Source organism: Phoca vitulina, unplaced genomic scaffold (assembly GCF_004348235.1).
Source record: "Phoca vitulina isolate PV1807 unplaced genomic scaffold, GSC_HSeal_1.0 scaffold4, whole genome shotgun sequence".
In the NCBI taxonomy this organism is placed as follows: Eukaryota; Metazoa; Chordata; class Mammalia; order Carnivora; family Phocidae; genus Phoca; species Phoca vitulina.
In genome coordinates this window covers 67346244-67413569 of record NW_022589707.1, presented here as the reverse complement: position 1 = coordinate 67413569, position 67326 = coordinate 67346244, and the positions used below count along the sequence as shown (strand labels likewise).

The window sequence follows — 67326 nt, the reverse complement described above, 5'->3', positions numbered from 1 at the left end:
ATTTTCAATGACAGCCTAGCTGGATATAGTATTCTTGGCTGCATATTTTTCTCATTTAGTGCTCTGAATATATCCTGCCAGTCCTTTCTGGCCTGCCAGGTCTCTGTGGATAGGTCTGTTGCCAATCTAATGTTTCTACCATTGTAGGTTACATATCTCTTCTCCCGAGCTGCTTTCAGGATTTCTCTTTGTCTCTGAGACTCGTAAGTTTTACTATTAGATATTGGGGTGTTGACCTATTTTTATTGATTTTGAGAGGGGTTCTCTGTGCTTCCTGGATTTTGATGCCTGTTTCCTTCCCCAAATTAGGGAAGTTCTCTGCTATAATTTGCTCCATTATACCTTCTGCCCCTCTCTCTCTTTCTTCTTCTTCTGGGATTCCAATTATTCTAATGTTGTTTCATCTAATGGTATCGCTTATCTCTCGAATTCTGCCCTCGTGATCCAGTAGTTGTTTATCTCTCTTTTTCTCAGCTTCTTTATTTTCCATCATTTGGTCTTCTATATCACTGATTCAGTCTTCTGCCTCATTTATCCTAGCAGTTAGCGCCCCATATTTGATTGCACCTCATTAATAGCCTTTTTGATTTCGACTTGGTTAGTTTTTAGTTCTTTTACTTCTCCAGAAAGGGTTTCTCTAATAACTTGCATGCTTTTTTCAAGCCCAGGTAGTATCTTTAAAGTGATGATTCTGAACTCTAGATCTGTCATTGTACTAATGTCCGTATTGAGTAGGTCCCTGGCAGTCGGTACTACCTCTTGTTCTTTTTGTTGAGGTGATTTTTTCCGTCTTGTCATTGTGTCCAGAGGAGAATAGATTAATGAGAGAACAAAATGCTAACAGGGTAACAATGTTCCCAGAAAATATACTCTAAACAAGTCAGAAAAGACCTGAAGCAGTGGGAAAAGAAAGGGAAAGAGAGAAAAAAGAAAAGAAAAAAAAAAGAAAAAGAAAAAGATAAAGATAAAAACAAACAAAAACAGAACAAAACAAAAAAAACCCAGAATATGATCAAATATGATCAGGCTGGTATATAGATGAGTTCCACACAATAGATTTTGTGTGTATTTTGGTCTGTTAGAAGAAAGTGCCTCCCAAAATTTTAAAGAAAGAAAAACTTATATATGTACAAAAATAAGGGTTGATATGATGAAGGGATGGATTATGACTGTAAAGATGGAAATTAAAAAAATTTTATAAAAGGAATTGATAAGAAGTTGTTTGAGAAAAGAAAGAAGAGGATTTAAAAAAAAAAAAGAAAAAAAAGGGAGAGAATGTGATCAGGCAGGGGAGTAGAAAAAAACCATACACTAGAGATTTAGGGTATATTTTGATGTGTTAGAAGAAACTATCTCAAAATTTTAAAGAGAGAATAACTTATATATATATGCCAAAAATACGGGTAACTACTATGAAGGGATAGAATATGACTCTAAAAATGATAAATAAAAATGTTTTTTAAAAGGATTGATAAGATGTTGGTTGAAAAAGGGAAAAAGAAAAATTCAAAAAAAAAAAAGGCAGTTAAAAAAAAAATTAACTTTGAAAGACTACAGAATCATGGTAAAGAAGCCATGGATTCTATGTGCAGTATTCCCCTAGCGCTGGAGTTCTGCCGTTGTCATTGATCGGTAAACTTGGTCTTGGCTGGCTGTTCTCACTGATCTTCTGGGGGAGGGGCCTGTTGCCGTGGTTCCCAAATGTCTTTGCTGGAGTTGGAATTGCCCCGCCCTTGCCCGGTCCAGGCTAAGTAATCTGCTCGGGTTTGCTCTCGGGAGCTTTTGTTCCCTGAAAGCTTTCCGTACAGCTTTGGAGGCTGAGAGAGGAAATGGCGGCCTCCCAATCTCCGCCTCAGAGGACCCGAGAACTCGGGGCCCCGCTCCTCAGTGCGTCCCCAGAGGAAAGCAGTCAATCGCTCCTGTCTCCCCGCTCTCCGGCCGCACTCCACGCTCACTGGGCCTGTGACCGCGCGTTTCTATCTCTGGCACACGACTCCGTCTGGAGTCTCCAAACCCAGCAGATCCCCACGGTGCGCTCCCGCGCCTCTCCACCCGGGGGAAGAAGGTGAGTCTCCCTGGATCTGCCGCTTGTTGGGTCCCTGCTGGAGGAGCAGTGGCCCGACTGTGCCCCGGATCATGGTTTATGGCAACCCCGAGCTGAGAGCCTGCGCCTGGGCTCCGTCTCTGCAGCCGGCTTCCCCGCTCCGATACCTGGGAGCTCTGCCACACTCAGGCACCCCCGGTCTTTCTGTGACCCCGAGGGTCCTGAGACCACACTGTCCCGCGAGGGTTCCACCCCTCCGCTTAGCCACCGGAGTGATGTCCCTCAGCGGAGCCGACTTCTAAAAGTTCCGATTTTGTGCTCAGGGGCTCTATCACTTGCCAGAAGCGGCTGACGGAGGCCCCTCCCCCGCCGTCTATCCTCCCGAATATCGCCTCAGATTCACTTCTCCGCATGTCCTACCTTCTAGAAAGTGGTCGCTTTTCTGTTTAGAGAGTTGTTGCTATTCTTTTCTTCGATCTCCTGTTGAGTTCGTAGGTGTTCAGATTGGTTTGATCCCTATCCAGCTGAATTCCTGAGACCCCACAAAATCCAGGTCTCCTACTCCTCCGCCATCTTGCTCCGCCCCCCCATTTAAACTTTGATTTATCTTGATTTTTTCCTGGTGTGAAGTACTGACCTGATTTTATTCTATTTTCCAAATTTATGTCTGGTTGTCCTAACAGAATTTATTATAGTTCATCTTTTTCCTCAGCAATTTGAGATGCCACCTTTATCAGATATTGGGTTTCTATACATACTTGAGCCTATCTATACACTCTCTTTTTTGTTCTATGTGTCTGTCTGAACCACACTGTTTTAATTATAGTGGCTGTAAAATATGTCTTAATATCTGGTCATAATTAGGAATACTTTTCATTGTTATTCTATTATTACTTCTTTGCTAATGTCCTTAGTCTTCTCTGACTTAGATCCTGTCCGGTGACTTCCTATGAGAATCAGTACCTAAAATAGTTGGTTATTGCTACCTCTCCTCCGCTCTTCCTCTCACCATTCAATTTCATTTTTTGTCTTAATTTTGATCTTTAATATTAAAAAGACAAAACATGGTAGTTTTATCTAATTTTAGTCTGTATATTCTTAAGTACAATTAAATGACTACTATTTGGCTTATCAGCTTCGGGAGATATCCTTAGCTCACATTTTCTTTCATTGGGTATCTTAAAAGGTATAGCTGGGAAGTGCATACCTAATTTCTGCTCTACTTTCCTTATATTCTTTTCTTTCCCTTCCCATTTTTGCTATTTGTATGGATTATTTACACGTTGTCAGAACATTTGGAATTTATATACTACTTTGTCACCCTTATCCGTATCTTTTAGTCTTTGTTCTACGGGTGAATATATTCAGTACTTAATCTGTCAGTCTTATGCTCAAGCTTCTGCAATCCTCTTGTGCTGGATTGTTTTCTAGTACCTTCTTCAGGAAGAGCTTTAGTGTGTTTACAGCTCTTTATCTGTGGCCTTTAGGTTTTTTTGTTCATTTTGTTTTTGTTTTTTATTTTGAGAGAGACGGAGAGAGAGTGAGAGTGGTGGGGAGGAGCAGAGAGAGAGAGAGAGAGAATCTTTTTTTTTTTAAAAGATTTTATTTATTTATTTATGAGAGACAGAGAGAGAGAGAGAGGCAGAGAGAGAAGCAGGCTCCCAAGAAGCAGGGAGCCCAATGTGGGATGATCCCAGGACCCCGGGATCATGACCTGAGCCGAAGGCAGAGACTTAACCATCTGAGTCACCTAGGCGCCAGAGAGAGAGAATCTTAAGAGGCTCCACTCCATGCCCAGGGTGGAGCCCGAGGCGTGCTGGATCATGACCCTGAGATCATGACCTGAGCTCAAATCAAGAGTCCCATGCTTAACTGCTTAACCAACTGAGCTACTCAGGCACCTCTGTGGTCTTTATATTTGAAGAGCAGTTTGACTAGATATAAATCCTTAGCTCACATTTTCTTTCACTGAGTATCTTAAAGATGTTGATCCAATTATTTTTTACCTTAAAATATTGCTGCTTGGAAAATGGGTGACAGGGGAACTGGGGTGCCTCAGTTGGTTAAGCGTCTGCCTCCGCTCAGGTCATGATCTCAGGGTCCCAGGATTGAGCCCCACATCGGGCTCTCCGCTCAGCGAGGAGCCTGCTTCTCCCTCTCCCTCTGCCCCTCTCCCTGCTTGTACTCTTTCTCTGTCAAATAAATAAAATCTTAAAAAAAAGGATAACAATCTGATTTTCATTGTTTCTGACTACCTAAAGAATTTTTTCCTTATCTTTGAGGTTTAATAATTTTACTAAGATATGTCCAATAAAATATATCATTTATAGATTAATACAGCATTTCTCTTTGATCTAGATCCAAGAACTTTTAAATTCGGGAAAACTTTTTTTTCTTTTTATTTTCAAGAAACTTTTCTTGGATTACAGTCGTAAATATTTTATTTGTTCCATTTCTTAGATGTTATCTTACAGTTCTCCAATTGCATTTATACTAGATCTTTGTTTGCTGGCTATTTTTAGTACTTTCTCCTAAATCTTAACAACAACAACAACAACTTTATCTTTGAGTTCCTTCACTTTTCCCTTTCTATGCATTTATGGCATCTATTCATATTTCTCATTTTTTGCTCTTTTTTCCCAATTCCTTTTTGACATCAGTCAATTGTCATTTTTATCTTTCCATAACTTTTGATGCACAACTCCTGGGTATAAGGAATCCACAATTCTTTAATTCTTTAGATCGGAGTAACTCTTCATGGAGCTACCACTCAACTAGCCAATAGAATTTTCAATCTAAGTAACTCTTTGTGGCTTATGCCCCCTCACTTTTTTATCAAAACAGAATCTGATCATTGCTTGTGGCTAGAAGATGGGGAGGGGTCTGCTCCTGTGCCCATGGTGGTTGGCATCTTCATTCTGGTTCCTCTGGCTACATGGTAGTGCTGTTAAGAATTGGTCTGATTTAGGCTCTTTGCTTGGAGGGTCCTTAGAGATGTTTCTTAGAGCACTTCATTGCATTGTCAGAAGATTCTTACAAAAACCTTTGTGTCTTACTAAGACTCAGTAAGGCATATCTCGTCACTTGGGATGCTTCATTCCGCAACCCTCATTCCTCCAGCTGCCTCAGTCTCTGGGCAGAGGAGGGGCTAAACTCATACCTTTCACTCAGATTTGGCCATTTTCAACTTCTTTTGCCTAAGCTTCTTCCCTTTGCTTCCCCCCCAGCACATTTAGCCCCTCTCTGAGACCATCAGTTTAATAATTTTCGGTGAAATAGAAATACATATTTTTCCTTTGTGTGTTTTGCAGGATATTTTATGTCTTTAAATCTTTAGGAACACATGTTATCTTCTGTTTTATGGGTAAGAGATTGGAGCTTGGGAGAGTCCATACCACCTCCAGTAGCACTTTCCCAGCATGTTCTGTTACGCGTGTCTTATTTGTGCTTGTCTTCTCTTAATATACGAGTTCGTGAAACTAATTGTGGAAGGGTTTATTTCAGTGAAAGACACAATACATGTTATGAGTTTTAAGATGCATTATAATAAAAATAATTGATTTTGTGGCTTTCCAGCCACTGATGCTTTGTCAGTTTGGTCCTCCAAGAAGCAGACAGCAAGGTAGAGCAAGAGATGCGTTGGAGGAAATGCCTGAAGGAATAGGCGGGAGGGAGCCTTCTTACTGCAATGCAGGTCTCATACCTGTGAAAGGCGAAGGTGACAGATCAGGTAGGAAGAGTTTCAGATCCTGGAGCAGATGTGAAAGACTCATGGTGGGGCAGGGCAATGGGAAATACTCAAACAAAACTTGCCCATTAGCGAAATCTTGCACGAAGCGGTCATTGCTTGGGTCCAGTCCCTGTCATGCTCAGTCACAGGCCAGGAGCAGCCCCGGTTCAATGTGGATCATGGATTGAGTGGATGAGGTGGTGCATCCCAGGATGTGGCAGCTGGAGGCTGTCAATCAGCTGGTTCTCTTGAAGGGCCATGGGATGGAATATCTCTATGGTTGCCACTGATGTCTACTTGATATATTTAGCCATAAAAACACTTTTACCGTAAATTTCTTTTATATTAAAGCAGTTTGACAAAATCTTCTTCATATGGGAAAAGAGTCCAACAGAGATTAATAATGTATAATGTTTGTTGCTGGATATTCCTCAAATGTCTACTAAGGCTCTAATATTATTTTAATTAGAGAATGTGAAAGGAGTTAAATATCATTTATCATTATTTAGCATTCTAATAATCATAAGCAATCTAAATCACTATTAGATTGTATAATGCTGTTCTTTTAGTCTTTATTTGTCACTTTTCTAAAGGCAAAGTAGTCATCACTTGACTGAAAAGTAAAAAATCAGTAACTGGCTATACCTGTTTCTGATCATTCTGTCCTTTTGAACATTTTGATTTTGATCTCCAGCCAATTTCTTTTCAACGGAGTCATCTGCTTCCAAAAGGACCAGAAAAACTCTGAGCCTGGGAATCAGGTCATCTCTCGTCTAATTCTGCTTTGTTACAATGTAGCCATGTGACCTTGCAGAAATTACTTCACCCCCTTGGGCTTCAGTTGCCACATCTGTGAAATGAGTTTATTAGATTAGATAATCTCTAGGCTTCATCTAGCCTATGAAATATTGCAGTTGAAGTTGGAGGTTATGGATAAAATGTTTCTATATTTGTTATCAAAAACTAAAATAAAGACATGGAAGCTATATTTAGGAAATGTGTGGACAGCACACGTGTTGGAAAGTGCAATTAATATTTAAAACAATCTTCCAGGCCAGAAGAATAGGTTATTTTCTACTAAATAAACTTTAATAAGGATAGGGTGGATTGTTTGTCTGCTTTTTAAAAATAACCCTTTTATTTTAGAACAGTTTTAGAGTTCCAAAATTATAGCGAAGATAGTATAGAGTGCTTATTTACTTTTACTTTACATATAAGTTTAAAAATATTTGTGGTGATCAGTATTGGGTGGTTGGTATTGGTGGTGGAGGGGGCTGAAATGGGGCTACTGGGGCAGATCATGGAGAGACTAGACTTAACATTTTCTGTGAAAAGAATTTAGGCATGTTATTGACTATCAAAAAAACCCTCACAATGGCAACCTAATACAAGCTTGCCTACATTAATAGAGACGTACATTAATGATCCAGAATAAGGAAGCGACAATCATATTGTGCCCCAGCCTGACTACACCTCATCTAGAGTTCTGTTTTTAGTTCAGGGAACATTGAAATGTTTGTAGGAGGCCAAAAGATGAGGGAACGGTGTGATGAAAGACTTGGAACTTATTATCTAAGAGGAAAGACTGGATGAGCTGGAGAGATTTAGCTTGAACAAGAGAAGACTTAGCAGAAACATGCAACCAATTCCTTTTTAAATTAATTTTAAAAAATTAGGTAAACTACTTATATAATCAAAAAATCAAAGTGATGTAAAAGATATCAGTGCTTCTACTTCTGTTTCTACTCTGTTCTCCCATCCTGTTTCGGTGTGATTTTTTTTTTTTTATTCATTTCTTTTCAATCCTCCCACAGTGTTTCTTTAGGCAATTACAAGCAAATACACATATACAAAAGGAATCAAATTATGCATGTTATTTTGCACCTTGATTTTTTTTTTTACTCAATATATTTTGGAGATCTTTCCATACACACACACACGCACACACACACACACACACACACATATATATAGAAGGTGCCTCATTTGTTTTAGACAGTTGTATAGAATTCCATTCTGTGAAAGCATCACAGATAACCCGTTCCAAACATCAGTGCTTGAAATCTTGCCCGTGTTCTATTTTTACAATGTTGTTATTCACGAAAAAAGAAGAAAAAATGAGTAGCAATACCTATTTTTCACCTCGAATTCTTGCAGGCATATCCATAGGATAAATTCTTGGGAGTGGGGCCCCTGGGTTCAAACTTAACTATGCATATATTTTTAATTAATTAATTAACTTATTTCTTTATTTTAAGATTTTATTTATTTGAGAGAGAGATAGTGAGAGAGAGCACGAGGTAGGGAGAGGCAGAGGGAGAAGCAGACTCCTAGCTGAGCAGGGAGCCTGACGCGGGGCTCGATCCCAGGACCCCAGGATCATGACCTGAGCTGAAGGCAGATGCTTAACTGACTGAGTCACCCAGGCGCCCCAACTATGCATTTTTAATCTTGAAAGATACTGCCTTATTGCTGTCCATAGGGGTGGTCCCACTTTGCACATTCAAGAGCAGTATATGCCAATACACGTCTTCACAGCCTCACCCACACAGAGTGTGCTCAAACTCTTAGACTCAATCTAGTTTCAGTTTTCATGCATCTGTTTATAAATGTCGGAGAGTATCTTTTCATATGTTGGAGAGCCATTCTCCCCCCTTGAACTCTCTGTTCACACCCTCTGCACAGTTTTGAACTGCACTGTGTAGGGGCTGTTCGTGTCGTACCCTCCTCTGCTGGGGTTCACCTCCTCAGACTGAAAGCTGCTTGTGTGAACACCTGTGACACTTTGCCTGCAGGCGTTTCTTCCGGCCACAGTGCCATATGCGGCAAGAGGATAGTAGAGGTCAGAAGAGCCAGAAGTTAATGCCCTAGAAGCTTCTTCTATCCAATAACGAACGGGGATTTGTTGCATAAAACCCCCATCTTCCTTTCCCCTTGATAGGGATAAATCTGAGATATATTTAACACTATCTTCCAGAGTTTCCAGTGGAGTTGCACCCACAGTGGAAACTGGCTTGAAAACCCACATATTATTCCTTCTCTACACTACTTTCCTACTCCATTCCTAGTGCTTAATGATTTTGTTTCCAAAGTAAACTGTGTGCAGTAGAATCCTTGCCTCAGCATTGGCTTCTGGAGGAACCCCAGCCACACTCTGTCGTTAGTCCTTTCTGAGTGCTACTCCAAGTGTGGTCTGCAGATGGCGCTGTCTTGCGACCTGCTTGTTACCAGTCTGGTAAATTCAGAAACTGAGCTTAAACTTTAGAAACTTTAGAAACTTTCAGGTCGTCTAGGTTGTGGAGTCAGTTAAGCATCTGACTCTTGGTTTCAGCTCAGGTTCTGATCCCAGGGTCTCTAGATCGAGCCCCACCTCGGGCTCCATGCTCAGCGTGGAGTCTGCTTAAGATTCTCTCTCCCTCTCCCTCTGCCCCTGCTCCCCATGCTCTATCTCTCTCTCTCAAAATAAATAAATAAATCTTTTTTTTTTTTTAAAGAAACTTTTGTAGCAATTTGATGTTGCCACAATATTTAAGCATGTGATCTGTGGTGAATTGGCAAAAAACAAAAACAAAAAATCTGGCCTTTACCTCAGGTGGTTGGACAGGCACTACTTTACATGATGCTACTAAGAACAATGGGTGAAAGTACAACTAGAAAAATTTTGTTTAGATATAAGGGAATTTTCTAATTGCCCAGGGAGCCTAAAACAGGAAGAGATATCCATGTTGGTGGCAGTCGACACTCTTAGGGGGAGAAGAGGGAGCCTGTTTGGCTGCCTGGCTGGCTGTTGAGATGGAAGAATCCTGTGCCTGATGGCAGAGCTCTTGCATTTCAACAGATTCTATTACTCTGTCTTAATGAAATTTGAGCAGGAACTCTGTCATTCTTTTTCTTCTCTTTTTAATTTTAAATGGTCTTTCCTCTTTCCCTAAGTTTTGTAATTTTTTTTTCCGCTTTCTCTAATTGTTTCTTTTTCTTCTCTTTCTTTACAAGAAAGGATTAGTAAAAATGGAATTAATATGCTGGTTATGTCCCTTAAAAACCTGTTGACTGTCTAAAAATTACAGGGGAAGGTTTAATTCTAGTCGATCCTGTTTTAATAGTTTTTGGAGTACTGTGAGTTCCATTCCAGCAGCTCTTTATAATCTGCAAACTGAGAAACTCTCAACTAGGTAATGGTATGGAATCTTTTTTTTTTTCCCAGTAAAGTTTCTCACCTCGTATTAAAATACTAGGTGTAAAGTGTTACGAGATTTCCTAGGTGAGTCGCTGGTTCTCAAGAACAAACACGTTCACTCAGTGCATAAAGCACTAGGGTGAAATCTGAGCAAAAGAAAACATTTGTCTTTGAGCTCCTGGAAAAGAGCTCTACTGTCCTTGGCTACGCCTCTGAGTCCTCAGGCCAGGGGTTTTGCCTGCCTCCAGCTGAACCCAGCTCTCTCTGATTGCATAGGACAGCTTGTCATCAGACTGGAGTGGGAAGACGAACATGGCATTTGCAACAGAGTTGAACTCAATGCCGAAACTGCGAGTTGCAGGTCACTACAATCTTATAGGGTGCACTAAAATCAACACTAGGCAAATGTGGAGCGTTAAGGATGGGCAATCAGGAATATTGAAAGTGCTAATGAGTTTTCTTTTTAAGAAGTATTTCAAAAAAGATGGTTCAGTCTATCCAGCCTAATATATGGATTCAAAGGAACATTTTGGAGGACAGCATGGGTGTCCTCCATTATACTGTGGTGTTGAAAGGGAGTGGTCCTGGAGGCACACTGTCTGCTGTTCAAATCCCAGCCCTGCCTTCACCAGGCAAGATACTCAGTGTTTTGTTTTGTTTCTTTTTAAAGATTTTATTTATTTATTTGATGGAGAGACACACAGTGAAAGAGGGAACACAAGCAGGGGGAGTGGGAGAGGGAGAAGCAGGCTTTCCGCCGAGCAGGAAACTCGATGCGGGGCTCAATCCCAGGACCCTGGGATCATGACCTGAGCCGAAGGCAGGCACTTAACGACTGAGCCACCCAGGCGCCCCTAGATACTCAGTGTTTTTAAGACTCAGTTTTTTCTTTTCTTTTTTTTTAATTAATTTTATTTTATTATGTTATGCTAGTCACCGTACATTATATCATTAGTTTTTGATGTAGTGTTTCATGATTCATTGTTTGCGTATAACACCCAGTGCTCCATGCAATACATGCCCTCTTTAATACCCACCACTGGGCTAACCCATTCCCCCCCACCCCCCTCCACTCTAAAACCCTCAGTTTGTTTGTCAGAGTCTATAGTCTCTCATGGTTCGTCTCCCCCTCCGGATTTCCCCCCCTTCATTTTTCCCTTCCTACTATCTTCTTCTTCTTTTTGTAACATATAATGTATTATTTGTTTCAGAGGTACAGGTCTGTGATTCATCAGTCTTACACAATTCACAGCACTCACCATAGCACATACCCTCCCCAATATCCATCACCCAGCCACCCCATCCCTCCCACCCCGCACCACTCCAGCAACCCTCAGTTTGTGTCCTGATCTTAAGAATTCCTCATATCAGTGAGATCATATGATAATTGTCTTTCTCTGATTGACTTATTTCGCTTAGCATAATATCCTCTAGTTCCATCCACATCATTGCAAATGGCAAGATTTCGTTTTTTTGATGGCTGCATAATATTCCATTTTATGTATATACTACATCGTCTTTATCCATTCATCTGTTGATGGACATCTTGGCTTTTTCCATAGTTTGGCTATTGTGGACCTTGCTGCTATAACCACTGATGTGCCCGTATCCCTTCGGATCACTACATTTGTATCTTTGGGATAAATACCCAGTAGTGCAATTGCTGGGTCGTAGGGTAGCTCTGTTTTCAACTTTTTGAGGAACCTCAATACCGTTTTCCAGAGTGGCTGCACCAGCTTGCATTCCCACCAACAGTGTAGGAGGGTTCCCCTTTCTATGCATCCTAGCCAACATCTGTCATTTCCTGACTTGTTAATTTTAGCCATTCTGACTGGTGTGAGGTGGTATCTCACTGAGGTTTTGATTTGGATTTCCCTGATGCCGAGTGATGTTGAGCACTTTTTAATGTGTGTGTTGGCAATTTGGAAGTCTTCTTTGGAAAAATGTCTGTTCATGTCTTCTGCCCATTTCTTGATTGGATTCTTTGTTCTTTGGGTGTTGAGTTTGATAAGTTCTTTGTAGATTTTGGATACTAGCCCTTTATCTGATGCGTCATTTGCAAATATCTTCTCCCATTCTGTCAGTTGTCTTTTGGTTTTGTTGACTGTTTCTTTTGCTGTGCAAAAGCTTTTTATCTTGATGAAGTCCCAATAGTTCATTTTTGCCCTTGCTTCCCTTGCCTTTGGCGATGTGTCTAGGAAGAAGTTGCTGTGGCTGAGGTCAAAGAGGTTGCTGCCTGTGTTCTCCTCAAGGATTTTGATGGATTCCTGTCTCATATTTAGGTCTTTCATCCATTTTGAAGACTCAGTTTTTTCTTCTGAGAAATGGGGATAATATCCGTACTTCAGAGAACTGGCAGGAGGATTAAATAAGATACAGTATGTGAAGTTTAGCACAGGCTTTGCCCATAGTATCATGCAACAAACATTATTCAAAGCTTTGCGGGATCCCCTTGAAGCAGGAAACATGTAGAACTGGATGCTTCTGTCTTGTTGGGCTAGGGCAGGGGTGCACGGTCCTGCTCATCCTCATTGCTGTTGTCTCTAATATCCATTCCTTTCCCTTTCACCCTTGATCCAGCTTCTCCTCGTTGTAGTCTTCTTCTCACTTCCTCTCATCTGGGAGTTCGGGGGGTTTCAGAGGGAACTGCACTGTGTGCAGCTATGGATGTGGTGTGTCCATGGGAGGAGGTGAGTTCAGGAGCCTCCCGGCTTGCCATTTTGGCCCGGAATGCTCAGGGCTTTGGCTTGAGTTTGAGGAAAGGCAGTGCCTAGGAGAGTAACTAACACACTCTTTTCCTAAATTCTCCTGAACAAATCTTTAGAAGAGTAGGGGATTTTTCTACGTTGTAATTTTAACTTATTATAGAGAATTGGAGTAGGATCCTGCAAGGGTATGTTTGGAGTGTGAGTGTGCAGTGGACAGGTGGTGTGGATACTGGTTCGGGGGATGGAGAATAACACCAGCACCTTGACGGCCATTCCACCTTAACTTTGGGAGGAGGTCAAGAATCTTCTGGGATCCTAAAGGTAAAATTCATTATACACTTTTATCATTATCATGGCTCTTTTGTGGTCCCTGAACAATTAATGCATGAAGAGCTTTTAGTGCAATTTCTAATTGAAGTAGCTTTTGAGTAAGGGCTTTGCTATTTGCTTCTAGCTTTCTCTAGCTTGCTAACCTCTATTTATTTATCAGTTTTTATCTTGCTTTTGAAAGAATGATCATGCCCATCAGGGCTGTGGCTGTCCAGTTGTGCAGGACATTTAATGTCTGGTCTGCAGGCTGAAATCCAACCTGAAGTCAGTCCGTTAGTGAAGTCATTAGCCCCGTCCTGGCAGCATCTACCTGGACGAAGGAAAGCATTTTTTTTTTTTTTCTACTTCTTACCAAAGTCCATTGTGGGATAATGTACCCCTACCTCTGTTTTGGCCAGCTGATGCTCTCCCCTCTCTGAGGGTAAAAGTGAGACACAGAGGATATTGGAGTGCACCCGCTGCTGAGCTCAAGCATATACTGCATGAAGCTGCAAATCTGTTTATATGCTTTTAAGCTCATGTACTGCCTCTCCTTTTCCTTATGCCTGAAGGGAGGTATTTTTACTTCCAGATACTGGAACTGCTGTGATTTAAAAGCTTTTAATCTTTTTTTTTTTTTTTTTTGGAATGCTGATGAGTCAAAACGAATTAAACAAAACTGGAACATATTTTTAAAATAACATTTAATGAGTACAAATTTACAGAAGCAGTCATCCCTTACCATGGGGAGAACATACAAAAATAAAAGGTCTGTGAGCTTAAAAATTTTCCTAGAATACAGTGCAGTTTAGTCTAACTTTTTTTATAGAGAACAGGTTGGACCTGTTAAAAGGAGTACAGTTCAGTATTTCCATCTGTTCCAAACTCATTCTTTCCAACTGTAGGTAAACTGGAGGAGTCAGCTGTTAGGAGGATCAAGTTGGTTTGATGGTTTGGGGAGGAAGGATGGTGAGAGGGACAAGGGGAGGAAATTGGCTTCTCTGGTCCACTGGTGGGGCTTGGAGCCCCTGTGGTTGATGCTGAGGGTCAGGTTTGCCAAGGTATTGTTATACCAAAACCACTGGAGGTGTTCTTCAACTTCCGGCTGTGTGGATGGCTTCTATTAACTACCCAGGCAGAACATTTTTACTAGGTTATTAAAGTAGATTTTTACTCTAGATAGGCTTTTTTTTTTTTTAACCTAGGTGTGGCATTTTCTATTTTTAGTGATGAACTGTGGCCCAGTAAAAACTCTTTACCAAAGAACATGGTTAACCCCAGAGACTTTCTTTACATCAGCCTGGGTAGTATTTAATTTTGAAGCAACCATTCTCTAGACAACAAGCAGGCTCCAACGCTGGCACATTTGGCCATTTTGCACAAAATGGAGTGGATGAGTAGTGACATTCTTCCTGTTTTTCCCACTGATGCTCTAGGGTCAGCACTATATACCACAGCTCTGCTCACAGTTTTCCAGGTTTTTTTGTACCCTTGCTTAGGTGGATCAAGGATAAATTAATGGAGCATGTGTTCTATGTACCTTCTCAGTGAACACAAACTGAGATAAAAACCAAAATTTATAAAAGGTATGATGAAACCAACACCCGCATCCAATGCCAATGATATTGACAAGGTCAATTTAGAAATAATTTGGCAATATATATCAAGTGCTATTAAGAGTTTCTTAATTTTGTAATCCCAATTCTTGCCAAGTATTCCAAGGAAATAATTTAAAATATGGAAAAAAGTATTAAGTGCTAAAATATTCTCTGAAATGTTATTTGTTTTAGTAAAAAAACAGATATAACCTATATGTTTAATTAGTGCAGTGGTTAAATAAAAGGCCATTTGATGTAATATATTGCAGCCACTAATAATATACATAAACCATGTAAGAGAACGAAGCCACTGATACATTAAGTGAAAAAGGAAGGATGTAAAATTGACTATACAGTATAGATGAAACTATTTTCAAAAAGTTTTGTAGAGAAATATTCTGGATGGTGGGTGATGTTTTAATATATTTTAATCATTTTGTATCACATAGAATATATGATAATAAAGGTTAAAAAAAAGAAAAATAGATGGCCTTTATAGAGCAGGCAGAAAAATGTCAATCTCAAGGCCTTTTGGTTATTTCAGTTTGTGGGAAGACGGTGCACGAGGCTCTTTCAGCTCCATGCATGAGCCAGGAAGGCTAATCCTGCTGAAGGTCATCTTGGAAATGGCAATATCAGCACAGGAAAAACAGAGAAAACCATCCTGCATTCCAGCAAAGATTTGAGAAAGAAGGATGTCTCATATTTCAGCTACTGTTCACACCTTTCTACCCTAAGATTTTACATAATTCTCTCTCATCTATGCCTTGGTCAAACTTATACTTTCATATTCATTTAATTTCACTGCTTAAAATTAAAATAAGCCCTGAAAAATTATAGAAGCTACTTTTTTATACTAGAAATCCATTTCATAAATGATTAGTATTGAACAATATTTGGAATATACTATTCACAAAGCATACCATAATACCTTAATCCTACAAACCTTGTATAGTGCAACTTTCCAAAATTTATTTAGCTTGCTATCTAAAATTCTGGCTTATTTCACCTTATTGTGCAAGGGCTTTTATCAACCCTTCCTTGCTTATTATATATTGAAAAAATCCAGTGGATATCTCTCAATTTGAACTCAATCTTCCCTACACGTATTCCTTGTAGAGGAAGAATCTTATGACAATGGTAATAGATTTGCATGTATTCAATCCATGGTTACTTCCCATCAATGGTGCTATTTTTGTTGTGTTATAAAATAGTTCTCCACAGTACACATCCATGTTGGCAAAAGCAAAATCAAAGAGCACATTTAACTATAGAATTCACTATGGCGATACTTAGGATCTCCTTCATTTAAAAAGAACAGTAAGAAAAATTTTCACTCCTTTTACTTCATTTGTCCCCCTTTTTCAGACATACCTCAGAAAGCCTTTATCAGTGGCCACCATCTTACTGTTTACTTTTTCATTGCACTCAGCCCTTGAACCAGAGAAGGAAGTTTCATGTATTTCCCCTGGATTTTGCAAGACATTAGGTCATGCATGTTGCCCATAACAAAAAAATGTTTTAGTGTGAAGCCACAAAACTCACTGTGACCTCAGCCCGCTGCCTCTGGGAAGAAGAGAGGCAGGAACCTACATAGGTTCATCACTAACCTGAGATTAAATGGTGTTCTATTCCTATCTGTCAATTTCTCAAAGTCAGGCAACAGTTCCTTCTCTGTTAACAAACTTCAGGCCAAGGTGGGAGAAAAACGCTTTCTTAACTGTGCCCATTATGTAGTCTTCCCTAAATATACAATACTATAGTTGAGAGTCCAGGTAAATTGAACTTTGCTTCAAATATTGTCCATTTGATGTCAGTTTTGAGTTCCTTTCCCAGCCCTGGCGGATTTGTGTAAGGGTCTTGTCTATACATGGCAGGATGAGGATGAACTTGATCACTAGCACGGTGCAGGGAATGATGAGCGCTATCACGTAGGCTGAAGGAAGATACCATCTGAGACTCGAAGGACTGAGGAATCTCTTTCCGCCATACACCATGGTGTGGGCTGTGCACAAGATCAAGGTCAAATAACCCAGTTTGGACTATATAAGCAAGAAAAAAATATGTATACATTAACACTACATTTATATTTTATTTTATTTTTTTTAAAGATTTTATTTATTTATTTACTTCAGAGAGAGAGAGAGAGAGAGAAACAGCATGAGAGCGGAGAGGGTCAGAGGGAGAAGCAGGCTCCCTGCTGAGCCAGGAGCCCGATGTGGGACTCGATCCCAGGACTCCGGGATCATGACCTGAGCCGAAGGCAGTCGCTTAACCAACTGAGCCACCCAGGCGCCCTACATTTATATTTTAAAGTGAAACACTCTAAGCCATGAAAGATATTTATTACCAACCACAAACCTTTGACATCTGAAATATTTAGAACACTCTGCTAAGTACTGGAGAAAGCATTAACCCTCCTTTGGGATGATAAATATTGCATTAAAAAAAAAAGATTGTGCTTACAAATGATATGTTGATTTCATCCTTCTAAAAATTTTTTATTCTTGAAGTATAGTTGGCATACAACGTTTTATTAGTTTCAGATGTACAACATCTTTTTTTTTTTTTTTTTTTTTTTTTTCAGATGTACAACATCTTGATTCGACAATTCTATACATTTTGTACTGCTCACCACGATAAGTGTAGGCACCAGCTGTCACCATACAACGTTATTCCAATATTATTGACTATATTCCCTGTGCTGTACCTCAGTTCCGAGGATGGGTGACATAGGTGAAGGGGATTAAGTGGTGGTTTCATTTTAACCTGGCTGGATGGGAAAGTTTGCTAAGAGTAAACTTTTTTGGGTTAGAATAAATAATATACCTTGGCTTCTTCCCCAGTGGTAAAACTTTTTCCTTGATCAAATTTTCTGGAGGCCAGAGATGAATAAGACACAGCATGTCCTCAAGAAGTACCACATTAGTTTATGTTACTGACTAGAAGCAGATGCTAGCTAATTTCTATTGCTATAAAGAACAATTAGCAAACTTTACTTTTGTTTGCTTGTTTTGGCCTAAATTCTAAAGCTCAATGTTTATTTCTGTCTTAATGCCTTTACTAAAGGTGTTAACATGAGAAAATGTTGACTGCATTTGTTCTCTGGGAGAAACTGCAAGACTTTTGAAATTTGAATAGTTTTATAAAATTCAAATCTGATTTCAGTTACTAATGGTCTTTTCTATTATTATACTGGTTCACAACAAGCATGCATCAGAATAATCTGGAAGACTTGTTAAAACACATTGTTGGGCCACACCTCCGGAGTTTCTGATTCGTTAAGTCTGGGGGGAGCCTGGGAACTTGTGTCTCTAGTAAGACCCCAGGTGATGCTGAGGTTCTAGGTACCACACTTTGAGTATTACTGGTCCATAAGAATAGTAACTAACTGCCTTTAGTGAGGTGTCTGGTGGTTGATATGTGGGAAACAGCAATTTTCCCTTTTATAGACCAGCACTGGGTCTGGTATGATAACAGTCTAACATAGCTTGCTTTGATGGTTTTAAACTTGAGTTTAATATATATATAATATATAAATATATATATATATATAAAATATATATATAATATATAATATATAATAAATAAATATATAAATATATATAAATATATAAATATATATTTAATATATGCCCTTTTGTATCAATATGTCCATATACTAAGGTTGATTGTCAGAGGTAGAAATTTTGTCTTTGGGTTTCTCTTCACGTTGTGCCTAGCACATCCCTACACACAAAGTTTAATAGTTGTTGGTATTTTTCACTCTCTACTCTTACCTGTGGCTCTAGGAGTAAGCAGTGATCTTGGCAAGTGATGCCCAGCTAGGAAACAAAACTATTATGGTATACCTTTTGGTACCAGAGTTTAGCATTTTCTCACTTGAACTTGGCTCAATTTCTATTTTTGTGACATTGCTAGGGAAGTGAAGGAGCAAGATGAAAATTTATGCATGGTATGAGAGAAAAATGAAAATATTTGTAAAGCCGGACTTATTTTGCAATATAAAGGAGATTAAATCTTGAAGTCCTTACCTGGACAAATCGGAACTCTCTCCAGTTGACCATGTTGCTAACTGATGGCAAGGAAGTGATTCCCAAGAGTACAAACAGGAAAAATCCAAGGATTCCCAAGGCTATGTACGAATCATTAAGCCAGGCAGTAGAGGTGCTAAATGGATCTTCTGTCTTGGCTTTTGCCTAAGAAAAATTATAAGCAATTTTTAAATATTACGTTTTTTACAAACTGCCCAAACTTTTAAGGGGACTGAAAAATACCTCTGCATGGTATATTTGCTCAAGATAAATTGTATGTATTTCTTTTTTTTTTTTTTTTAAAGATTTTATTTATTTATTTGACAGAGAGAGACAGTGAGAGCAGGAACACAAGCAGGGGGAGTGGGAGAGGGAGAAGCGGGCTTCCTGCCGAGCAGGGAGCCCGATGTGGGACTCGATCCCAGGACCCTGGGATCATGACCTGAGCCGAAGGCAGACGCTTAACGACTGAGCCACCCAGGCGCCCAAATTGTATGTATTTCTTAATAATCACTTGAAAATAACTGTCGAGAAAAATACACTTGGAAATGATATTTCTTGGTAGAAAAAGTAATTGGTTCTGCTGGGACTTTATTATAATAGTTGACTCCTGGAGTTGTGTAGAAAGTTTTAATTGACCCTATAAATTCTAAAACAAAGTAAACATTTACTTAAACCTTCTTTACCATATGGCTTCTTGTTCCCCAAGTAAAACTTGATGTTCTCAAATGATTGTATCAGGATTCTGTTTTTCTGCTTTGTATGCTTATTCACAAACACAAAGTTTGGGTTCTTTCATGTTTATTTTTGTTGTAATATAGCATCAAGTCTGTCACACCACAGATTGAGAAAAATCAGGCCCTTCAAATGGAACTCTTACCTAAGAACTTCCCTTGTATTTTTTAGGGAAATAATGTAGAGAAATCCACAGAAGTACCATCAATGAGTTATCGACTCATAAACTTTGAGAGTGCAGTAAGATTGATCAAAACCAATTATTTCCAAACTAGAACGGATGGATAGCACTTCCTCTGGGACTGCTTTAAGACTGTCTGAGCTAATTCTCTCTGAATTTTTGGCTATGCAGAAAATAGTATTTGACATTTGCTCAGAATTGTTTAGTTTTCTAGTTCTTGAGGGCAGCTCTGTGCAAGTCAAACATTAATGAAGTTATAAGCACCCTTCTTCTTTTTTTTTTTTTTAAGATTTTATTATTTATTTATTTGAGAGACAGAATGAGATAGAGAGAGCATGAGAGGGTCAGAGGGAGAAGCAGACTCCCTGCCGAGCAGGGAGCCCGATGTGGGACTCGATCCCGGGACTCCAGGATCATGACCTGAGCCGAAGGCAGTCGCTTAACCAACTGAGCCACCCAGGCGCCCTATAAGCACCCTTCTGTGAATTTGTTTACCTTCCTGTGACACAGGTTTGAACAGCCCCCTTACTTAGAAGATGGTTGGTTTTGACTTCCAAAAGGAAGTAGCATGCATAAAAATAGAAGCTTGAAAACACATTGGTTTACACTTATTGACTGCACCCCTCCCCGAGGAATTCAAGTAAGTGTTATTAGGTTTCCTGAGCCCCCAGATCTGTCAGTTTGCCAGTATCCCAGTGAGTCCTGGGAATACACATCTGGATGCAAGTGAGCCCAGGAATCTAACTTTCATTCTCAATAGTTGTATAAGGTCTCAACTGAATTCATTAAAACAAACAAACAAACAAGCAATAAAAAACCAAACCAAACCAAACAAACAACAACAACAACAAAAGAGAAAACAACCAAAACCTGACAGGAGCTCTAGTACTTAAAAAATAAAGATGCTTAGGAGAGTGATTTTCTATAATTGTAAAATGGAATATGATGCAGCAAGATTTCTCTTTGATTTAAGACATTGGAGAATATAAATAAATAGAGATTTACCTGGGTAATGGTTCTGTTTTTCAGTGTCCATCGTACATAATAACGAATAGGAATTACAAGTGTGTAGAGGACATGAAGGAAGGCAAATCCCAGTGCTACTAAGCCAAGCTGCTTTCTGCAAAGCATCCAGTGGTCAAGCCAGTCTGGGAATCGGCGGTATTTTGTACCTCGGTACAGTTGCAGAATTGCAGCAATAACACCAGGGAGGTAAACCAAGGCAAGCAATGTAAGTGCTGCTATTGGAAAGATACGATTTGGAATGGAAATAGCCAAGCGAAATGTGCTATCTTTCTTGCCATTAACATAAGGGTAGATTATGTCTCTTATAATACAGTAGAAAAAGAAGAAGACACACAGAATAGCAGACAAATAGAAGGGGAACTTCCACATTGGAAATAGTTGCAGGGGATAGTTTTCAATTTCTTTGGCTGCCATGAGAGATCCTTGATCCAGTGGAGTAAGTCCAAGAGTACGAACAATATCCATCACTCTTTGCTTGGCTTTGCTATCATTTCCGCAGACAAACACCTGGGTTGAGAATAATCAATTAATAAACAATTAAATAATACTTATTCTTTCTTTAATCATTACTTTGAAAATCTATGTAAGCACCATGCAGAACAGGGACATGCTTTTCAAACAAGGATGTAGAAGCAACGTGTTTTAAACTTGCACACATGTGCTGGATGGTTAAGTACCAGGGTTGAAGTTGAGAGTGGTTTTAAGCATATCAGACTGATAAAATAGGACTTGGTTCTCTACAGGGTGAATGGTTTGATTTTTCTTCTGTATTCGTGGGTGCTACATCAGTTATGGATTACTTTTAATTTCAATGAATAAATGGAACCAGTTTCATACAATGTAATGGGAATGGAAAGGATATCCATCAACAATCTAACTGTGTTATTTTTTAGTACTTACATGAGGCCTCTGGAGCCTGACAGCATTGGGTTCCATCAAACTAAAAGCTGAGGGTGCCAACAATGGGAAATAACTCACAACAATCGACTACTTTACTTGGTTAAACCCAAGAAAATTATCCACGGCACGTATTAGCAATCAGAAATGTTTAGTGGGTATTTTATTTTGGAATTCTATTTTGGCATCTTCGAGGTACGTGCACATTAAAACATTCACTTTTTTTTTTTTTTAAGATTTGATTTATTTATTTGAAAGAGAAGCAAGAGCGGGGAGGAGAGAGAGAAGCAGGCTCCCCGCTGAGCAGGGAGCCCGATGTGGGGCGGCTTGATCCCAGGACCCTGGGATCATGACCTGAGCCAAAGGCAGACACCTAACTGACTGAGCCACCCAAGTGCCCCAAAACATTCACTTCTTAAAGACTGAGTATAAATTAATCATTTAATCTTACCTGCCGATTTGCATCCAGTGCTCCGGACTGGAGAGCCCAGGCTGAGATGGTGTTAAATGCTTTGACTACGTGGGCTCCTGGCACCAACTGAGCAAGGTACTCTGCATTAGATTCTGGATACTGATTGATTTTGAGGTTGTTGCTGATGTCGACCAATATTTTTCCTTTGAGCACCTCAGTTAGTTCCTTGAGAAACTCATAATGCTCTCTGTGGACTGCTAGGATTATGATGTCTGATTTCTGGGCTGCTTCTGAATAGCTCAAGACCTCTGCACCGTTGGGCAGCAAACTGGACCTTAGCGGGTTTCTACTTCCAAAAACAATAGAGTAATCACACTGGAGCATTTTAAGTGCCAGTGATCTTCCAAAATCTCCAGTTCCAAAAATACATACAGTCTCTTGCTCTCCTGAAGAATTCATAGTAGAAGGAAATGCATCTGTAGAAGTTTTTTCCATGACTGAAAGATAATAACAGAAATAGCCAACAAAATATGAATGCTCAACATGGAAAAATTATTGTCGTATATATTCTCATATGTGTCTGATTGAACAAAATCACTGGTCAAAAACTTCTTCTGTTGGATAAAGAGATGCAGTGAAAAACCAGGACACTTATTGGTGGATGCTTTAAACCATGTGTTGCAATGATACTGTGTTTGTCCAACATTTAACAGTTCCAAGTGTTCTCAGAGCAAAATCTAGCAAAGAATGCACTAGTAATGAAACTGTAGAGCCATTTACTTATGTTTCATGATACAAAAAATCCTAAGTAAAACATTAGCAAACAGAATCCAGCAGCTTGTTAAGAGAAAATGCACATTGATCAAATGGGGATTATTCTAGGAATGTAAAGATGAGTTCTGTAAATTCAATATTAGAAAATCTGTTAATATAGCTTACCATATTAGAAGATCTAAGGAGAATAATATAGTCATATTTATGTATGCTAAATGGGCATATATTAAAATTTGACGTTTATTTTTGACTCGGTAAAAAAAAGGAACAGATAGGTATTTCCTTAACATACAAAGTATCTCTCTCAACCTAAAATCTAGTATCTAACTTAAAAGAAAATTACAAAAAAAAAAAAAATGACTAGAAACACTCCCAATAAAGTGATAAGCCAGACAGACCATAAGCCAGATGAACGTATCTGCTTTGACCAATTTAGTTATTATTGTTTGGAAATTCTAGCTAACACAACTAGACCACAGAAAAAAATTCGAGGTATAGAAATTCAAAAGGGGTTGTGAATGATGAAACTGTAGTCTTAGAAAACTCGAGAAAGTCAACTGAAGAAGTACCATACATATAAAATCAATCCAACATCTTGTTTAGGAAACCAATTAATATCAATATTCTTCACATATAAAAAAATTAGTTTGAAGATTTGATAGAAGGGGCCCTACTTAAAGCTGCAACAAAATAAGGAAAATATTTAGGAATAAATGTAACACAATAAGAAGACGGGTACAAGATCTATATGAAGAAAAATGTAAAATTCCCTTAAGACCCAGAGAAGATTTAAGTAAATGGAAAGGTACAGCATGTTCCTGGATGGGCAGGCTCAGCTTTATGCAGATGTCAGTTTTCTCTAATTTAATCTCTAAATTCTGAAAAACAAAGTAATGAATAGGGGGCTAGTTTTATTAAATATTTAAATATTATAAAGCTAAAATAATGAAATAATATAGCAGTGTCACAGGAATAGAAAATGTTCAGTGAAATAGAGTAAAAAATTCAGAAATTGACCTAAGCACATACGATAAAGATGTCATCTCAAGTCAGTGAGAAGAAGATGGATTATTCAGGAGCAAATATTGGGACAACTAAATAGCCAATTGGAAGAAAAAGTTGAATCTATACGTCATACTCCCCTCCAAGGTAAATTTTAAAATATATTAAAGATTTAAATTATGTATGTATGTATGTATCTATTTTAAGTAGCACTATAATAAAACTAGAAGGAACCATGGAGAATTCTTTTATGACTTTAGAGGGAAAAGGCCCTTTTCCTGTACCACAAATCCCTGAAACCATTAATGAATAAAGGGATAAATAAAAATACAAAGTATATCTCTCAACCTAAAATCTAGTATCTAACTTAAAAGTAAAAATTATCATATATATTACATAAAACTGTGATTACGTAAAGATAAATGATACCTGCAAAGCAAGAAACCACTATAAGCAAAGTCAGAAGATCATCAACAAACAGCAAAAAATATTTTTAACTCCTAAAAATTAAAAAAAAAATTGCCCAATTGAAAATTGGGCAAAGGATATAAGTTGACTTTCATCCTAAGGTGATATAACATAGTAAAAAAAAAATCTTAATCTTACCCAAAATAAAAGAAATGCAAGTTAAAACTAAACTGAAATACTGTTATAAAGCATGTGAGTTACTTTTTAAAAGCTTTTGAAATTTAAATTAAAAACAAACCAAATAAAAGTTCTCAAAGTTCCTACGGTCCAATAAAATAATTTAGGTTATTCTGAAGAATATTATTTTTCCTTTCAGTAATGAATTTTTCTCAAAAAATTATTTATTTTAAATAACATTTATTATTTACTGTAAATTTTCAGTTAACCTTTTCCTTTCTTTCTTTTCTTTTCTTGGTCTCTTTTGTTCAGTAACATATGCCCCGTGCTAACAAGAGCATGGACTATGATGGACTAGGCACTTCTTGACAAAATTTGTTGAGTGATGTTAGAAAGATGGAATGTAGGTGTTGGAGGGAGCTGTTTGCTCTGGGTGCCAGGCACAGTGTGGGGCACATAATGAAGAGGAAATTGAGTGATTAAAGTGTAACCACTGGGAAGAATAAGGGAGCAGGAGAGAAGTCGGGAAGATGTTGTAAAGACTACTTCTTTCACCCAAATGGGTTTAAAGTAACCCTCAGTGAATTTGCTGTGGAATTTTAAACCAGATGTAGTCACTCTTCAGTTCTTCCATGGTGGATTTCATGCCGATTGTAGAGCATAGGAAGCTTGCCCTTTTTAATGGGATGTTAGAAATTTGCCCTTTCCATTGTAGCCTACAGAAAATACCTATATTCTTACCTGAGCTTATCCAAAGGTGTGTACCTGTGTCACAAGCAGACCATTTAGAGCTTTGTAGGTCATCAGAAGTATGGAAGAAACGGACAGGAAATATAAGACTTCCCTGTACTTCCACAGAAACTCTTTGAATAATTGAATTAATCACCACAACTGAATCATTTTTAAAACTAGCTGGTGAGTGATATCCTGAACTGAGTCAGAGAAGGGCATGATACAGGGCCTCTCATATGGAAACATAGCTGGGCCTTAGGGAAATTTTTCGTAGCATCTGCAAATGCAAACTAGTTTAGCAATTTATATTATATTGGTTAGTTGCTAATCAGTAAACACCTACTTGTTAGAACTCAAACTCTCAAACTGGTGAATGATGCCTTGATTATTGTGAATGTGTTCAAAGAATGTTAGTTGGCTGACTATCCCCACACTTTTTATCCAGTGTTTTTCCCTCATATATTGTTTTTCTCTCTCTTACATTCAGATGAACATTTGCAAGCAAAATACAGATTTGATAAAGTTACCAGTGTTCTGTAATGAGATGGATGATATCTTTATTGACATATTTTCACTTGGATCATCTTAATCATTGCAAAGAGAGAGTGATTCCAGAGTCTGTTTTGACGATTTGGCCACTACCTTAATTTATTCTAACCTGTCATAAACTTTTTTTTTTTTTAAATGGAGATATTCACTGAACAGCACTATTTTTTTGTCCCAACTCTTACTAGCACTATCAGCTTGGGTAAGTTACACAAACTCTTGGTGTCTTAGTTTCATCATCTTTCAAATGAGAGATTGATAGTACCTACTTTTGAGACATTGTGAGGATTAAATGAATTAATGTATCTTTTTTTTTTCTTAGAGAGGGAGGGAGGGAAAGAGAGAGAGAGAGAGAGAGAAAGAGAGATGGTGCGGGACGGGGCAGGGGTGGGGAGGAGAGAATACCAAGCAAGCTCCACATCCAGGTGGAGCCCCATGAGGGGCTCGATCTCACAATCCTGAGATCATGACCTGAGCCAAAATCAAGAGTGAGATGCTTAACCAACTTAGCCACCCAGGTGCCCCATGAATTAATGTATCTTAAAACAGTTCTTGAGACATAGTAAGTACTCAGTAAATTGGCTCTCATTAATAGATTATTCAAATAATCTAGTGATTTTCTAATTTTCCAATCTATTGATTACCTAATTAATGTAACCTTTATATAAATTCTATAAATTAGGGATTAATTATGCTTCTATAACTGATTATTGGACATATATAAAATTTATCTGAAATAGCATTCAATAATTCTTAAGAAGTTTCTGCTTTTCCCACTTATTTCTTATAAATAAAACCATATATGAAATGGCTTTAGAACATATGAGTTTATCAAAACAGATGTATAAACAGCTCAAGTGTGAATTTCTCTCATTTGTAATTCTTACTCATTTTAACATTTCCCTCTTACAATGCAGCTTGGCAATCCAGTGTAACACACTTGGGCTGTTGTAGCAACCATTGAAATTATTTTCACTTTCTTAAACTTTCAGAGACATCACTGGACAAATTGTAGGTACAAAGACAGTAAGGAGATATTAAAATATCACTGATTGACTTAGAAAGAAATATAGTCATTCCATTGGGCAGTTATTTACTCCTTATCAAGTTATAGAAGTTCTAAGGTTGATAATGGTGTTTGCCACATCTTGAGCTCCTCTTCAAATCCTCCTGGTTCTATTTCCAGTTACCTGGTAGTAATGTTTCCAGTTACCGGGTAGTAATGGAGCTCTGCTGAACTTCCGCTGCCTAACAGAGGCTCACTTTGGGGACTCACATCTTCTATCTCTTGATTCTTGTCCTGAGGCTTCTCTGATACCTGAACCTGCTTAGCATTCAGGCATGTATGACCCATACGGCCACCATAGACCAATGGGGGACAGGACTCCATGCATCAGTGCTTACCCTTTCATCTTCTGGCACTCAGTTCTGACACGTTTTATGAGGCTCCTCAGAAAGCCCCAGTGGAATAGAGCACCATTCCTCTGTAGGGGTGCCAACTTAATGTTCTCTCCTGCGATCTTTCTCATGATCCTGGTTTATGTCCCATGCCCCTCACTCCTGCTCCTTGGAATCACTTCCTTGGTAAACTATCTGCATGCAAACCTTTGTCACCGGCTCTGCTTGCAAATCGACTCAGGATAATACAACATTTTGATTATTTTTTTTTCTAGAAAAAGAAAAATGATCAAACCTCAGGTTCCCATAACTGGAATGATGAAATAACATGTAAAAAATAAAAAGTTAGTAATTCTTTGGAAGAATTTCATTCTGAACTCTTGGAAAAAATTCTAATAATAGGAGTTCATAAAAATGAGATGTATGCATAATCTAAACCACAAGGGAGATCAAGTTGAGGGTTCGTTTTACAGTAAGTACTATATAAAAAAGGAAGTTACGCCTATTTCAGACTATTTGTAATTCAAAATAGCTCCCATGTGTAAACATGGATTTTGGAAGTAGTAAGATTTCTTATGCAATGACTTAAAAAAAGTTTCCTAATCCTATTTTACTCTTAGATGTAGGAGGAAGGAATAAAGAAAATAAGAAAGGTGGTACACAGGAAGCAGAGTTATAGGGAAAGGGGGGTTCAGAAGGTTAAAACATAACACGGTGATTTCTTTTTCCTGCTGCTCTTTACAGACCTCAGTTCTGTAACAGGAAACACAGCAAGAATACCCCTGGATCAGAAAATCTCCAGGACCGATTTTGCATCTCCCAGAGAGGCTCCTCCAGAGGACGGCCAAGATAGGTAAAGTGATCGCACCGGGTGTTCACATAGATTAAGAGATTGGTAACCAACAGCACAGATGCAAAGATGGTGAAGATGACTTTGAAGTGCCAGGGTAGCAGCTGCTAGAGAAGCGTGTGTGCGTGTGTGCACGTGTGTGTGTGTGGCATAAGAGGGGGCATCAGGTGTGGGTCATGTAGATCCCACACCCTCGGTGTGCAGATCCCACCCCAGGCCTGGGGAACCTGAGGCGGCAGTCTTCTGAGATATTCCAACGAAGCCTCCCGTGAGGATGTTAGCGGTGGTCTGGCTTTTGTGGTTTACTTCTGTCACCTCCCAGAGGTCAGAAATTAGAGAGGCCCCGGCCACTCCCAGCTTAAGAGATTTCTAGCATATTAAAAACATGGAAATGTCCAAACAAGATAAGAAAAATTGTGTATTTTAAATGTTTGTACTTAACAAGTCAGTGCTACTAACAAAAGACTCATTTTATTTGAAATAATTATAGATTCACAGGAAGTCGTAAAGATAGTACAAAAGGTTCCTGTGCATCCTTCATTTGCTCTAATGGTTACATTGTACACAGCTATAGAGCAATATCAAAACTGGGAAACTGACATTGGTGTAATGTGTGCAGATAGTTGTATGTCATTTTATCCCATAGGTAGGTTCGTGGATCCATTGGGGCAATCAGGATACAGAACTACTCTGGCACCACCCCTTGATTGTCATACTTACCCCCCTCTCTGCTCTCCTAACCCCTGCAAACTATTTCTAAATCTATAATTTTGTCATTTGGGGAATATTTTATAAATGAAATCACACAAAATGTGACCTTTAAACAAAAGTGGCTTTTTTTCACTTCACATAATGTCCTTGAGAGCCATCCAAGTTGGTACGCATATCAGTTGGTTCCTTTTTATTGTCGAATAGTGGTCCACTGTATGGATTTTTTCATTTGCTTATATGTTATCTATATGCCCTGTTTGGTGAAGAGTCATCTTGTCTTATGCCATTTTCTAGTTGGATTTTTGTTTTTTCACTGTTGAATTTTTATATATTCTAGATATGAGTTCTTTGTCAGATATGTGGTCTTCATATATTTCCTCCAGCTCTGTAGCTTGTATTTTCATCATCCTAATATGGTTATTGACAGAGAAGAAGTGTTTAATTTTGGTTAAATTTAATATATTGCTTTTTTCTTTTATGGATTGTGCTTTTCATTTCATATCTAGGAATTCTTCACCTAGCCTTTGGTCCTGAATATTTTCTCCTCAAAGCTTGATAGTTTTATATTTTACATTTAAATCCATTATCCATTTTGAGTTAATTTTTGTATAAAGTCTGAGGTCTAAGCCAAGTTCATTTTTTTTTTTTTTGCCTATGAATATCTAATTACTTCCCTATCAGTTGTTTAAAAGACCATCCTTCTTTCATTGAATTGCTTTTGTACCTTTGTCAAAAATCATTTGCCTGCACATGTGTGGCTCTATTTCTGGGCTCTCTATTCTGTTCCATTGATCAGTGTGTCTACCCTCTGCCAATTCTACCCAGTTTTGATGACTTAAAATTAGGTAGACTGATTCTTCCCACTTTATTATTTTTTTTAATTTTCAGAATTATTTTAAATATTCTAGGTCCTTTGCCTTTCAATACAAGTTTTAGGATAATCTTGTCCATAGCTATAAACAATTGTATATTTTAAATGCTTATACTTAACAAATCAATGATTTTTGGCATATTCCAAAAATACAAGCAACCTATTTGGTTTGTTTAGGAGATAATCACAGTCTGTATTACGATATTAATTCATGTTAAAGCATAATAGCAGTGTACAATTATCTGATAAAGATATACAAATCTAAAGTTGTATAATGGACTTACTTTCATCCTAAGCAGTATATTTCTGTATATGCATAGCCCTCATTTGGAGAATGCATCAAAATAAAATTTTAAAGTCTCTTGTGCATCAGCAACCAGAGGCAAATTGACCTTTCTCCCCTCTCTTTGCCCTGGAATAGATCCTATTCTTCATTGCTCTTTGTAAGAAGAACAGGAATCAAAAACCCAACGATGCCACTTCTAAAAGGTGGGCACTTTCTTGTCTTTCTTTTGGAAATAGGCCATTTGTTTTCCCTAAGGTTTTCACAGAGTGAAGAGGAAAATATGTAAATACTTATGAATGTAAGACCATTTGTAAAAATGGGAAGAGGAAAGAAAATCTCCCCCTCTCTCCCAGGTGCAGATAGACCTGAGAGGAAAAATTAACCTTCATGAACCCTCTTTTATCTTTTATTCTTTTTTTTTTTAAAGATTTTATTTATTTATTTGACAGAGAGAGACACAGCGAGAGAGGGAACACAAGCAGGGGGAGTGGGAGAGGGAAAAGCAGGCTTCCTGCGGAGCAGGGAGCCCGATGCGGGGCTCGATCCCAGGACCCTGAGATCATGACCTGAGCCCAAGGCAGACGCTTAACAACTGAGCCACCCAGGCGCCTCTCTTTTATCTTCTATTCTGAGAAATTTATAGAAAATACAAATTAAAGTAAATCATTTTATATAAAAGTTCAATCTTAGTTATACACGGTATTATATTATTTGTTTTTTAGCTTACCCAATTTTACATATTTATACAAACTAAAAATGCAAAAAAAAGTTTCTCTAAAAAGGTTTGGAGGTAATCATGGAAAGAACTATAAAGACAAAACTATCATCACAACACAATTTTGGGTGATTGAAATAGTGTGTTGGGAACCATAAAGAACTATAAGTACAAAGAAAGACCCATTTATAGAATTTGGTTTGGATTAGAATGCAGGGAGAGGAGCCATGAGGTGGTACAGACAGACAGACAGATGTCTCCCTGCCACTCTCCAGACTTTTGTTCGACCATCAAAGCAACTTCTTAGAATCACTACGGTTTATAAAATGCAAATACCACCACAAAGGTTTACACTAGAAACCAGTGGTTCTCAACCATGGTGCACATGAGAATCACATAGAGAACTTTTATAAAATATAGATGACCCAACTCTTGGAGAGTCTCAATCAACTGGTCTAGGATAGAGCCTGGGCATTTTTTTCCCCAAAAAAACTCCCTCAGATGATTCTACTGTTGAACCAAGATTGTGAGCCATGGCCTGTTAGCTTTCAGTTAATGTCCTGCTACAGTGGTTCTCTTCCCTGGTCACACATTAAAATCAGCTAGGTAGATATTAAATGCTAGGGCACCCTCTGAGATTCTGAATCAGTTGGTCTGAGGTAGAGCCCAGACATCTGTATTTTAAAAAACAAAGAAAACGAACATACAAACTAACAACAACAAAAACCCCAACCCAAACAAGCAATCAATTCTAAGGAGCACCCAGGACTGAGAACCACTACAAATGAAAAAAGATAAGGCTATCTTTTTTGGAGACGGATGGTGGGGAAGGAAAAGGCAGAGAGAAAGCAGGGTGTTGATGAGGTTGTGAGGAGTTGCAGGAACATTTCACCTGTTTTACAACAACTTTTTCCACGAAATAGTCATTGGCTGAGTCTGAGAGGCGAGAATTCCTATTTTTATGAAAACCAGAGGTAAGAATGAGTGTGCAGGCCCCACAAAGAAGAGAATCAAGGGAGCCAGACTCAGGGCTTGGTATCAGAGTCAGGTAGGCTTTGCTCTGTAACCATCTCAAGGAAACCTTGACAAGTTGTTCTTCATGAGCCACAAAGTCCGTTGGATCAAATCCCCCCACCGATCTCCTAGGGTACTCCTGAATACTAACTCTCACATAGGGCCACACACTCCTTCATTAACATTTGGATGGAATCATTATTAAAGATATTTCCCACTTAAGAATTCAGCTTTGAATTCTGAAACGATTGTTCGTCCAAGATGTTGAATTCTTCCGCAGGTAGTATCCCCACTGGACGCGTACATTTCTACTGGGGTTGTAGCACACACAATCCAGTGATCTGCCTTGGCCCTTTCTGGGGAGTTAGAATAAAAATAACACTTTTAAACACTATAAGATGTGACGCAGTTTTTCATTTTAATTTGAGGCCTATAAACAGGGATTTTTTTTTTTTTTTAGTCCTTCCTTCTGTTTTATTATTCCTTCTGAATTTCAACCTGAAAGCCCTACATGACTTGACAACATATTTGTAATGAGCTGAATGAAGCCCATCCATCAAATATTTCCTTTCATCACAAGGCATAGGGGCAGGAGGGAGTTCTGCAATGGTGCTAGTCTTTTTGTGATTAGAACATTTGTTTTAATATATCCCAGGGACAAATGGAAGCAAAAATATTTTTAAAAATTTAAAACCTTCCACTAACACATGAACCCATCCAATTTATTCATTGAGCTATTTCTGTATTTAGTGAGATCAAGGTTCTTCAGGGAAAGCAAGCATATTCACATTTAAGCCCATATCCTTTTCTGACAGGTATATATTATTGCAGCAAAATCAGAAGACCTTGGCTTAAAAAGATCTCTGATTGCAGCTTATGAAAAATGTAACATGTCTATAATCAATGGATTTTTCTACTAATTGTTTTCTTTGTTGACATTCAGTCTTCAGTGTCTATATGTTATTTGAAAATATAATAGTGTATTTCTTATTTTAGCCTCTGTATTAGAAGTACCTCTGTTAGTAATAGTCACAGACTAACATATCCAGCATCTAAATAACTAACCCACTGCAGGTTGGTTGCTGAAAAATTGATAAATTATTTCGGTTGTTTTGTAAGAAAATGTTATTTATCTTATAGCAACCAAGTTTACTGATGATTTGTTTTTATGCTAGACAATAGAATAATACAAAAGGATACAGTAGTCTTAACTTGTATGGTTTGATCAAGTCACAAGAGCATAACTAAATCTAACATTCACATTTATGTTCTATAGGGATATATACTTCCTCAGGAATTGCTAATAACTAGAACTAGCTTTGGCCTGTGCTATAACTACAGTGGTTCTGTTAGTAACGTTTCACTATCACCCAATGGATTACCAAGACAGCAAAGAGATGCAGATCTCTGTTATCTATCTTAATTGTATTTTAAGAGAAAAATTACTTATTTTTAATTTAAGTTCTTCGTGAAATTCTAGTTCATTCAAAAATCTTATTAATACAAGTTTTCGCATTTAGATCTCAGCTGCATCTGTTGAGATAAATGAGGATTGTATTATGATTCCCTGGCCAAGAATTTTATCATGTAGGTTCATTATCCACTGACGAGGCTAGTTAGTTCATTTGATTAAAGCCTGGGGCTCATGACAACAAGGTCAGGAGTTCAGTCTAGTCTGAGTTAATTTGCTTTGACCTCTATTTACCTTCTAAATACTGAACAACTTAGTAGGAATCTGTAGTTCACCAAAGATTTAGCATCAGGACAGAACCTGGACTGCCACCATCAGAAAAACAACTCTATCTCACTGATTAGGTGGCATTTGGCTTGTACACACTACACGAGCATTTGCTTATTGGATAATTTGGTGATTGCAACAACCCACTTAATATTTAGTGTCAGTTAGTGGGTTTTGCTTTTTTTAGGATTACTGTGGCCAGAGATATTTAGCAAGAGATTTGATCATTTCCATTTTTTTGTATTGAAGATTTTATTGATTTATTTGAGAAAGTAAGAGAGAGAGCACTCGAGAGAGACCACGAGCAGGGGGGAGGGGCAGAGGGAGAAGGAGATGCAGACTCCTCAGTGAGCAGGGAGCCCTACTTGGGGCTCGATCCCAGGACCTGGAGATGGTGACCTGAGCCTAAGGCAGACTTAACCGACTGAGCCACCCAGGTGCCCCTGATCATTTCAATTTTGAATGAACTTTGTTTCAGTAAATTTCCTATGAATAGTCATTTATCTTCATATTGAGGCCACTGAGAATTATATGAATATTGATAATTGCCAAATTAGTTTAGGGGTAGAGGAATTTTGCTGTGGATCTGATCCCACTTTGAAGTCCCTGCTGATGGAACTCCATTCTGCTTCATATTATCTATCTTCTTACCGTTTTTTAGAAATCTTCTGGGGCTGGGGCACCTGGGTGGCTCAGTTGGTTGAGTGTCCAACTCTTGGTTTCCGCTTGGGTCATGACCTCAGGGTCATGAGATCAAGCCTTCGCCTACCCCCTGCCCACCCCCCTTGGGCTCTGTGCTCAGCGTGGAGTTTGCTTGAGATTCTCTTCCTCTTCCTCTGCCCCTCCCCTGGCTCTTGAGTGCATGTGTTTTCTCTCTCTCAAATAAATAAATAAATCGAAAAAAAAAAAAAAAGAAAGAAATCTCCTGGGAGTGATTTACACATTCTTAGGAATATAGTCTCCTTCATCTTTGGGGTATCATTTTCTTCTATTTCTAAGCTGGCTGTGAGAGGCAAGGACTCCCCAGTGGCCATAATGCCTCTAATGTTTGCCAAGACTGATCAGCTTGAGCTTCAGGGCAGGATCTGGCCTTGCAGCCTCTCCTTGTCTTACCCCAGGGGACAAAGTGCTCTTAAAACTCCCTCCCCCTTCCTTCTGTTATACTCTGATACACAAGCATGAGAGCTGTGCTAGTTTAAAGTATTTTTTTTAATGAGACAGCTCCTTGTTTTAAATTCCTTGGCTTTCAATCTCAGCTCTTTTCAATGGTATGGCTAGAGACTGGCTTGCCAGGTGAGGGCTTGAACTCAGCCATGGGTGGGAGTTTCCACGCCACAGAAATCAGCAAATGCTACAAATCAGGACTTTTTTTTTCTTTCCTTAGAGAGCCACTTACCAGCACTCCACTGGCTCTTTCCCTCCCTCTCACCCTCTCTCTCCAAGAATGGCACGTGACCAGGGAAATGGGAAAATAATTTGGCTGATAGGATAATACATTTTTCCAGTCCTGTCTGCACCTTAGACCTAAATCTCTTTCCTTAGGGGCCTCCCTTCTCAGAAGGCTCCTAGGCTTTAATGAAAACAGGGTCTGTGTTGGCCCCCTCTTACCCCAGCAAAGGGCCTACACCCTCTCCACCCCACACGTGGAATGAACACAGTGCTGGCTGGGAATCTGATTCTTCTAGACTCCTGCTTCCCTCAGGGAGATAGAGACAGGGGCCTCTTTGTGTACTACCATCCCCAAACACATACCTTCCCATTTTCCAGATATGCCTCAAGAATGCACAACTGGAGATCACAGTCTGGGAAAAACAGAGGCAACTGGCACCTTTCATCATTAACTGAATTGAACCGTTTGCCAACCTGCGAACTGCTTTCTCCTCAACATCCTTTCCTTTCCTATGAAGAAATAACTGGGAGCATAATCATTTTTTTTTTTTTTTTGTATAAGAATGACTTGCTATAACTTAATTCTTTTGAACTGTTCATAGGTTTTGTAGCTTATGCCATGCTTTCAGGTATTAAAGAAGGGCTAACGTGTTTTACTTAAGTTAAACTAATTAAAACCGTTAAAAATTCAATATTCCAATTTTCATGACCTCAGTCAAATGCCTTAATCGTATTATATCACTCTTTAAAATGAATTAGACTCTAAAGTATTATAGTTACAGTTTTTTTTATGAAACTTACCCAGTATAGCAACATAATAAGGTTACTAAAATTAAGGTTAATGAGAAGAAACACCAAGGTTCCTGCAATTTCTTCCTTCTTTTTAAAAATACTTACAATAATTCACACTATTTATTTTATATGTACTGTACAGTACACAGCAAGTTCATGCTTCTCCTCAAATGGCAAGTAGTCGAAATCTGGACACTTTGACCTTAAGTAGTACAGTACACGGGGCATCCAGGCTCATAACCTGCTACAGCCATAAGGGTTCACATATTCCAAAAATCAAAATCAGTTTGATCAATGTCTTGGTAGGGTTTCATGTTTTCAGTAGACTTTTTGAACAGACTCTCTGTGCCAGGTGCTGTGCTGTGCTCCAGTCTTGGGGACGATGTAGACACAGAATCAAACTGCTATAATGTGATGTGTAAGGACCCATGCACAGGAAGGCGCACCGTGAACCCCATGTTAAAGAATGGGCAATAATTTACCTGGGAAACAGGACAAGAAAGTGTACTAAAGTCTGTGCAAAATGGCTTCAGCCACTGTTTAACTTGGGCTCAAAGCTGTTTCCACACTCTTCAAAAGGAGCAGGTCTAGATGAAACATGCATAATCAGTGTGGACCGTTAATTGTCCCCCTCGTATTCCCAGCATTGGTGCCATCATCACTGAAGGCCTGATTGGAGCCCCTTGCTATTTTTTTCCTTCTATATATGGAGCTGAGGCAAAAGAGAATACCTAGTTTGTGTTCTAATAACCTTCTGTGAGGCGTGATATATAGTGATATTGCTACCTCTTAGATTTCTTTTTTTTTCAAAATTATAGTTCCGAACTTTTCAAAATTACCCTTCACACACATTTTTTTTTCCTTTTAAGATGAAAAGTGGACTTTACTTCAGCCTGACATTAGGATTGCTCATATAGTCTACATTTAAAAGAAACATATTTCTCTCAAAATAAGTTTTTCAGAAATCTGTGACTGTCAAAGTACAATGTGGTAAGAACTCTCACATATGGTGTAATAAACTCTTCTGGGACATTGTGGAGAAGCATTTGGATCAGGATGTCAATGTCCTGCCTAGTTAGAGTGGAAATACTTGTAGAATAGTACATTTTTTTTTTTTTAGTGATATATTTCTGAAAGATAATCTTCAAACAGTACAAGCATTCTTTGTTCTCTTTTCCTTAATGATTTTGGAAGAACAAATTGTTTATGTATGTAGGCCAAGTATGTTTTCTTATCATGCATTGTTTTAAGCATTAATTATCCTTTAGTTACTTACTTGGCTTTATTCCTTCCAGGACTGATTTCTTGTCAACAAAAAAACAAGTGTTAATTCAGATCATTTTGGAAATGTCCTAAAAGTCATTCAAATTATCTTGAGTAGGTTTAACACATCATGCAGAACTGTTCAGAAAGTCTTCATCATTAACTAATGACTCATTTTCTTTGGATTTACAAAGAACAGAGCTTTGTAATAGTTGACTTCAGAGCTCTTATATTTGTAAAGTCTTATTTCTGTTATTTCTGGAGGAACTATAACTTCAAAAAAACCCTCCCACCCAGAAAACTACATATTCATAGCCTGTGTAGAATCTTACAGTAAGAATTATAGGTAGATGTGGGTGTAGGCACTTAGCAAATAACCTCCTTCTTGGAGGACAACCCAGAGGAAACGAGCTACAAGGTACCCTAGCAAGTCTTCAAGTTTGAAGGGTGATTATGTACATATATTTGACCATAGCTTATTAGCGTTCTTAAGATTTTAAAAGGAAATGATTTTTAAACAGCAGTTGACAAAAGATCCAACTGACTTAGAAGCAGATGGTGAGGATCATGAAACATTGGATTGTTTTTCTGTGGGAGACTGCAGAATCAGCTACTTGGGAGACTTTAAAAGGAGAATTTATGTCCTTTTAATAATGGCATTAACAATGGTAGAGTGACTAGGGGTGGTCCTTCAGGGGACAGGGAAGAGCAGAGTGCCCAGGGTTGCTTCCATTTTGAAATTCTATGACATATGAATCTATTTTTCTTAAAACTGTTCAGAACAAGGCGCAAGGCCCTGGGTTTTCAATTTATTAACAGGCTTATACAAATTTATTTGGTTACGTCTAACAACAGTTAGCAAGCTTAAGCAAGGCGGAAGTCTGGAAATTATTCTCAAGTTAGGGGTCACATCTTGTACACATCGGTTTCTGAACCTGAAGTTTCTATGTGAACTTCAGCAGGACCATAAATGTTGCCGATGGAGAAAGTGCTATGACCCAATTTCTCTGTACACATGTACCATTTACTTTACAACCTCGAAGCCTGATAAATAGGGGAAAGCTCCATCCCATTTTCTGGGTTGGCAATGTTTGCCATGCAGGTAGGATACATGCAGGTGGAATTTCATCCTGTGCTAAATCACAGCATTCTGAAGAACTCGGGGCCTTACAAAAGGCCATATCTCAAAAAAGTTACTGCTTCAAATAAATGTGCCATTTTATAAAAATTACACCTACTGTATCAGAAAAAATGTTCTTTCATGTGAGTGACATTTATATGACTGCCATTTATAGGGAATAGGACATTCTCACATAGCACGACTGAAGAATGGGTTTGAAAGCTGAGAATATTCTCTGAATGATAAATGTGGTAGAAGTCTAAGATACTTGGGTGGGAAGAGATGCTCCACAACTGGGTAGTATCCCTATAAAAATGAAACTTGCATTATTATGAAGAAAGCAATTACTTAGTTATGCTTATTGCATTAATGAGATTTTCAATAGATTTCAAACCAGCAAGCGTCTTTGGTCATGGATTTTCACCTTGTTAGAGTTAGAGTGTTGGACTTTGTGGATCATCTGGTCCAGTAGCCTTTTATTTTACATATGTGGAAACGGAGGCTGAGGTGGTGAGCTGCTAGTTAGAACTAGGAGTAGAATTCTCCAACTTCCCTCTCCTATTCTCCATCCAATTCACCTTCATTACACCGGTCATCTTTTTAAAAAGTTCCTACATTACCATCAGGAGGAAAAAAAAAAAACTTTCTAGCTGCCTCTGGACAAACAGGGAAACCAGGCTATGTTTATTCTTCACAATAAATTACATTTCAAACAATATTTCTCTGGAAAAGCAATCGCGAAATTACAGAAGGAAATTTAAATCAAGGTCAAGGACCGAAGTGGTTGCAGGTCTCAGGACAAATTTCAGCTCTTGGTGAAGATCTGAGACTGCGGAGATTGCCAAAACCACATTCTTCCAGGCTCCCTTCTCGGTGAGCGTCACAAGATTGCTCTCGTCCAGAAGTAAGGTACAGAGAGGAATACAAACCCTAAGTCTTCCACCTTCGGGTTTCTCTGCACCCTCGGGAAGGGATGAAAGATAAAACTCCAGGAAGCTAGATGCTTGCTGAATTGCTTAACTGATCGCGCGACACTCTTGGATGGCCTTTCCTGGAGAGGGGCGCGGGGGCGCGGCGGGGAGTTTGCCTGCACCTCCTTGCCGGTGCGAGCTGGCGGGGGAGTGAGGTCCTGGAAGCGGGGGCTCAAGCTGGGCTGAAGCGGATAAGGCAGCGGGGCAGCGTGGCGAAAGGTACGAGGCAATAGCCGGCGACGGGACCCACCTGCTGGGAAGCGCTTGGGAGGCGAGGCGGCCACCGTCAGCTGCAGCTCCGCTCAGGGCTGCGGGTGGTGCCTCTCGAGAGTATAAGAGGCCGGAGAGAGCGGAGGGGAGGGCCCGCTAGATTTCGCAAGATAAGCGGTGAAGAAAGCGTTTCCAGGAAGAGTTCAAACCGGGAATCCCGGGCAACTGGAAGAACCAGAACTTCCGGCGCTCTACCGCGGCGGTTGTGGCAGATGTTGCTGAATGGTATCAGCCTGCGGGAGTTTTCAAGGGTTTTCCCCAGAGTCCTTGGAATCTGTGCATTCCAGGCAGATGGAAGTTTAGAGAGGCTGAGGAGGATACGTCTCCTGAAGGAGCCAGACAGCTCTGAGTGGCTGCGAAAACACTACCTGGTCTAGGCTTCGAGGCATTTCTCCAGTTGCCATTTTGTCTCAGTTCAGCCTAAGAGTTTGACATCTTTCCCCCTCTGTCTGGAAGCCTTGGGTTCTCTTGGGGCCCATAGCTGGTGATCTTGAATTTGGAGGTTTTAATTTAGGTAGATTAAATCGTTCAAAAGAAACAAGCCAAAGGAAAGGGAGGGATGATGACGCAGATACCTTATTGTTGATATATATCTATATAATATTGAATAATAATATATATAATTATGCAATTGGATTGATATGTCTTTCTGTATAGGAGGAGCTCAAAAGCTATAGCTATAAGGGGTTTAAAGATTTAATTCATCATGATAACCTATGGGGCAAAGCACCCCTGCACTCTCAAACTCTGCAGTTTAGAACCTGGAGTCCTCCCAGTCTGGCTCTTGCCCAGCCATCTGGTCTTAAGTTCCATGGCATACTTGCTAAGACCCAGATGTTCAGCCACATGGAGGCCTGTTCCCAGCACTTTTGAGCCAACCCTTCCTTTGCCTGAATTGCAGCTCTCCCCAGAGTATCTTGTGGCGTTAGCTCAGACCTCACATCTTCCAAGAAGACTTCTCTGAGCCTGTCCTTGCAATTAAACTTTCCTTTCTCAGTACAGTGTAGTTGATACTTCCAATACAGCAGTTAGGACGGTTTGCCTCTTGAGAAAGTTATTGTGTCTGTATGTCCTCTCCTGGACTGCAAGCTCGGGGGCTGACACCCTATCCTTTTCAGCCTGGGATTCTCCACCACACCTAGCACAGTGCTTTGCTTATAATAGGTACTCAGTATTTATAGCACTCATTAATAAACCTACTGTCAATTATATTTTGTAAAAGGTTCATCTGATAGTATTCTTTGGACGAGGAAGAACTTAAAAAGGTATTCATTGATGTTATAGCATCAATTTTTCCAGCTTGAAGACTGACAAGGTGAGAGAAAGGGGTGCAACTAGGAAAGAAGGCCTCCTGGTGTGTCCCTTAGAGGCCTCATGGTTGAGCATCAGGGTTTGGGTGACTTGCTCCTGGGCTAGCATCTGGCTTTAAGCCTTGTGGGCACAGAAACTTGATTCTTAGCACACTGAACTTGACATTTACAACCAGAATGCTGATCTGTTAGTTGTCAATGGAATATAAAGGAAATAATTACTGTGAAAATACAGTTGCTGAGGGCACCGAACATTCTAGCCATCACATTCTTCCCCTGGAGACATGTCCTGAGGAAGCCATTTGATGCAGAAATCTGCTCTATAAGTGGGGGAGTGAGTTATCAGATCCCAAGGTTGCTGGCATCTAGCCATCCACCACTGACACCGTGGTGACGTATCTGCCACCAGGAGCATGGAGCTGGGTCTACGGACCAGGTCACTCTGGTTTCTCAGTGGTGTTTGGATCCATAATGAGTCGACATATGGACAATCATATTCCCAAATGCAGCCTCCAACTAATAACAGAATCATTGCTTTTTATACTTATTTTCAGGTGGGCAAAAAATTTGAAAACCCGATTTTTATGAGAAGCAGATATATTTCAGTTATGTAAGCTCTTTTCTTTGCCAAAGGCAACCAGAGTCCCAGAAAGGGAAGATGAAATTACTAGAATATGAAGGATAGAAGATATTGTCTTTATTAGTACTAAACTTAAGAGGTGCTTGATTTATTTATCTTGCGGTTTAAAGATTGTTTTTTCCTTTGGTCCTAGGAGAGACACAAAATTCATAACTCTCCTAGTCTTTCCTTAAACCCTTACTGTCAGGAAAATTAAACTTTCAAAGATGCCAGCAACCTGAAGACCCAAGGCTTTGCTGTTGGCAGAATTCATCCTTCTCCTGAAAGCTTATCATCAGAACTCCAGGTAAGCCTTCCCAGATGTTTCGCACACCCCAAGCATTCCTGTTTAGAAATGTCCATGTTTGCTCTGCCCTGAGTCTCTTCTCCCATGTCCTCCCTTGCCAGCCTGCTCTCTCCATTTCTCTATGTGGCAGAACTTGGGAAAATTGATGAAGTAGGCCTAGTGCCAGTATTAAATGATTGAATGAAAGTATGCCTTTAACCTTGTATCTCCTTTTCTTTGTCGTTTTTCTCCTCTTAAGGGGCCGTTTTCTGTACAGGTCTCGACCACTCCTCCCTCTTCCCCAAGGCCTTTCCTTACAGTGTATCACACATTATCAAGGGGGCTGGCTCGAGAGGTGACTGACTTAATAGTCTACAGTTAGCATGTATTTGGGAAACTCTTGTTGACCTAAACATTTGCCCTCTAGCTGTTTTTGAAAAACAAAACAAAACTGAAGCATTCCTGGAGATGTCTGGCTTATCCAAAGAAATAAATCTCTAATGGAGGGGGGGGATGGATTTCAGGCACTCTGGGAGATATTTTTGAATATGGGTATAATGAGTATTTTGTCTTTTGCTTGCCTAGCATCCAAGGTCAGGACTAGGGTGAGATGAATGGGGAGCCTAGGGCACAACATTTGAGGAGGGGTTCATTCTCAAAGTAGACCCCCATGAACCAGGAAGTGAGGCCCCTTGGTGATCCACTGACTTCCTCTTGTCCTAGCCTTGCAGAATCCATTTCTCTTTATGCTAATCACATCTTTATTTTCCTTTGAAACACACCCTTGCACAATCTCAGTCCCTGTGGTCCAGGTGGAAGTGACAGCACTGGGGGGGTTGGGCGGTGTCAGTTTCAGAAATAGACGCATGACCTAGACCTGGCCAATCAAAGCACACAGTCTTGTCCACAGTGATTGGTTCAGTGATGACATGTGACCTAGGCTGGGCCAATAGGTATCTTTCCTGGAACAACTCAGAAGGAAGCAGTTCTTTACAGAAGGTTGTGGAGCTGCTAGAAGGTAAACGCTAGGTCATTGTGAGGAGAGAGTGAGCCTGAGAAAGAAGCCAGTCAAGGCAAAGGAGGGTGAAGAAGTGAGAAGGAGGGACGCCTGGGTGGCTCAGTTGGTTAAGCGTCTGCCTTCAGCTCAGGTCATGATCCCAGTGCCCTGGGATCGAGTCCCGCATCAGGCTCCTTGCTCAGCAGGGAGCCTGCTTCTCCCTCTCCCTCTGCTGCTCCCCCTGCTTGTAACCTTGCTCACTCTCGCCCACTCCCTCTCTCTCTAACAAATAAATAAATAAAATCTTTAAAAACAAACAAACAAAAAAGAAGTGAGAAGGAACAGATTTCTGAAGTTGTTGGAACTCTACACCTGAAGAGCGTTCTCCACCCTGGTCTTTTTGAGTTCCACGTGTCGGTAATTGTGTGTTTGTTATCTGTACCGTCCTGCCTAAGGAAGTGGGACTGGGATGAGAAGGGCACCTGCTCAGTCTTGCTTCTCCAGTCAGACTGCCACCTAAGGTGGCTTCATCACACCGTGCAACCAGAATGAGAGTGACATTGGTTGTTTGGGGGGAAAAACAATTTTTTTTTTTTGTAGCAGATTTGGGACTTGAGTGAATAACCTCTGGCTGAGGTTTCTCAGCTACTTTTTGGTAGATGTGGAAATTTAATTTCTTGTTCCAGCCAACTTTTTTTTCTACTTCTTTCTTACTCTCCTGGGCTAATAGAGCTACCTTCTCTCCCCTCCAAACTGTGAAACTGCAAAGGGCTAAAACCGGGTTCATGACCTGAATTTATTTACTATGCCAATCTCTAGAATTCCTGCCAACAAAGAACAGGAAGCAAAACCCAACAACATTTAGCCACCCACCCATTACCCAAAAAAGCTCTGATGGGAAAATATGCCACACACTGACAATATTGGAGACTGGGCTAGGCGATGATGTCAGGAATGACAATAAAGAATTTAAAAATAAAACATGCCCTAAAGACCCTGATTCTATCACTAGAAATTCAAGAGAAGGTAAAAGTGGAAGAGTTGAGTGTGTGAGATGAGTGAATAATAATACTTTAAAAAGTCACTGACTAGGGGTGCCTGGGTGGCGTAGTCATTAAGCGTCTGCCTTCCGCTCAGGTCATGATCCCAGAGTCCTGTGATCAAGCCCCGCATCGGGATCCCTCCTCGGCGGGAAGCCTGCTTCTCCCTCTCCCACTCCCCTTGCTTGTGTTCCTGCTCTTGCCATTTCTGTCAAATAAATAAATAAAATCTTAAAAAAAAAAAGTCACCGACTAGAGGTAAAGGGCATTTACTTCTGGGATTTGGAAATGGGGAAGGAATCCCTGTCCACTTTATCTGAGTCTCTCTCTGAGTCACAAGATCTGTGGTGCTTTGGCAGATTTCCCCAAGAGAAATCTGGATGTGGCCCAGGCCACACCTGCTGATCTCAGAGGAGCTCACTTGGCCATGATACTATCAAAGAACAAGATCTTCAGAGGCGCCTGGGTGGCTCAGTTGGTTGAGCATCCAACTCTTGATTTCGGCTCAGGTCATGATCTCAGGGTCCTGGGCTCGAGCCCTGCCTTGGGCTCTGTGCTCAGCTCAGAGTTTGCTTGTCCCTCTCCCTCCCTCCAATAGTGCAAACACTCTCTCTCTCTAAAATAAATAAATAAATAAATATATTTTTTTAAAGAACAAGATCTTCAAAGCCTGAAGAGATGAAGAAATATTGAAGTGGAATTAATGTTTTGGTAAATGCAATTTTTGGTAAATGATACATGTTTTGATAAATTAATGGAGATATTGTTTTGGTAATTCAAAAACTGAAAATAAGCTTTATCTCAGCCTCCTGGTAAAGAAGCTGATTGTCAAGTTGCTGGGAGAGTCATGTTTCAACAGTGGATGGTGGCTCCTGTTAGTACTGGAAATATTGGTAAAGGTGAATCCAGTACAGCGAGCTAATCTGTGCCTGATGCCAGTAAGGAAGATTAGTTGAACTGTTGAATTGTCATATACTGAAGAAGAGACAAAAAAAAAAAAAAAAAAAAGAAAAGGGTGAATGTAGCTTAATCCATTGTTCTGTTCAAACAGAATTTGCAATGAAATGAGTGTAAAGCAGACCGCAGGAGAAAAAGGACAAGAATAATGAAAGTATGAGGCCATTTTATTCCCCCACATACTTTTGACTGTTTATAAAGATCAATTACTTGCTAAGAGTTATTTTTCTTCCTTGAATTGCCTTAAAAATAACTATAAAACTTTGTCATGCTGGTAAGGAAATGCCAAATATAGATGATTTGTTTTATATGTATAAATTATTTGCCAAACAATTGATTTCACTACTATAGATTGTTTTTGGTTATGTAAAACTTCATTTGAAAGGATTAATTAAAATATTTGAAAAATTGATGCACAGGTGCAAAGTTCAAGATTTGAAAGCAGTGCATGAGAAAGCATTTCCCCCAGACATTGAGTTCTCCTTCCCGGAGGCAACCCTGTTGATGATTTATTGGATTCCTTTCATAGACAGGCTATGCATATGAAAACATGTCTATTTAGTCTTAAAAAATCCAAGTGACAGTCTACTAGTTACATTCTACGCCTTGCTTTTTTTCACTTAACAGTGCAACTTAGAGATCATTCAGAAAGAGCAGTCAAGCAAGCCTATTTGAATTTATGTCCCTACATGCCCAGCCCAGCTCCCTTTCCTTCATCCCCCCTTTCTCTGCTTTGTTTCCATAGCTCTCACTACTTTCTACTGCATTGTAATTGAATGATTTACTATGTTTATTGTTTGTCTTTCCCCTGGATTGCCGGAGCCATGGGGACAAAAAATTTTTGTGCTGTTTGTGGTCTGCTGGGTATGTAACACCTAGAATGGTGACTGGCACGTAGCAGGCTCTCCATAAATATTGTTGAATGAATGAATGAATGAATGAGTGTTTCAAAGGAAAAATGATGCGCTGGTAGAAACCCATAGAGAAATATGTAGAAATTGAAGATCTTTGAAACCATTCATGTAAAAACTGTATGGATGTGATTAAACCGGCTCTTCACCAGCGGAAATGGAAAGCTCAAGTAACTGGCTCTGTTGATTGCCAAACATTTTTGTGCTAAAATCGTTCAGAAAAGGCCAATGCCTCTGGCTACTTATCTCTTGCTATTGCCAGGGTTCTGCTTTTTTCTCCCCCCCAGACTTCTTTTTCAGCTATAACCTTTTCATTTAATTACTTCCCTCCCAGCTCTGTATCTTCTATGTTTGCAGTAGCATTTTGTGAAAATGTAATGGAGTTCTGGGTCTTTTTTCTGAAAGCGTCTTTGTAGTGAGATATCTCACTAAGTCCCAGCAGTTAGCACTTGTAAACAGGCTGTGGGAGGATGTCCAGCATTCATTATAGAAAACGAAGGAGAGCCTACCCTCTTCGCATTTGGGGACCATACAGAAGGTGCTGAAAGGGTTTGGATTAGTCAAAACAGTCACCTGTGTTTTTATATAACGATTGCAGGAAAAAGGGCTGTTGGACAGATGCTTTCAAATGGCCTAAGTAAAAAAATATTTAGAATCATTAAAAAAAAAAAAAAGTGGTGGAGGAAAACAAAATAGCTTGTTCTCCTGGTCCCCTTTAGGTAGATCTCTGATTTGGTGGGGCTAGTGGCTATTTGGAATATTCTTAATTTGTGCTTTCTTGCATTTTGTAAAGCAGTGATTACCTAATGGATTTGATACATGAGGAAGATCACGCAGGAAAGCATACTTGGAGGCAGTGGACTGGTAAGTTATAATTTTTTATGTCACTCAAATATGAATTACTTAAAACCCTAGATCAGAACTATTTTAACTTTGAACTTAAATCCAGGGCCATTCCTATCTTAATGGCTATTCCTTAAGAAGAAAGCAAGAGACATATTTTAATTAAACACTAGAAATTTAAATAGAGAAGTTTGTCAAATCTCGTCAAAATCCACTTGCTAGAAATAAAGGCTTACTATTTTTTGGAGGGATTGACATCTTTCGATCCTGGTGCCCTTTTTCCCCTTCAAAGAATAAAGCCTTATTTGACCAGAGGGAAGGAAGGAAGCCAAGTAAAGGTCACACCTAAGAAACCCAAACAGATTCAGTCAAGTACATTGACTTTAACTGTAGCGCCATTAGGACCCTGTAGAGAGCAAAATGGAGCCTCTCATGTCAAGCAATGATGCAAGCAGTTTAGGTATTGTAGCTAGGAGATATCCCCAGGACCAGTGTCAGCTGACAGCCCAGAACTGATAATGAACAGAACCAGAGGAGGTCTGTGGGGGCCTGAGATCCATTAAATCCCTTTACAAAGGAGAGGATTTGGGTAGCAAACTGTCAGACTCTTCAGACATGACCCCTCTATGTCTGGCCACTTAAAAAAGGCAACTGCAGCCGAAGGCTCTGCCTGATGGATCTCCGAACAGAACCAGGATCCCTCGCTGCTGGAACATCAGAAGCGGTCAGTGCCAAGAGCTGACCCGGACCTGACTGAGGCCTCATCTTAGCTGCGTGCCCGCAGACTGACTTCGCATGTGGTTCATTAACTTCCTGCACCCTTCTGTTATCTTGTGTGTTTGTGGTTTGTCTTCTGTCCTGCTCCGTGTGCTGTGTGAGAAGCCAAGTTTAATCACATGGTGAGATGTCATTGAGTCTGGAATCCTGAACCTGCTTTATAATTGTCATTTAACTTTGCTTTACGATTGAATACAGCTGACATTGTGGAAAGACACAACTCGTGTGTGCCTTCATAGCGTGCTCATGACAGACGTCCTCACTCAGGGACATTTTAGTGAATTCTAAGAAGTCCAGGTTCGAGGCTACTATGCCTGAAAGGGAAAAAGGAAGAGACAGGAAAACTCTAAAAAACAGACTCAAGGGCTCCAAGTACGATTGTCTGGGATACTTTATTGTAGGAACAAAACAATCAGGAAATACTAAGGGAATTACCATATATGTCATAATATGTTAATCTTTATATTAATAGCCCTATTATGATAAGAAACATTATGGTTAATGTGCTTCAATCATACAAAGAATGGTATAAAAACCATTTTAATGGCATTTCTATCCAAAATGATTGTCATAAAGTCAGTTTTTTTTTTAAAAGATTTTATTTATTTGTTGGGTGGGGGGAGAGAGAGAGAGAGAGAATAAGCAGGGAGAGTGGCAGGCAGAGAGAGAGGCAGGCTCCCTGCTGAGCAAGGAGCCCAATGTGGGACTCGATCCTAGGACCCTGGGATCATGACCTGAGCCAAAGGCAGACGCTTAACCGACTGAGCCACTCAGGTGTCCCATAAAGTCAGTCTTTTATACTGACCCGCCCTCCTTCCCGAGAAACCACTCATAGTCAAGCATATCCACCTTTTCATAACTAATAATTGCCACACTTTCACTTCAAAACTCTCATTTTCTCATCATGACCTCTGTCCATCCAGTCCACTCACCCTGTCTGTCCCACTCTTGCTAGCTTCTAACTTCATCAAGACCTCCAATTCCTGCTCTTATTTATTTTTCTATTTGTCACTTGCTCTTGCTTCCCCCATCTTTTCGCTTCTCTTACCCAGCTGAGATTCTGTATACTACTATGACTCTTTTCTTGCAAATGCTTTTTGATTCCCTTGGCTATCTCTTTGTGCATTTCCCTTATCTGGCAAAATCTCAACCTTGGTTTCCCCCAGCTAACTGCCTACTTTGCACCTCTACTCAAAGCAGCTAAGTGTTGCTGGAGGAAATCACAGAGTTGTGCCGGCTGGAGTCATTTCAAAACCATGACCACACATGGCACATTACACTAAGTGACATCCTACTGTACCTGGCAAACATATTCAATGCCTAACTCTCTGAAATGACTCCTTAAATCTCCACTTCTCTTCCCCACTCAGTCAGATGTTATGAAGTCAACATGATCTAATTTTCCTACCTCCAGTTCTAAGAGCCCACCATATTCATCCTCACACACTCTGCCGGGTCTTTTTGCCCTTGAGGCCATTTTCTCCAGGTATGCTCTGGATCCCACCCCACGCTACCTGCATAAAGACCACTCCTCCAATTATCTTCTTCCTTTTCCCAGTCTTCAGTCCATCCCTGTTCAATGGATTGTAGCTGATAGCGTTCAAGTAATGACTTCATACACTAACCTTGAGCATTTTTTCCCTTTGCGGGATGTTTGCATGTTGTAGTTACTACGGCTTCTGCTTGGAAAGGTCTTAGCTCAGAGCTACAAGTGACTGCCTCATTATTCTGGTCTCAGCTCAGCTTCTCTTCTTGTTGCCTTTGATGACCTTCTCAGCTCCGATTAGCTCTCCCATCCACCACCGTTCAGGTAGGCACTGTATGTCGCATTACATAGTTTTATTTTCCTCATGGTACATGTTACCTGAAAGTATCTAACTTTTTATTGATATATTTATGTGTTTCTTTTCCCGCTGGAGTGTAAGCTTGTTGAAGGCCAGGGACCGTTTCTTCTTCATTACTGTGTTACTGTATTGCTGGAGAACAGTTACTGGCATTCAATAGGTGCTCAATAAATACTGACTGATGGATTGATTGGATTGACTACTTCAAGGTAGTAATTACAATAATTTGGAAGACATTGTTCCCCAGCAATGCGGATGAAAGATGTATTACTGTGTTTTCTTGTTCAAACAAATCTTTTTCTGGAAGGCTAGTGATGGGAACATTTGTGCTAAGAAAAATGCTTATATAGAACTTCTGATGTGCCACACATTCTTCTGGACACTTTTCAACTATTAATTTATTTAAACCTCACAACAACCCTCTGAGGCATGTACAACAGGTGAGGAGACTAAGGCACAGAATGTACCAGCACACTTACGTGTCTCCCAAACTCAGGTTTCATTGTTGCTTCAGTGGGAAAAATGTTGAGCAGTGTTTCTCTAACATAAATCCCTTCAGATCATCACATTTGCAGGTGGTCATTTCCATAAGAAGGAACAAACATTTAGTATGAAGTATTAGGCAATCTTGTAGCTACCATTAATCTTGGATTCACTATACCCCAAGAACTGTGCTAGGCATCACGGGAGATACCAAAGAAGAATAAGACTGGGTCCTTTCTGGAAAGGTGGGGTTAATCTGTTTAGTAAGTCTAAGAACTGTAAATCCACCAAGGACTATATAGTATCAATAAGTAGGTGAACAAATTGATAAAATATTTACACCTTTGAATGCATACTTCTAGTTTTTAAGTGACCGTATTCTTTCTATTTTGAAGACATGAAAAATATTCATGAAGTTATATATGTAGACAAAGGCCATATCACCATACCTTGGCACCTAGCTTTTAAAGTCTTAGGAGATATAAAGGGTGTTGGATCCAAACAAGAATTTCCATATTTGGGCATCAAGCAGTCTCCCTCTTCTGAATGCAAGTGTAAGTTGGTCTACCCAGCTCAGATACCATTTTTCTTAGTACCTCATTAAGAGTCTTTTTCCCCACTTTTTTAGGACTTTATGTAAACATAAAAGCCTTAGTTTAGCAGAGTTGGCTACATACCACTAGATGAACTATAAATTTTTGAAAACTCACCAAGTGCTAATTTGAGAACAAATATAGACAGCATATCTTAAACAATTCAGTCATAGCTCCAACACGGGGTGGGTGATACTCAGCCTATTTCCTTCAAGAACGAGGAACACCCTTAGGCAGCAGTGACTAAGGAGACATCTGTCTTCATCCTGTTTTTCCATCCTACACTAGCCCACACCTTCCAGGACTGGCCTGGGCACAGCTCAAAGATGATTACCGGGAGTTTCTGGTTTGTGTCTATAATTTCTCAAAGTTAAGTCCCTAAAATATCTTAACTTTCTGTTTCAACTACACAGTCTGCACCAACTCTATTTCAGTTCTGTAGCTACATATACTACCCATGTTTATTGTTCAGATCTGCAGTGCTAAGAATTTATGATGTGCAGTTTTTTAAAAATACAGAAGTATCCACTGAGACTGTGTGTAAGGAAAGAAATGCTTTATACTTTGTGTATTTCCTGTCATCATCTACCAAAAGCCTCAGTAGCTAGCATGTATGAAATTTTAAGATTCTTTGGTGTAGTAAGTTGAATCGGTGTCCCCCTAAAAGATATATCCCAGTCCTCAACCCTGTGAGTCCCCTGCGAATGTGAACTTATTTGGAAATCGGGTCTTTGCAGATGTAAGTAGTTAAGGATCTTGAGATGAGATCATCCTAGATTTAGGGTGGGCTGTAAATCCAATAACTTGTGTCCTTGTAAGAGAATGGTTTGAGACACAGAGAAAAAGTCCAGATGAAGACAGAAGCAGACCCAAGCAAAGGGATGTTATGCAGACCCAAGTGAAGGGATGCCAAGGGTTGCTGCGAGAAAGCCCTGGAACAGGTTCTGCCTCAGAGCTTCCAGAGGGAACTGGCCCTATTGAAACCTTGATTTTCACCTTCTGGCCTCTAGAACTGTGAGATAATAAATTTTTGTTGTTTTATGCCACCAGTCCTATGGTAACTTGTCATGGCAGCTCTAGGAAATTAATACACTTGGTTTTAGGTGGGAAAATAACAAATTCTTGGCTTGAGTAATGCCATGAAGATTCTCACCTATTACTGATTATTGCTTCTTTTATGGTTATTTCCTGTCTCATAGATCATCAGTTGTCCACTTTTGCTGGGATACCTTATTAGTTAAGGCGGTTGCTCCTAACCTTTGCGATAAAGACAACCCAATACCAACAACAATCAACCAACCAAGTAAATAAAAAGAAATCTGTACTTCTGTGGCTTTGCTTTGTAAGTATTTCATGTATATTATTATAAACACTACAATTATCATGCATTTTAAAATATTTTAATGAACAATGCCTAACTTAGAATTTTCGTGAAATGAATCTTTCTTCTAGTAGAATTTTAATCAAAATATTGCAGAGAGAAATATACTTAGCAACATGATCTTGGATAGTTAAGATTGTCATATGCACATTATGGGTTTTCGGGACACAGAGAGTAAATCATGTGAGGCTGGAATACCTGAAGGAACACCACTGTGCTCATCTTACTTCAGGGCCCTTCCAGGAGCCAGTTTAGCAGTAAAGTGAATTTCTTGGATGTTGCTTGTCAGAGTGTATCAGAGATTCTCTGCATCTGTGGACTTTAATCTTTCCCGTGCCGGCTGCAGTCACAGTTCTGGGTCTTTGCTGTCTGATCACTCACTGACGTCCAAATAGTTCTAGAAGGTAAAAGCTTGTGTTTATTTTGGTAATAATTGCAGTTGGTGAACACCAATTATATGCGTTCTATTTATAAAAGGGACAACCAAATGTTCTTAACCTGGAGTCTGTGAATTCAGGTTCGGAGCAAAAATTCCCTATTTTTTATGAAACACAAACTGAAACTCAATTATAATTCAATTTCAGTTGCTTTTGTAAACTTACTTACACATTTATCAATTTTATTCTGAGAAGGAGCCCATGGGCTTCACCAGAATGCCAAAGAGGTCGATGGCACAGGAAATTTAAGAACCCTTGCATTAGCTCTTAGAAAGACAACAAGGGTCTGAGGCCCCTAAATCATTTGCTTCTGCAGACCTAGGTTATTTAGCACAGTTCCCTTCAAGGGCATCGATAAATGGCAGTAACATTCCAATTTTCCAAAAATGACTAAGCTCTTTTTCTTTTTAGTTACTTTACATTTTATTTACATCTTGCATACCAGATTTTTTTTTTTTTTTTTTCCCATCACACTGAGCATGTTTTGTTCTGTTTTCTGCTGAAGGGTACACTCGGTTATGATCATTAGTCATTTGCGGCTCTCAGTTTTGATTCTGAATGCGTGATCATCTTTGCTCTGCCTTGGTCATGTACTGACCTTCCTTCTTTGCCTGGTCACTGGAAACGGGGTGCACGCTGCCCTCAGAATGTTGGTGCTGGAGGGCACTAAGTCATTTCATGGGAAAAAGGGGACATTAGAGGCAGGCCACGTGGAAGGGTGTCATGGAGTTTCCTTTATGGAAATGAAAATGCTCTGTTTATAGTACTTTGCCTTTCATAATGGCAAATTATTCTGCTGATGCTGTGGCTTCCAAGTATACGGGTGTGGCTGATTAACTTGGGTATGACACATAATTGCATTTCCCTTCTCTGATGTTCAAGGCAAGTGGAACTTATTGTTATTTCTGGCTCTCTTTAGGGCCCCTGGTTATAGAATGCTCTCTGTTCTCCGAACTAAATTTTAAGAACCTTCAGCGACAAACACATCTGTGGCTCCAGTCATGCATCCATATTGGAGTAGCAGAATCATTTATTCATTCGACGAACATTTGTTCCAGGCTGACTACTAGGCCTGTGCTGTGGACTGTGATTTCACATGCTGGCCTCGTCCTTTCTCTCGGGAGGCCTCTCCTGTGATTTTTCAGAGGATGGAAGACCTCATGCTCGCTTAACTGTCTCCCTCTCCAAATCAGATTTTCCTCCTCAGGAACCCTCATGCTCTTTGTCCCTTCCAGGATCTTATTCCTACCAATTTTACGCCCTTTTATGCATTTTCAGTCTCTGGGGTCACTGGACCCTTCCCCACTCCCTACAGGCAGGTTGTTCAATATTCAAAACAGTGACAGCAATGATACCCCAAACCCATCATCCAAACACAACAAAAGAGAAGAGGAAACACTTGTGATCAGGCCTCTCTTCTCTGCTTCTCTTCCTCCCCAGACACACTTGGCAGATCTCATTCTCCTTACATGCTCCTACCTACTTACCCCTGGGACCTTTGTCACTTTGTCATTTGATATTCTCTCTCATCAAGCCACTGAAAGTGCTCAGTGACTTCTTAAGGTGAATTTTGACGGCTAGTCTCAAATTTCTCAATTTTTTTCCTAACCTCTCTGAGGTGTTTAAAACTGCGAGCTGCCCCCTCCTGCACTCTTTCTTCTCCCTTAGTGTCCCTGGCACTGTGCTATCCTGATTTCCTTTGCTTTCTCTGGGGTTTTTTAGTCATATTTTCACCATCTGTCCATTCCCAAATGTGGCTCCTCCCCCAGGCTTTGCTTGTCCTTCTTTCTCTCTCCCTGTAAAGCTCTGCCTAAATGAGCTCGTGTCAACTGTGAGCCCTGATGAGCAACTCCCATATCTGTGGCTGCTGGATCGTCTTTTCTCCTGGGCTGGTAGACGTCCCCATGAGGGCCAGGCAGACACCTTGTGTACGCATGAGCTTCGGCCCCTTAAACTAGTGCTCCTCCTGCTTGCAGATGGAGTTACTGGTCTTAACTCTTGAAGTCACTCAGGCCCCAGACCTGGGACAGTTACCTTTGACTCCTGCTTTCCTCCATTATCCTGCACAGCCATTTGGTTGCTAAGGGTCATCCAGTCTTCTTTCTTAGCATTTTCCGTACCATCTTCCCCTTTCTATTTGTACAGGCTTTTCTTTGTTAGGATTCATTCTCCATTTCCAACTGATCTCTCTTATCTATCCCCCCAGCTTCCATCCCCCACTCCCAAACCCATTCACCAGGTTCATTTTCCCGAAGCACTGTTATGATTAGTCTGGAAATGTTTGTTTGTTTGTTTCCCACCAACTTCATTGTTCTTGGGCACATGCACATAGCTGCAGACCCAGGCCATGAATCTATTCCCTTTCCTACCATGGAACAGAATGGGAGGCTTGAGGGATTGTGGCTATAGATAGCACATATGGAAAATAACCTCTCCTCTTATCCCTCCCTCCATCTGTTCCTCCCTTCCTCCTTTCTCTTCCCCTTCCTCCCCCCCTTTGCCTCTGTTTCTCCTTCTTTCCCGCCTCCCTGCTGTCTTCCCATTCTCCTTCTTTTTCTTCCTTCCTTTTCTTTCTTTTGGCCACTATATCCTAGTGAATGGGATATTAATTGGCCTTCTGCAGATTCTGCAATATTACTATTTAAGACCCTGGTTTTAAGTAATGGAAACCAACTCAAATTAGATGAAAGGAAGTGGGATACAGCGCTAAGAATACAGGTAGGTCTCATAGCACTGGAACAGGGATGGCAGAACCACTGGCTACTCTCTTTGTGTCTGTTCCTTGATTCTCTTTGTGCTTCTATTTCATCCCTCTCTTTGTAGACTCATCTGACATTTGTTCTCAAAGTGGAACATGGCCCCTCATAGCTCCTAAATTTACATACTTTATTTTCTGACAGATGGAGACACAAACTCTCTGTATCTTGGTTTCAATTCCCAAAGTCTTCCTTTAGAGAATCTGATTTTCTGGCTCGGTGCAGTGTATACCTGAGGTCCAATTAACTAGGGCCTGAGTGGAGATGTTATATGGTACAACATGGCTGCCCATGGCTGGGTATACCTACCAGAATAAGAGAGGAGGGGCAATTTTCAGAGAAAGGAGAGGAGGTTAATGATTCATGAGTTAATGATTCAAGAGTTCCCAAAGTCAGGAACTAGGACTCAATGGTGGGATAACAGAGAAAAGCTGCCTGTCTACTTACTAGCTGTGTGGCCTGGGGCAAGTCACTAAACTTTAAAAAAAAAATTTTCTTTAAATTCAATTAATTAATTAATAGATAGTGTATTATTAGTTTCAGAGGTAGAGGTCAGTGATTCATCAGTATAATACCTAGTGCTCATTATATCACCTGCCTTCCTTAATGCCCATCACCCAGTTACCCCATCTCCCAACCCACCCCCCTCCAGCAACTTTCAGTTTGTTTCCTATGATTAAGAGTCTCTTATGGTTTGTCTCCCTCTCTGATTTTGAATTGTTTTATTTTTCCCTCCCTTCTCCTATGCTCAACGATGTGGATGGAACTAGAAGGTATTAAGCTAAGTGAAATAACTCAATCAGAGAAAGACAATTATCATATGATTTCACTCATATGTGGAATTTAAGAAACAAGTCACTAAACTTAACTAATATTTCACAGGGCTACTGAGGTAATCAAATGAGACAATAATCTCAGAAAATACCATATAAATTATAAGGAACTATGCAATAGATGTTTATTGTTATTGTTAACATACTTGGTTAGTATCTTAAATATGTGTAAGAACATGGGAATAAGGGAATTAAAAACATTCTCTTTATAAATAAACTGTAAAATTAGTCCTTGTAAAGGGCAGGAAGTATCCATGGCCAGCAAGGCTAGACTCTACTATTTTCTTTACTATATTAACTTATTTATTGAGTGAATATATCAATCAGTAAGGGGGTAAGTCAGACATAAATCTTGATTATTTGATGATTGATTCAGTTAGTCATAATTTCAATGCTACTTCTCCCAAGAACTGTTTGGTTTTTTAATCAACAGTTGCCTCCTCTTCTGAATTCCTGTATAATTTGTTCAACTTCTTGGTCAACTGTCATACTGGAAAATTTCATTAGCAGGCTTGGATTGATGGAAAGATAAGACAGAGACATTTTTTGAGTAAATCCAACACATTTCACTTAGGAATGCAGTCAGGATAAATGATGGCAAGATCAGTAGCAGCATCTAGTACAAAGATACAAGTTTCCTAGTGCCCTCCTCTAACCAGGGATTATGTAATTGTGAGTGCAGATTGCAAGTCTTTCTAGAAGTGTAATTTGTCCCTTTCCATGCCCAGTGTTTATGCATAAAGCTGGAGAGGGCCTACACATTGTCTAGTCTGGATACATGCTGATACTTCCTCACTTGCTCCAGGTCATCAGTCTCAAAATTATAGAGTGCAAAATGTGATTGAAACAGTATATGCAGTCTTATCCATTACCCTCAGACGCTTGAGGATAGTTCAGCTGATCCAGCCACATTCCTGAACTCAGGCTTATAGAAGCAGAATAGGCATCAGTTCCCCAGAATTTGTGGATTCATTCTAAGAAGCTCTTAGATCATCTAAAGGGCATATCCTACAAATCCTAGAGCATTCAGAAAAAACCATATAGCCTTGTAATATTCATTTGTGTGTTATCTCCCCTTTTAGATGATACATTTACTGAAAGAAGAAATTGTAATTTATTTATTCTTATGTCTTCTGTGGACTTAGCCCACATGTGTGGGCTATGTGCACCAAAACATTTTTTTTTATTAATAAATGAATCTTCATTATTATTGAAAACATGGATACCTACTTACTTCTTCCATCCTATTTCTGGAAACTCCTGTTTGTCTTTTAAAAAACTTAGATTATGGGGGGCGCCTGGGTGGCTCAGTTGGTTGAATGTCTAACTCTTGGTTTCAGCTCAGGTCTGATCTCAGGGTTGTGAGTTCAAGCCCCATGTTGGGCTCCATGCCCAGTGTGGAGCCTACCTAATAACTAACTAACTAACTAACTAACTAACTTAGATTTTGTATCACCTCTCTTTGATATGTTCTCCTCACTGTCCAAGAAGTTAGTCATTCCATTCCATGTCCCCAGTAGCAGTTTGGACAAAGCTCTATAAGCACGGTTTTCATTGTGTTGTAATAATATATCCTCCACTAGACTGAGTTTATCTAAGGCTAGAAATCTGATTTGTTCATTTTTGTGTTCCTTTCAAGAAGTTAAAGCTAGAGTCTGTTCATGATAAATGCTTATTGAAGGAATGAATCCCTAGGGTCTCTCTCCCCCCTAGTTTGTAGTATTACAAAGTAGTATTGATGTAGGGAAGATGTTAGAGTTCAAAGCCAATGACCAAGAAAGAATTCTTGAGAAGTCTTTGGTGCAAAAAGGTGGTTTTATTAAAGCAAGGGGACAGGCAGAAAGAGCTGCTCTGGGCCCATTATAGTCTTTCAAGTTAGGAGGGGGTTAGGGATAGTGTAAGCCTCCCAGGTATTTTTGGAAACAAGCTTTCCAGGATCCTGAGGGGGCTAGCTATTGTTAGGAAAAGGTCATTTATTACTGTTTTAGTAAAAACTCAGTTATGAGACTCTTCAGATATATATCAGTGGGTCATATACTTGGAGGATGATCGCCAGCATGTATCTTGGGGGGTAGAGATAAAGGAAGTTTCCAAAGGAATTGTTATATGTTAAAGTAGACTTACAGGATCCTGGAGGTAGGGCAAGATTTTGCCTTTTGCCCTTAGCAAAGTATTAATATTGAGGCAGCTGAGTCCCTAGAGGAACGTCACTCTGCCTGTTTCAGGGACTTGTCAGTGGGCTGTAGGTAGTAAGGAAATTTAATATTTTTTCTTCTGCCTTTGTTTCCCACATCAGAATTACATGGAACCCACAAGTAGATGCAGTAACATGTTCTTTTGCACATAACTTACTGGGTAAAAATATGGTCTCCAGAACTAGATTGCTTGGGTTGAATCCTGGATCTGGTACGTACTAGCTCTGTGATCTGGGTCCCTGTGCCTTGGCTTTTTTGTCTGTAAAATGGAACATTAATAATATCTATCTCATTGGATTGTATTAAATGAGATAATATTTGTAAAGTGCTTAGAGCAATGCCTGGCTTATAATAGGTGCTCAGCAAACATTATCTATTAATATAGAAAAGTTTTCTACTGAATTTAGTAAACTGGGGAAAAGGAAAAGAATGGAATGAGGTATTTTGCCCTATTGTAATCATGATTTTACTTGTTTTTTTCCTTCCATTGATTCCTCATGTTTCCCCCTTGTTTCCTTGCTGCCTTCCTCTTTTTACTTTCCCGATCCCATGTCTTTTCTTCTTCTTGAGTTGAGTGGAGGAGGTTAATAACAAGGCTAGGGTTGGGCATTGAAAAAGTAATAGTTCTTGGAAGTCATAGGTTAAGCCAACTAGACTGTGATAATAAGAGTTTGATATACATGAGTCATTTGAAAGAGTTTCCTGGATGTGGGCCTTAAAGATTTCAGGAGAAGTATCCAAAGATTAAAGAAATGTGAGTTGGCCAGTGTATGAAATGTGTTTGCTATCTTTTACCCCTCTTCACTATGTGATAGTTCTTTGTTTAGTGCAAATAAAGTGCCAGTTACATTTTGGGTGAGCAACCACTTTCTTGTTTATAGATTTAGAACTTCAAGGCTTCAAGGTTGAGATCTCCTTATTTATAGAGAGGTTTGTACTGCAAGGTGTGCCTGTCTGTATAAATCTTCATCTTTTGATCATTATGTTAATTTCAGAATCTCTTTGGGCAATTAAAAAAAAGTCTTGCTGTTGATATAGTTTGGTCTTTGGTAGTTGTACGAAACATGATCTTGCCAGAGCTATCTGTAGTGTTTGTTCTTGAAATTCTAGATACATTTGACTACTCCTCTTCAACTCTTTGGTTATGTACTACAGAATAGGTCGAGTACTACAAAATAGGATATAGAACAATAGATTTTTTGACCCGAAACTTGGACTTGCTGTTTATGTTTAAAACTTCTTTTTAGTTCTAGATTAGGACAGTGCCACAAAATATGCTTTACTTTATGTCTTTAGCTTAAGCAGACCTGTTTATTGAAAAACAGGCATTTGCATAGTTAGCCTTAAAATTGAAGAGTGTTTCAATCATACTGTATTTCCTGTATAATCAATTATTTTGGAAAATTGGGGGGGCAGGGATGGTGGGAGGGCAGGGCATGAGAGTGCTACAAAGCTGTTTGAATGAGGTAGATTTCAAGATCAGAATTAGGACTGAGATATTAAATGCATTATTCAAGGGTTGTGATAAAAAGCTAAACTTAAAAGATTTTGAAAATGAATCTGACATGAAATAAGATTGTTCTTAGTAAGTAGAATGTTTGGTTTGGGTAATAAGGTGAGCATGAGAGAGAAGTGTATATACTACTATAATTGGAAGCTACAACAAAGCTATCCACAAACTGACTAGAAACAGATTCTGATGATACATTAACCAGGAAGGTGAAGCTTTAGTGGCTTATAAGGCCATCAAAATTCAACAGTGAGAGAGTATACTTATTCACAGTGTTCTTTTGTTAAAGATGCTGGACGGATGCCTCACAAGGTCAATGAGAAACACATGTTCAATGAACTGCTCCCCTGGTTTTCTTCTCATTTAATAGAGGCATCCAAATAAAATGTCCTTGTTTTCTTGATTTTTCAAGGTGTAGCCAAGCAGAAACTTTAAATAAGTCCTCCATTTTCATATTTTTTGGACTAGCATATTTATACAATTCTTTGAATGTATCTTTATTCCTTTTGACTGCTCAATTTGAGTGAGTCAGTAGGTTTTGACACAAAGATTAAGTTAATATGTCAATTCTGGCATCAGCAAAAATATCAGTCTTTTATGGATACATGTTTATTATGAAGAACTTTTTCAGTGATGGGGTGGTTGGATGTGTGGAAACTTTTGAGTGAGTAAGATCAAGAGGGGTATTTCCATTTCCTCTGGTTATTCTGCACAACCACAAACATTAGCAAGTGGTGACGGATGACATTTAGATTTGAAGATTTAAATAGCTAACTAAATATTTCTTGACTAACAAACTAAAATGTAACACTTGCTTGTGTTTTTTTCTTTTTTTTTTTTTAGTAATGAGGGGGTGAGGTAGGAGGAGGGTCTAAATATATAACCTGAATTCAAAAAAACTTCTATGTAATCCTTTTTTTATGTAATACTTTTTAAAATTATTTTTTTATTTGCGGTAAAATACACATAACATAAAATTTACCATCATAATCATTTTGAAGTGTACCGGTTAGTGGCATTAAGTATGCTCCCATGGTTGCGCCATCATAATCACCTCCATCTATCTCTAGAACTGTTATTTGATACTGCTTCATGTGGTGAAATTCTCACATCTCCAGTTCAACCTACCAGGTGTAGAAATCAAGGAGTAGAACTACTTTATAAGAAATGTGAATCACGACTAAAGGTAGAATTTAATGATGTGCAGTTGGCACGAGTAGAAAAAGAGGAAAAACCAAGTGGACTGTGGTTTATGTGATTTTGTGGTAGGAGATAAGCACCATTTATCTAAAAATATACTCAACCTGGGGCGCCTGGGTGGCTCAGTCGTTAAGCATCTGCCTTTGGCTCAGGTCATGATCCCAGGGCTCTGGGATCGAGCCCCACACGGGCTTCCTGCGCCGCGGGGAGTCTCCTTCTCCCTTTTCCACTCCCCCTGCTTGTGTTCCTTCTCTCGCTGTGTCTCTCTCTGTCAAATAAATAAATAAAAAATCTTAAAAATAAAAATAAAAATATACTCAACCTGACCTTGTTGCCACAGAATTTCCATTCCTAAAATCTTGTTATGTGTCTAATTGTCAAGGATTAGATTAGATGCTGTACTGTGTTTTTCTTTGGTCACAAATTGGATGATAGGGCAGCGGTCATAATTTCTATTCTAGGGCTGGAAAGAGGCTCTTCACAGCTCCCCAGAGGTTTAATGACCCCTTCTTGCTACAACCTCATGTCTCCCACGTCCACAAGAGGCAGAAGAACTTTAGGTCATAGAGTTGTCTTTATTTTCTCAGGCAGAAGCCTTCATTTCTCACATCCTGCATGTTTGAGAAAGTGCTGAGAAGGGACAGTAGCTGATGACAGGGCCAGAGATCGAGGTAGTCTGGCCTAGTTGGGAATCTTCGAGAAAGTCTTTAAGAGTCTCTGTTTCCCTTTGTACTAAGGAGAGCTTAACCCTCGTACTACAGGGCAGGACTGGGCTGAAGAGTAGCCAGAAATGGGAAGAGAACACATTTTTCGCATGTAATTATCTCATTGAAAGGATTGGTTATATAGAATTTTTTTAGATATGAGGTCATGACCCATTAATGATGGCAAAATCAATGATAGATTACTATCAACATTTTAATAAATTGAAATAAAAGAAAGTAGAGAATATCACAATGAGTGCTACTTCATGAAACACTTTTTAGGTGTGTATGTGCAAATACATTTGTTTATATATGTGTATGTGGTGTGGACCTGGGTATTGTAAATGGGTGTCTGTGTACAATAGACAATTCATTGCTTACCAAGAAGTTATTGAGGGGCACCTGGGTGGCTCAGTTGGTTAAGCGTCTGCCTTCGGCTCAGGTCATGATCTCAGGGTCCTGGGATCGAGTCCTGTTGATGGGCTCCCTGCTCAGTGAGGAGTCTGCTTCTCCCTCTGCCCGTCCCCCAAGCTTGTGCTCTCTCTCTTTCTTTTTCAGATAAATAAATAATTTTAAAAAAGACTTAAAAACAAAGAAGTCATTGAGAAAAGTTTGAATCAACTGAAGTCACAACTGCTTGCTTCTGATTTTAGAGTCTGATTTCCTCAAGGTATTAACTAACATCTAGGTACAATTGAATCAAATCCATAAACTGTTTCCAGCTTTCTTCTGTTTTCAATTAATTCTTGTTAACTTGAGCCAATAGAGCACTAGTCAGTATATAGAAATGGTAATTCACTACTAAGTTAGCTAACATTTATCATATTGTCCCATATTCTTCTAAGAATATTATATGTATTGATTCTTACAACAATTCTTTGGGATGGGCAATATTCTTATCCTCATTTTACAGATGAAAAAGTGGAGGCACTGAGAGCTTTAGTGAATTGTTTGAGCTGGTAGCTGACATGTGGTCCAGCCAGGATTCCAACCCAAGTATCTGACTTCAGAGTCTATGATCTTGACCACTACACAGTACTACCTCTCACTATATGAAACAGAAATATTTTGTTAACCAAAAATGTAATGTTTTTAGTATCACATTGTGGATTTGAGTCTTTGGTAACACCTCATTCAAGGTGACTGAAGTAATGTTATCACTACTCTTCTCTGACAATTCTATTTCAGAAAATATTTGCCAGTGACTTGATCCTTACTCACTGATGTGGTGCAGAGATGCAGTGTGATGCTGTCTAAGACTAGGCTAGCTTATAGTTCATTCCTCTCTGTGTGAAGAGGAATGGTATCTTTGAACACTTTAATGTTCATTGAACAAGTTGACTTTGAGTTCAGATTCTCAGACATTTCCAATTGGTAAATGGCTGCCTAGTGGGGCCCAGAAAACAACTATGCCAGTGTTTTACCCAGAAATCAGATAAGGGCTGTTATTTGCCACTTGTCAGGCATTGTATTGTCTCAGGAATTCAAACAACAACAACAGCAACAGAAACCTCACACACAGCAGTCGGAATTAGAAACAAACTGATTGAAGCTGTTCACCTTGGATGCTTCAAATCACTTTGAATGGTGAATATGTGCTGTATGTAGCATTCACAGACAGGGTCTCATATTCTCCCGAGAGCTCGTTCCTTCTGGGCGTGACAGAAGGGTCATGACTGCCAGTATCTGGATCAGTTTGTCTGAGGCACACTGAGCCGTTATAGCTGCCCTGGTATTAGCAACCCTGCAGGGGGCCTCCAATGACCTAGAGGATTTGACATATAAGTACCCCAGTTTCCTCTGTGTGACCTTGCATAGGACACATTAATTCTGAAGCATAGGTTAACTCAGAAATTCCTCGCTGGATTAAATGCCAACCTCCCAGTATGGCTGCTGGTGGTGGTGAGTTGTAAAATAAGCACAAATCCTCCTCCCCCCTATCATGTGACACTGCCGATCTCCCATCAAAAAGTGGAATCCATTTCTCCAACCTTGAATCTAGTGGCTGTGTGAACTTGCTTTGGCCACCAGGAAATTAGCAAACATGACACAATCAGAAGCTTGAAAAGTGCTTGCTTGCTGGGACTCGTTTTCTTGCTGCATTTGGAACTTGAGGCTACCACCTAAAGGAGCCCAGGCTCACCTCTTGGAGATGAGAGGTGACTTAGAAATGAGCTTATCCAGTGAGAGCTCCCTAGGCCAACCTTTAGAAGTGTGTGTCTGAGCACTGAAGGCATCTAGCCCCAGGAGAGTAGCCCGCTGAATGTAGCGATCAGTTGAGCTCGCCCAGACAACAAGAACCATCTGGATGATTCACAGAAGTGTGAGAAACTACACGCGTTCCATTTTAAAGTCAGTAAGCATTGGGATGGTTTGTTATGTGGCACAAACTAACCAATGCACTTGCTTAACAACTTACCCTCTGTTGCCTTCCCCTCCCTGTATCTTTCTTCTACTCTGCTGCTGGAGTTTCCTGAACTTCCCAAGTAAATGTTCACTCAAATCCTTACCTCAGGATCTACTTCCTGGGGAACCCAAACCACAACGCTCTGTATTTAATTTTTACCTACAGTGAAGTCTTTTTCCTGAGGCCTTCTCTTTAGGGATTGTGAGCCGTTAAGTGACACTGGACAAGAAATAGCATGAAGCCCAGACTGTGCCCATTTGGACAATCCCACAGTGCTCCCTGCCTTGAAAAGCTCACAGTTTAGAATCTTCTCTGCTCTGCTGACATAACTTCCTGATTCCCCCAGATCAGAATGTCATACATGCTCTTTGTTCTCCCCCAGCAAGACAGTGAGAATCCTTCCTAAATTGTTAGATAGAGAAAAAATTGTCCTCCTAGGCTGGAATGAAAGTGCAGAGTTGAACAATTCCTCTCTGCAGTGAGGAAGGAAAAGGTGACTATTTCTATGAAACTTGACTCCTACACCTTTCTTCTTTGATCAATTTACTGTCAATGTGATTTGAATGAAAAGGAGAAGCTCATAAGCTTAGCAGTGGCTTTATGAATCAAAGAAACTCAATTTCCTCTGGATTTTCCCTAGGTAGCAAAAATAGAAAACTTAGGCTCTATTGTAACTGGATAACCAGACAGCAGAAAATTTGCCAGGTAAAACTGCAAAGAAATGCGAGTTGTTTTCGATTATCATGGCAATAGGATGAGAATGAGTGTGTGTGTGTCTGTGTGTGTGTGTGTGTGTGTGTGCGTGCATGCGTGTGTGTGTATCAGGGAGTATGTAAGCTCGGGTGGGATAAGGAGAAATTTAAGAAAGGAAGTTACATTTGAAGAATTAATATATTCATAAACTTGCAGATACAATGATTTTATAAATGCTTTAACACAAATAAATTCTAAATGTGGTTACGTGGATCCAAATTTCCCAAATGTTTCTTTTCACAGACTCTTTATGTAGTGACTGTATGAATCTAATAACATCACTCTTGACATACTTATCACCATGCATCAAAAATTAGTATAGTGATTAATATCTTAAATGCTGTTAAAACTTCCTCTGTTTATGCCACCTCACAAAAGAGCACTATTTACCGGAAGTACAGTCTACTATTCTTGATTATTTATTCTACCAGCATCTCTCTCTGGGGAACTTTTGCATTTGCTTGACATACGACTTTGAGACTATTAATATTACTTTGGCTTCCATTGTAGCACTCTGACACTGCTTCATTGTAAGAGTGCTTGTTATTTATTATCATTTCAAGGTGGCAAGATAGGACTATATCTCTAAGAGGTAACACACAAATTATTCTCTGTCTTTGCAATGAAGAGCTGCGTTTCTTTCCAATCTTCTGATGCACGTAAAGTGTGTTTTCTTTATCATACAGTTTAAAAATAGGTAGCATTTTTTTTATTTGAAAGGCAATATCCATTCATTACAGCTGATTTTTGGAGTAAGGGTATAAAAAGCAAGAAATAAAAATTGTGTATAATTCAAATAGTTAGGGACAACTACTAATAATGTTTGGTGTATTTCCCTCCAGAACTTTTTGTTTGAGTAAAAATGCATATTTATTTTTAACTAAATTGCCATTAGAGTATATTAAAATTATTTTATTTTTAAATAATAATGTATTTTAACCTTAAAACGATATTGTAGTTACTTTTTAAAACCCCTCAGTATTTAAATACCATGTTAATGGCTTCATCCTATCTCCCTGCATGGCTCTTCATGGCATGCTTTACTTAGCCCTTGCTGTTAGACATCTATGTCACTTCCAAATTTTCATGATTACGATTATATACAATGCCGACATCTTTCTAACTGAATTTTTCTGCACATCTATGATGATTGTCTTAGTCTAATTTCCCAAAAATAAAAACACTAGATCAAAGAGTAGTACAGTTTTGAGGCTTTTGATCTATTTTTCTCTCAAACAGATTGTACCTATTTTCAGTCTCTAAGGGTATATTTTAATAGTTTTGTTGCTCTTGGAAACATGAATTTTATATACAGTTGTCAGCTAGTTTGATTCCCGAACACTAAGTAAAATGAAGATCAATCTGTCTATCTACTTATCTATTGAGGAAAATAGCATAAGGACACATGTGTCATGGATTTGTCCTCACACTTTCTCATCTGAGCCCCTGGTAACCTGGTTCTTCACCCGTGTCCAGTGTATAAGAATGGCAGGGAAACACCTGCCATTGTGTGGCGTGAATGTCTCAGAGCATGCCATACCACACCCATATTTGTTTAGAGATCATAATGCCGTCCAATTCTCCATTGCTGTGTGAATCAGAATGGCACTTATACTACTGCTTTGGCTCATTCTGTTGCAAACAAATGGGCTTTTTTAAAAAAAGATTTTATTTATTTATTTGCCAGAGAGAGAGAGAACACAAGCAGGGGGAGTGGCAGGCAGAGGGAGAGGGAGAAGCAGGCTCCCCGCTGAGCAGAGAGCCCAATGCAGGCCTTGATCCCAGGACCCTGAGATTATGACCTGAGCTGAAGGCAGACACTTAACCGACTGAGCCACCAAGGCGTCCCAACAAATGGGCTTTAAAGAAAACTCTCAAACAAAATTCGTTTGGTAAGTCATAAAATTTAATATATAGGAACTTGATTTGTTCTTTGAACCTAAGGGAAGTGAGACTACGGAGTAAGACAAGGTGAAGGTACACATTTTGGGCTAGATTTCAAAGCTAGAAGAGAATGTGCTTAGTTAATGTACACAGAGTTATTAGAAAAACTATTTTGCAAGAAGGAAAAGACCTTGCAATTTTCAGGGCAAATATCTTCATAGAGTTGACTAGTCTGACATCTTCTTTGCCTCCTCCCCAGGTCTTGTCTCTCTGTCCTGCACCCCAGCTTGGGATTGCTCTTGTCAGTTCTCACTGCCATCTTGCTTGGGTTGCAGCCACTAGAACCACCTGGCTTTCTACCTCACAGAGGACTTCTGTCTTCCTAAAGGCTCAAGGCCCTCACTACCTGATCCCATAGCAGATATGTGCTGAAGTGACTCCCTTTGTGGACCTCAGCCTACACTCTTCTCCTGGGAGTCACATCTCCCGTCATTGTTCAACCCAAGAAACGTGAGGGACTGAAGCAGAGTCATTCATAATCCCGAACCTACAGTCTTGACACTCTGCCTCCAAGTAGACATATCTCAGTGCTTAGATTTTAATTTCTTGTTTATTCAAACAATTTATAAATATAAATGGACACCTTTCCATGTGTCAGGTACTTCTAAAGGGTATGAACTCCACACTGAACAAAAGTATACAGATTCATGACCATGATGGAGATTATAATCTAGTAAATCTAGCAGATAATTAACAAATATGCAGCAGTTTTGTAATGTAGTGGTAGGTAGTGACAAATGCTAGGAAGAAAAATTAAGTGGAATATGAGAATAAAGAGGGAGAGGGAGAGGCTACTCTTTTAGATAGGAGGTGAGGGAAGGTCTATCTGATGGGATTTCAGCAGAGACCTCAAAGAGAGAGAATAAGCCATAGAGATATCCGCAGGATAGATAGATTTCCCGATAGGGGAAACTATGTGCAAAGGTCCTGAGGTGGGAGTATGTTTGAGAAGAACAAAGAGTCTGGTGTGTATGGATGGAGTAAGTGAAGAGGAGAGTTGGGGGGAGTTGAGGTCAGAGATAGCCAAAGGTCAAGTAAGGTAGGTAATGTAGGGTCCAGCTGATGTAAGGACTGGATATTTTTTTAAACATGATAGGAAGCTAGTGAAGGCTTTTGAGAAAGAAGTGTTGTGACCTATTAACATTTGGTTGCTGTCATGGGTTTTTTCTGATTCTAATTTCATGGTCTTGTCCTGTGGCATTGAGACAGCAGGACATTTTTTCAAATTTTCTGTCGCTTTTGTCAACATCAGCATGTGGGAGACAGTTTAGATTAGATAAATGCTCTGTCTCTGCCAAAGGTGTAATTAAAGTTTCTGGGACTTTATATAAAAGTTTACAGAGGACTTGGAGTAGTGAAGTTTCTTTGGATTTGAAATAGCAGAATCCAACCCAGATTACTTTAGCAAACATCAATTCGAAAATTGATGGTGTATCTTGGAGAATCCAGGGAAGAAGTCCATCTAGGCCTTGGGAAGCAGGGCTGCTCCAGGGGCCTTAGCAGCGGTGGTGGTCCTTTCTCTGCAGTTTCACATTATGGAGACCAACAGTCTCTGGGTCCCTTTTTTTCAAAGTCTAAATGACTGGAAGAGAGAATTTGATTGATTCAGCTTAACTCAGATATCTTCTGAACCCATCAATTCTAGTCAAGGGGACAAGACAGTAGAAA

At 39.5% G+C, this 67326-nt stretch overlaps 1 protein-coding gene and 2 long non-coding RNA genes across 5 annotated transcripts; 2 read left to right on the top strand and 1 right to left on the bottom strand.

The window, feature by feature from the left end:
• Nucleotides 1-14740: 14740 nt before the first annotated feature.
• On the bottom strand, nt 14741-39372 carry STEAP4 (STEAP4 metalloreductase). Its single transcript, XM_032402228.1, has 5 exons — nt 38859-39372; nt 21891-22348; nt 20522-21049; nt 18601-18765; nt 14741-16608 (listed from the first exon to the last, which is right to left on the bottom strand). Exons 2-5 carry the CDS (start codon nt 22344-22346, stop codon nt 16324-16326), a joined length of 1434 nt encoding a protein of 477 aa, XP_032258119.1. The 5' UTR covers nt 22347-22348; nt 38859-39372; the 3' UTR covers nt 14741-16323.
• On the top strand, nt 21899-37311 carry LOC116631070. The gene is made up of 5 exons (XR_004299077.1): nt 21899-21986; nt 25432-25692; nt 27633-27741; nt 29742-29809; nt 34841-37311. It is a non-coding gene; the product is annotated as an uncharacterized LOC116631070 (long non-coding RNA).
• Nucleotides 39373-40110: 738 nt separating the features above from the next.
• Nucleotides 40111-50874, top strand: LOC116631069. Of its 3 annotated transcripts, none has more exons than XR_004299076.1 (4): nt 40111-41114; nt 45795-45862; nt 48286-48428; nt 50738-50874. It is a non-coding gene; the product is annotated as an uncharacterized LOC116631069 (long non-coding RNA). The 3 variants fall into 3 exon arrangements; XR_004299075.1 differs by having other exon boundaries at nt 45792-45862; XR_004299074.1 differs by lacking the exon at nt 40111-41114 and having other exon boundaries at nt 45371-45862.
• Nucleotides 50875-67326: the final 16452 nt, after the last annotated feature.

Excerpts from the sequence above, each read along its gene's own strand:
- STEAP4 (XM_032402228.1), bottom strand. The coding sequence starts at position 22,346 with ATGGAAAAAACTTCTACAGATGCATTTCCTTCTACTATGAATTCTTCA. Across the intron at positions 21,050-21,890 it reads CACTGGATGCAAATCGGCAG|GTGTTTGTCTGCGGAAATGA; the intron begins GTAAGATTAAAT and ends TTCTCAACCCAG. Across the intron at positions 16,609-18,600 it reads GAGAGTTCCGATTTGTCCAG|TCCAAACTGGGTTATTTGAC; the intron begins GTAAGGACTTCA and ends TTGCTTATATAG.